Consider the following 72,089-nt stretch of genomic DNA (forward strand, 5'->3'; position numbering starts at 1 on the left):
AAGAATGGTGTGAAAAGGGAAAAACATCCAGTATGCGGCAGTCCTGTGGGCAAAAATGCTAGAGGTCAGAGGAGAATGGGCCGACTGATTCAAGCTGATAGAAGAGCAACATTGACTGAAATAACCACTCGTTACAACCGAGGTATGCAGCAAAGCATTTGTGAAGCCACAACACGCACAACCTTGAGTCGGATGGGCTACAACAGCAGAAGACCCCACCAGGTACCACTCATCTCCACTACAAATAGGAAAAAGAGGCTACAATTTGCACAAGCTCACCAAAATTGGACTGTTGAAGACTGGAAAAATGTTGCCTGGTCTGATGAGTCTCGATTTCTGTTGAGAAATTCAAATGGTAGAGTCCGAATTTGGCATAAACAGAATGAGAACATGTATCCATCCTCTGATGGCTACTTACAGCATATCCTGCTGTAGTGCATCATTACAAACATCTAGAAGCTTGGGAAGCAAAACAGACCTAAAAGGTTTTCTAAAGCAAAGTTAAGCCACCTGGGCTCAGGCTTTTACGCAGGGAGGTTGTCTTGACGGCAAGATTTAATTCATCCATAGTAAAAGGGTGCAAAAATGAAGTAACTTGATCAGAGCTCAGATGAGGTAAATGTATAATATCAAGCCCATTAGCTATTTTTCTAACTCAGTCATCCTTGTCCCTGGGCAACCATATGTCCCCGTAAATGATATAGTTGGTGGTAGCATCACGATTTAGTGAGTTCTATGTTTTGTGGACAACAGAAATTAAGATGCCGACTTGATAGAACGGAACATTTTTTTTAAGTTGAGAAAGCATAAATTTGGAGGCCGTATCCCCATGTGCGTAATAGCGTTACTGTGCAGATTGGAGATTCAGTGTGATGGTTTGTCTCTTCCTTTTTAGATAAGTGCGAAGAGCAATAAAAAGTCCTCATATTACAACCTTGTGAGTTTCTCAAATCAGACAGATACATAACAGGATTATTCCTCCAATTTTCCCAGGATATATTATACATGTTCCTTCTGGTTTTGGGAGATTCATAGGTTAATCTCCAAAAATAAGGGAGCATTGTCAGATAAGAGAAGGTTGCCTATATAAATCCGTTTACAAGAGGACAACACATATGGTGGGACAAAAGTGTAATCAAGGCATTGGTACGACTTATGGGCTGCAGAGTAGAATGTGTAAAGTCCTCCAGCTATCTATGAGGTCTTAACACTCCGCAGTGCCAGATGGGAATGAGAAGATGGACCTGTAGAAGTAACCAGAGCTAGATTCAGGTCGCCTCCTAGAATTGAGATACCTTCTGCAACATTACAAAACCATTCTAGGGTTTTGGAAAGCCACATCTGCTAAGAAGCATATGCATTCTCAAAAATATGGAGTACCTATTGATCACTTTATAAAAACATATCTCCCTTCTTTGTCTAATGTGTGGAATGCACCTCTAACTGCGATACACAAGTGTGCCTTTTAATGTACTGTTGGTTGCTGAACCAGGTGTGACACTATGGAACTATTGGTTAAAAACTGAGTGGGTTAGGTAAGGGACATGTCCCGTTCGAAAAGGTGTTTCCTGCAACATTGTCACATTTACAATTTTTTCTTCCTAAGTAAATGGCAAACCTGACTGTTGAGGGTGCATTCAACCCCAGACATTAAAGAAGCAAATCGTAGCCATGAGGTAACACATAGGCAAAGTTGAACACAGCGCAGTGTATGCAATACAGGGTGGATTTGATTTAAATCAAAATGATTTAAATCACTAGTCAGTAAGGCTTGATTTAAATCATAGTTTTCTACATAAAGACTAATTCTTGCTGGTATAACTTATAATATGCAAGTAGATGAAGATTTAAACAACTTTTCATATTAGAAAATGTGAAAATAAATGTAACACTGCGCGCTACCAATGAGTGAATAAGATATATTAAAATGACCAGCCGACAAACTGAAAAACCATCTACCACTCAAGCATACAATGCCGCAAAAAACACTATATGTTCTGCAGCGGTCCTCCTCTCGTATTCTCTATGTAGAGTAAGAGAAGTGGATCCAAGGGGAGGGAATGGCCAGCATGGGCTAGTAAGTATGTTGTCATTATTTATAGTGCATGCTGTGCCTAACTCCCTCCTCCCTATAGTAATTGTTACTAATCAAAACCAAATAGATACTATGTTGCCAAAGGGCCTCAACTCTGAAATTGAACTATTTGGTTTTGATTAGTAACAATTACTATAGGGAGGAGGGAGTTAGGCACAGCATGCACTATAAATAACGACAACATACGTAGTGGGTGTAACGTTCCCTGATGAAGAGTACCGCCCGTACTCGAAACACGTTGGAAGTTTGACTCCCACTACAACCCGTAACTCACTAGCGGTGACGTCACTGGCTCAGACGTGAGCAGAAACCTACAGGTAACGGGAATACTCTGCCACCGGCCGGGGCGAGCTTCCCAATACTTATAATATTCTAATACTTACTAGCCCATGCTGGCCATTCCCTCCCCTTGGATCCACTTCTCTTACTCTTCATAGAGAATACGAGAGGAGGACCGCTACAAACACACATGCGTTAAGGTAAGACCTATACGCATATAGTGTTTTTTGCGGCATTGTATGCTTGAGGGGTAGATGGTTTTTAAGTTTGTCGGCTGGTCATTTTAATATATCATTCACTCATTGGTAGCGCGCAGTGTTACATTTATTTTCACATATTTGTTATTCGTACAGCTTGTCTGCACAATATCCTCTATAGCAGGTACGGGACTGCTATAAACACCGCTGCGATCTCATATATATGGTGAAGCGCCAGTTGATTATATATCAACTTTTCATATTAGGTTGATTCTGCATTCATAGGTTTGTAGAAGTTAGGATTAAGGTATTTTTCTCAACTCTGTTCATGTTATAACATTTTTGCTGTGAAGAAGAGGCATGAGATCTCTGCTGAGTCAAAAGTAAACCAAGCATCTGTGATAATATCTTGTAGGCAGAGAAACTGCCCAATAATCTTACAAAAACCTCTGGAAGAGCATGACATTGTGAATGGATTAATGGAATATATTTACCAAAAAAATTACACATATAGAAACATAGAATGTGTCGGCAGATAAGAACCATTCGGCCCATCTAGTCTGCCCAATATACTGAGTACTATGGATAGCCCCTGGCCCTATCTTATATGAAGGATGGCCTTATGCCTATCCCATGCATGCTTAAAGGGCTTCTGTCACCCCATTAAACCGTTTTTTTCTTTACTAATAATCCCTACACCGCGATCTCAGCATACATAAGCTAATTAATGATTTTCGTTCAGTAGAATTTGCTAAAAATCGATTTTTATAATATGTAAATTACCTTGCTACCAGCAAGTAGGGCGGCTACTTGCTGGTAGCAGCCGCATCCTCCGATCGTAATGACGCCCCCTCCGCTTGTTGATTGACAGGGCCAGCGGACGGGATCTTTCTCTGCTGGCCCTGCCTGTTTTCATTCAATATCTGGCGCCTGCGCCGCACCTATCTTCAATCTGCGCCTGCGCAGATTGAAGATAGGTGCAGGCGCCAGATATTGAATGAAAACAGGCAGGGCCAGCAGAGAAAGATCCCGTCCGCTGGCCCTGTCAATCAACAAGCGGAGGGGGCGTCATTACGATCGGAGGATGCGGCTGCTACCAGCAAGCAAATTGCACCCTAATAAATCATCCCTTTAGCATCCACTGGTAGTCTCCTCGGTGTCAGCTTGTCATGTTTCATCTTCTGAAAGTTGGATGGCATCAAAGGAATACTGACTAGATCCCGCACGGCATCCAAATCTGGAATATCTTTATTTCCAGTGTATCATACACCATCTGCAAGTCCGCCAAAGGTTTCAGAGCTCTCCATTTCTGAAGTGTCAGTGGGGGGAGAGGTTCCGATATAGAGATATACAGGCACCCGCAAAAGTAAAGGACAGATCAGCACTTAAAGTTTTAAGGATTTGTTTTCCTTAGTCTCAAAGTTAACCATGCAGCATTTCACATCAATCGAGAGGTTCCTTCTGGGAGGAAGGCATAAGGCTCTATGTGCCCAGTCATCTGAAGTGTCGGGGCCCCAATAACAAGAGAAAGGGCGGGGGGGGGGGGGGGGGAGTCATTAGAGTCACTGCAGGGATAGTCTCCAGAAAGCTCTTGATGTGTATATTATTGTGGTGCCCATGCTATCCTAATCTTCAACTGTGCTATACAGCAAGTTTATACACTACTCACAAAAGTTAGGGATATTTGGCTTGTGGGTGAAGTTTCTGGTTGAACCTAAAATGCACTCTAACCTTTACACGGGGAAAACCACTACAGAAGGTGCAGAATTGCACAATCAACATGTTTTGCAAATTGGTAGCAAACTTTTTTTCTTTCTTCTCAATGGTGCCACAAAAGACATGGATAGCACACTAGTAAGAAAATCTGTGCAGAAACAAAAAGCACAATCCGCAACATGTGCTTATTGTAAATGTGCTTCAATCACAGCCACACTTGCGCTGGTGCTTGTGATATACATAATCTGGTTCTAGGGTAAACTAGTTTAGTCTCGTACTACAGCCAGCAGTGGTGAAGTGCTCCTAGAAAAGTTTCTCCCCTCACAATTTGTGAGCCGATATATGATCATTTAACAAACTTACTTATTGGGAGAGATTTATCAAGACTGGCATACCCATATGCCAGTCTTGATCTCTCTGTGCTGGCATTAAGAGATACTTCAGCTATAACTTACACCAGTCTCTGGCATAAATTATAGTAAATCCAGAGGGCCATGTGACACTCCGCCCCTTTCTCTCACCACTTCTGAAAAATGGCCAGAAGCCCATGTCAAATTATGGTACAAAAAAAAAAAAAAAGTCACATTATGCCACAAGAGGAAATCAATTTCTGATGGCTATTAACTGATTTAGCAGACTGAGATCCACCAAGTCCCAATGGCAGTCACATTATCTTAATATGCATTTAAAAAATAAAAAATAAAACATTTTTAGGAATGTCTGATAAACAAAGTTACTCATATCTGGAAACACTTGTATATTCAGTAATGGATGAGTATCAGTCTAATGTATGTACTTAGAGCGTCAGCGTTGTTTCTCTAGCAGAGCATATGCAGACTACAGATTTCCATTATCCTAAAAATGCTTTCAACTGTCTCCCAAAAAAAATAACATTATACTATGATGAAGGCCTTCACACTTGGCAGAAAAATCTGCAAAACAAACAAATCCATTATCCTATGGGGTTTGAAGTGTCAATCCCTGCCCTGTGTTCTGCTGTGGAACACTACTGTGAGGCAGAATGTCTCAATAGGGAGAGGGAATGTAATCCACATCAAAATTCTGAGAATCTGCATCCTAATGAGCAAACAAACATCTGCACCCGGATATTTTCTGGAGGGTTTTCCCAAAACATGTGACGAGCCACCAACTACAAAGTGTCCTGCCTGTCCTACTCTCCAGCAGCACTGCACTGAGATTACACTACAGAGGATCTGGAAGAGAGGACAGCAGCACAGAAAGGATGGGGCAGTGGGATTTGAGTGTCCATCTTGTAAGTGTACAACTGGTGAATGTACCAACTTCTATTGTTCCCAACTGCCACTATCAGATAAACATGTCTTTCAAGTTGAGGCAAATTACTAGTGTCTGAAACTGGACAATTCCTTTTAGATCTTAGTATAATCTGCATTTACCCTCTTCGAATTAAATATTTTTTTTCTAGTAAACGTCTTGTCTTACCTTTCTCCCCTCCCACTAACAGGAGGCTAATAGATAAAGAACCATTTGAATAATATTCCAACCGCTGTAATTACTGCAAATCTTTCAAATACTTTGGTAAATCCCATGGTCCTAGAATTAAACATCCATCATTAAATGGATGACAGCACTCAGGATTGACAGGGGTCCCACAACCAGCAATGTGACATTAGTGCATAGCTGGTAAATGCTAATGGAATGTAACCTTTACACTGGCAGAGCCTCCCACATTGGCTCATTTGTTAACATTTACTAAGCAACCAAAGAGGAGGCTTCCTGCTGCTGTTATGGCACAAACCAAAGATGGAGGTTAGACAAGAATCTAAAAAGTTGCTTCAAGTGATCAAAATCTTTTTGCAGAGCTGAATGTCCCTCATAATACAGGAAGATCAAGGTTTAATACAAATCCCAATTACAGATTCCATTGTCTTAATCCAAGCCCATAAAATATATATTTAAGATTAAAGGGTAATGAAAAACTTTGAGATATCAAAGCAATAGAAGTGCGGCTCATCAGCTCTCCTTAAGCATCCATAGAAGGTACATGGGATTAAAGGGGTATTCCAGATTGGTGGGAGGTCCTACAGTTGGGACCCCATTGATTACAAGGACGGGGCCCTGTACCCTGTTGAGCCCCCCCCCCCCCCCCCCCTGAAATGGATTGAGTGGCTCGCTGGAAATGCGCACCTCCGCTCTGTTCATTTCTATGGGAGTGTCAGAGATAGCCGAACGCTGTAGTGTGGCGCTCCCATAAAAAAAAAAGGATAGAGGGGGCGAGCTTCTCTGACCATTTCAGGGGGATCTTGTTCTCACAATTGGTGGGGGTCCCAGCAGTAGGACCTCAACTGATCTGATAGTTACTGCCATCCTGTGGATAGGGGATAACCAGAATACCCCTTTACTCCACACATTCAAAAAGCCAAGCAACGCTGATGAGTCAAAAAGGGCAGAAAGCTCTGAACTTCTACCCCCTTAATTTTTCTTCAAAAGTTTAGTTTCCCCTTTAACTTTTCTCTAGTCACCAAGTTAAGCTGTTGTCTTAAACGAGAAAAAAAATGAAAAAAACTAGACAGACTAAAATTTACCAGTTTCACTCAACTGAAACAAAATTTTATTTTGTCAATATGGGGCATTTGGACTGTGCTGAAGAGATCAAACAAGGTACACATGAGAACCCCACAATGTAGACTTAAACTAGCTGTGAGAAATTGGCTTTATTAAAAACATTATGTCCATTCATATAAATTGAATGACCAGAGACATGGTGTTTAAAAATCAAAATATATAACAAAAATACATTAAACACCACACAAGCAGAGGTTTGCATCTAAAAGCAAGCCTTCCCTGCTCTAACAACATTTACTAAAATGTATTTACCAAAAGGACTGAACAAATGTGGGAATGCCACTGGCCAAAATAAGGAATTATGCATTGCGATCCATGCGGACATCAATTTCTCTACCATTGATTTTTATTCCATTCATCAGTCTGCATGACTTCTCTGCAGTTTCTGGGGAGTCGTATCTTACAGTTCCACAGCCTTTAGATTTACCGTTCTCCATTTTTATCTCTGCAAACATAACCCGACCTACAGGAAACAGTTTAGAATTATAAAATTAAAAAAATATATATACATTTTAGGCAAAAATCCTTGCACTACTTACAGTAAAGCAAGTCTTAAAAACAAAAACTTACCACACTGACTGAACTTCTCCTTCAGCTTTTGCCAAGTTAAGTCAAATGGAAGCTAAAGTGGAGAAATAGAAAAAAGTTAGAACCTGAGCATAACCCATATTTAATAATTTTTTTTAACAAACCGCTGGCAACTCCTCACATTTCTAACGAATATCTGACATCCTTTGTTTCCCCGCTCTCTTAAGCCACCGCCCAGTGGAGTGGAGCCAAACCCTCCAAATCCCCGTTCCATGTCCATGGGTCTATCTAGGCCACCTCCAATACGATCAAAACTGGAGCTCATTCTGTCCATGCCAAGCCCCATGCTCATGCTATTCACAGCATTCATTCCGGAACCTAAAAAAAGCAAAATTGTTACTTAAACTGTACAGTTTTATTTTTAATCAATATACATTTGTAATACGCTTCTCATTCAATTACAGTTATGATATATTTTACTAGTTAGTGTCCATTTTCAGCAACTTTTACTTTAAAGGGCAGGCTTGTGTCCAAGGTCCAAGGGCACTGACCAGATTCCATGCAGCTAGCTCAGGGTAGGTTCATATCTGCGGCACTTATCTGGTACTCTGTCCCAGCAGAGGACTAATGGAGTTACCGTATCTTAGGGTACCATATCCAGTGACTATGGGATCCGACAGTGTGCAGTGGTGTCCAGCTATGTCAGATAAGGTAGCTCCAAGTAGTCTGTTCCTCTGCAAGGACAGACTACCAGAGTTAGATGCCTAAGATGGGAAACTACCCTTAGTACAATTTGTGGTCATGTGCCTGCTGGTGAAATTTGACTAGTCAACAACTCAATGGAGGGCAGTACATGGCCCGATACCCAGAATCTATTCATCAGTGACCAATTTATTAAGAAACAATTCTGGATAGATTCAGTGGAAGTTAATGGAAGAAAGCCCGTGAAAGGGGAAAAGAAAAGCCAACTTACTCATGCCGGATCCTAGAGGACCGAGTGAGGAAGAGCCCATCCCACCAAAGCCTCCAACCATGGCACTACCTATTGAGAAAAGCACAATGTAAAATTACCAATAAAGCAGGATGAAATAGAAGGATGTACATACAAGACTAGAAAGGCTAGGACACTATGTAGTTAACCCCTTAAAGGGGTTGCCAAGGTTCAGAGCTGAACCCAGACATGCCCCCACCACCCCTTTCTTACATGAAATGCTCCGATGCTCATTTCAGAGGGGCAGAAGGGGATATGTCCAGGTTCAGCTCTGAACTTGGACAACCCCTTTAAGGATGAAGTGATTTTCCGTTTTATGCCTGACTTGAACACGTTGATCTCTTTTCCATAGATTGCAATGAACTACCATTGCGGCCTATGAGACATTCAGGATGTTCCTATGGTACCTGCCCAAGACAGTGCTCCATAGGAACTATTGCTGAGGTAGCCTTGAATCGTTCAGAGGGACCAAGGCTACCACATGGAGCAAACCGTACACCTTATTGTCACGCAAGAGCTGTTCAAGCCCTGGAAACATAATACTTCTGGGGAAATCTGTCTCAGATGCCATGGTCACAATTGACCATGGCAATAGTAGGGTAAGAGGTTTGCAAACCGCGATGTCGCCGATTCCGTTTCACAAAGGAGATGCCCGGCTGCTATAGTGCCTGCTCTGATCCACAGCAGTCACCATCTTAAAATGGCAGACATCTGCCATACATGTACGGCAGTTGTCCTAAAGGGGTTAAAAGGAGAAGAACTGTCAACATTTGTAAATTACGTTCAGGTTTGCCAAGGTCAGTGACTAAAGTGCCACAGCCAGGAGGCCAACCATGCTAGATAGTCAGACTAGTATTTTCCTAAAGATCGCCATCGTCCACAGAATTATTTTCCTCTTTTAAAAATAAATTCTTTGGTAGATGCAAGCAAGAGATTTACTGGGTTAAAAAAAAAAATTGAGACTACAGATGGAAAATCGAGGTAGTCACTTTTCCGTTATGGTGCACCATTTATGACTGAATAGCAAATACTACAAGAGGGTGGACATGGATTTTTCCACTCATCAACTTACTCATTCCTCCAAATGAATCTCCAAAGCCACGGCTTAAGCCAATTTCGCTTCGACTGAATTCTCTGTCCATGCTGCTTCCCATACCTCCTCTGTACATGTCTAAATTGAAACAATGTGCTTTACATAAAGCTGTTTGTGCATACATCCAAGTAGCCATCTTCATATTTGGGCTCCTTACCTCCCATGCCACTTGCCATGCCTGCCATGCTGTTTGACATGCTTCCACTCATGCCAGATCCTAAACTGCCCCTGAAGTCATCAACACCACCCATTCCTATATAAAAACAATGTAAGGTAATGTAAAGTTCACCTACTACAATACTGTTCAGTGACTAAAATATTAACGCATACACATTTCAAGACCATCACCATAACAGTCATACTTCATTTTTGCAATTTATCGTATTTATCTTAGTGCTTCAAAAAGTTAAAAAAAAATCAGCAGGGAAAAATGAATATTCAGCTTTTACCACAGAGAACAATGCCCTAAACTTGTAATGATTTGGAGGAAAGGGGTCATGGCAGTGGATCTCCCCAGTGAGTTTTAAAAGGGTTGTCTATTTTCTCAATGGCAATGCCAGTCTGCAGCCCTATGCAATTCTTCAAAGGATGTTGCTATCACCGACTTGCTTGTGTTTTCATGTTTCTTCCTGGTCTTGGCAGCATCATCCCCCATCTATTTCACATGAACAGGAGGCATCATCAAATCTCTTGCACTGGAGAATACACATCCGATGATGCACCTACTCCTACACACATGGATGCAGTCAGGACCAGGAAGAAACATGAAAACGTAGAAGCAAGCCAGTGGACATGACTTCACCAGAAGCAAAAACAGTTTTACAGATGGGGTCATGTGACTGCACCACAATCTTAAGACCAAAGGGAGCACAGGTAAAAAAATAAATAAAAATTAGGAGAATCAGGACTGATTTGAGGAAAATAAATGAAAACCCCTTTAACATGTTTGAAATATGTAGAGCTCAGCTTGACTAAAAGGCGAGTTTTCAGCTTTTGTTGGGAGTTTATTAAAATTACATAATTTAGAACTTAAAATGTTCAAACCCTTTCACCGACAGACATATGCAATATACCCAAACCTACATACTTGTCATGACTAGAGTTTAAGGACTTGAGAGCTTAGATTGGTATCACATCCCTGAATCTTAAAAGTTTTTTTTTTTTACAGATTACCTATCCTCTGGATAGGTCATCAGTATCGGATCAGTGGGGGTCCAACACCTGGGACACCCATCAATCAGCTGTTTGAGAAAGTAGTGGTGCTCTTGTGAGTACCGTTGCCTTCTCGAAGTATACCAAGCACAGCACCATACATTGCATAGCGTCTGTGCTTGGAATTGAAGCTCAGCCCCATTTACTTGAATGGGGCTGAGCTGCTCCTAGATGTTAAACATGATCTGGTCACTCAGCCTAGGAAAAGCGAAGAGAAGGCCGCTGCCTTCGCAAACAGCTGATTGGTGGGGGTCCAGAGGATAGGTCATCGGGGAGGGGGGGGGGGGGGAACACACCTAGGTAAACCTAACTTTCAAATGCCCATTAACAGTGATCTCATCCACTGTAAAGCCTTTATTGACCCCTAAAGGGTTGATAAGATGTTTGCACATCTAATAAAGCCTTGCATTATACATTTGGACAGTCTTCAAGCCCTTTCACAGCGTTATGTTGTGACTAGAGTTGTTGCGATACCAAATTTTTGATTCGGTTTCGATACCATGAAAAAGTATTGCGATACTCGATACCCTTCGATACCACGCGAAAAAAATAAACAAAAAAAGCCACGTGCATTCCTCATTTTTAAAAATGGCGAATCGCGCAGTTTTTATTTTATTTTTTCTGTTCCGGCATTCACCACCTAGATTTTTTTTTTATATTTTAATAGTTTGTACTTTTCTGACGTGGCGATGTAATATGTTTATTTATATATTTTATATGTGAAATTGGGAAAAGGGGGGTGATTTATACTTCATATTTTAGTGTTTGTTTTTTTTTCACTTTTTATTTAATAACTATTTCCCCCCTTAGGGGCTAGAACCTGGGATCTTTCATCCCTTTTCCTATTCACCCTGATAGATCTCTATCAGGGTGAATAGGACTCCACACTGTCCCTGCTGCTCTGTGCTTTGTGCACACAGCATCAGGGATGTTACCATGGCAACCAGGGCTTCTGTAGCGTCCTGGCTGCCATGGTAACCGATCGGAGCCCCAGGCTTACACAGCTGGGGCTCCGATCAGAAGCTGCCACTGCACCACCAATGAGGGGGAGTGGAGAGGTCCCCGTGGCCACTGCCACCAATGATTTTAATACTGGAGGGTTGAGAGGGGCCGGCGCACTGTGCCACCAATGATTTTAATGGGATGGGGGGATTGAGGGGGGGGGGCACACTGCACCACCAATGATTTTACCCCTTTATACAGGAGGCGGGTACTAGCAGATCAGCGGCAGTTAACTGCCGCTGATCGCAGCTCCCTGTCAGGGGCAGGGTGCCGGCAATGCGATTCTGCTGCCGGCACCCGCCTCCTGTATGTGTTAAAGACTGACTACTGTATATGAGTCCAGACTTTCACTATTAGGCCACACAGAGCGGCGCCCAGCGATGTCTCAGCACTCACCATTTAGTCCTGGGCGCCGCTCCGTTCGCCCGCAGTGCCCCATTACTGTCTCCTCTCCTGCTCCACATGCTGCTGATTACTATCGGAGCGATGGGAGGAGACATCAGCTTCACTAGTGGGCGTTCCTTCTCCCTGGCTGTAGCGCTGTCCAATCGCAGCGCAGGGAAAAGGAACGCCCACTAGTGAAGCTGATGTCTCCTCCCATCGCTCCGATAGTAATCCTATCATTGGTGGCGCACTGCGCCCGCCCCTCCTCCGCCCCTCTCTTCTCATTGCCGCCCCTCCTCCACCCCCTCTCTTCTCATTGCCGCCCCTCCTCCGCCCCTCTCTTCTCATTGCCGCCCCTCCTCCGCCCCTCTCTTCTCATTGCCGCCCCTCCTCCGCCCCTCTCTTCTCATTGGTGGCAGCGGCAGCAGCACAGGGGGAGGGAGGACAGCTTCCTTCTCCCCGTGCTGCTGAGAGAGAACATGAGCGCGCCGATAGCAGCGCGCTCATGTTCAGAGATACTAGACTGCGCAGAAGCGCAGCCCAGTATCGAAAAAACGGAAATCCCGGTATCGTATCGATACCGGGACAAAAGTATCGATTGGGTATCGAAATTTCGATACCCGCAACAACCCTAGTTGTGACCTTGTACTAAAAATCAAATATTCATACCCAAGAAGAATGGAGGCTGTAATCACTACCAAAAGTGCTTCAACCAAGTACTAAGTAAAGGGTCTGAATATTTAAGGCAAAGATTACTTTCATTTTGCACTCATTATGGGGGATTGAGTGTAGAATGGAGAAACAGATTTTTATTTTCGAACAAGGCTGCTACATAAAATGCTAAGAAACAATAGGATCTGAACACTTTCCAAATGCACTGCTCCTATGGAGAGCATTAGTAAACTTCATAACTTAAATGTTCTCTGGCATCTGGATACGGAGATTTTTGGTCTCCGTTTTCAGATTTACAGCCATTAAAGGGGTTGTCTCGCTTCAGTAAGTGGCATTTATTATGGAGACAGTTAATACAAGGCACTTACTGTACTGTTATTATCCATATTGCTTCCTTTGCTGTCTGGATTAATTTTACCAGCACATTATACACTGCTTGTTTCCATGGTTACGACCACCCTGCAATCCATCAGTGGTGGTCGTGCTTGCACACTATAGAAAAAAAAAAAACACTAGCTTATGTGTACTCCTACAATCCTGACCAGCAGAGGGGCCGGGGCTTTTTCCTAGTGTGCAAGCACAACCACCACTGATGGATTGCAGGGTGGTCATAACCATGGAAACAAGCAGTGTATAATATGATGGAAAAGTGAATCCAGGCAGCAAAGGAAGCAATATGGACAATCACAATACATTAGTAAGTGCCTTGTATTAACTTTCGCTACATGATAAATGCCAGTTGCTAAAATGAGACAACCCCTTTAAGCGATATTAATCTCATCCTGAAACTTTAATTCTATCAAGCATGTGCGTATCAGGCTCTGTGACCGAGTGACACAAACCATGCTTTTTTTTCTTTAACAAAAACTTTACATTTTGATACTATATTGGTCAAAGGCAGTCATGAATGTAATCTGCTTTGTGCCCCTCTTACAATAATTTTAAGTGATCTCTTCGGAAAATATACGGGTTGGAAAACTGGAGGATATTTATTCTTATTCTATAATTTAAGTTCATTAGTTGGGTTAAGTGTGAAAATTGTCCAGGCACCAAAAGTGAAGCGTATTACATTATGACAGAGGTGCACAAACTTTTCTGGGCTGAGGGTCACCTTTTCATACTGGAGCTGCAATAAAACTAAGTGTATTACCATCTGACATCTATGGCTTATCAGAACATGTTCCACTGCCAGCACTCCAGAGAGTAGGAACCCGTACATGCATGTGGGCCCTCTAATGGAGAGAGAAGCATGCATGGATGGCCACCACCAACTCAAACCCATTTCTAGAGCACAAAACAGGGGTCAGGAACCCCCTTTTGCCTGATGACACAGGGGTCTAGATGGTTAGGGGCCTCACAGAATGGCATTATAAGACATAGGTTGTGCAACTCTGCGTTATAATAAACTGCAATAAAAATAAAAAAATAAAAGCATAGACTACATACCTGCCATTCGGCTTACTCCACTAAATCCTGACATGTTACTCATTCCATCCATGCCACCAAATCCACTAGCTGCTGGAAGTAGGGAGAGAGAAAAAAAACAAAAACTTAAATATATATTTTGTTTGAAAACGATAAATAATTATAAGTACCCAGCTGTTAACTCACCTCCCATTCTACTCATGCCACCAAAGCCTGGCCCGTCCATACCTAAAAAGGAAACCCAAAATTTATATTTTTTTAACTCATTTGTACAAATCTTAAGCAAGGTTCACATGTGTGACAGAGGTTGTGTTGTTGCCTTCTTCGGAGATTTCTGCACTGGCATTTTGACCAGCAGAATAACTGCTGACCAACCACTAAGGTCCACCAGATGCCAGATCCAAAGGTTTAGTTTGGCAAATTATACCGCAGTTGAGAACCTGGCTTTAAGCATATTTAAGGTGAACAGTACTTGCCTGATGGACCCATGCTGCCCATTCCTCCACCCATTCCGATCTGTGTTGCACTAATTGGCTGCCCACCAGGCCCAAGTCCCATACCTATACCTCCTAGACCACCTAGAAGGGGAAAAAATAAAATAGTCAAGAATGTTAACAATAGGGAAGGTTGGGTTCACGGGTTTTTAGTGGTGTTTCTGCACTTTTAGAGATGCTTCTTGCACCTGCAGTTTCTCGCGTTCCTTGCTGAAAAAAGGCCACTTGCAGTTTTATGGGAAATATGAACTGCAGGATGCAAGCAATTTATTTTCTACTGCAAGTTTCTTTTTTGGGTCCTTGGCTTTAATAAGTTTTGAAAAATTCCACTTACGAGGTAGCTGAGGTGCCTTTTCTATGGCATGGAAGTCATCTGGAGGAAGAGATTTATCATCCTAAGAATAAAAATAAAAATTTGAACATAACAGACTAGATTTTAAAGCAGAAAAATCTTAAGTTAGAGACATACGTACCATTTTTACATGCATAGGCCGGTCAAACAAAAACTGTCCATTGAACATAGCTGTGAGAAACCAGTTAAGGAACAGCTACACTGCAGTTATTTGTGGTTCATTAGTCCAGTTACAATACACATTCAGGAGCTTCATATAACAGGCAACATATACTTACCCCGCTAATCAGCTTTCCCTAGGCCAGTGACATGTTAGTCACTTGGCCTAGGCGCAGCTCAGCCCCATAGAAGTGAATAAGGCTGAGCTGCAATACCAAGTACAGCTGCTCTACAATGTACAGCTGTGCTCGATGAGCTGCAAGAAGGCTGGGGTGCTTAAGCCCCGCTGTTCCGCACATAAAAGTATCTGGCAAAACATGCTTTTATTAGGAATTGAAAAATAATGCACCTATGGCATCCATTGATAGTCTTGACTCCCTCTTACTACATCCACTACAGTCAGACCAGTCTTGCTATTGTGCAGGTAAGCCAAGAACTGTGCACTAGAAGCAGCTTCTCACCCAAACTGGAAACTGTAAAAGAAATATAGGAAATAGCTCACCCACTCGCATCCACTATGAGGTGCTCTAGTCTAAAAGTGAAACACCCTTCACGGCTGAAAATACATAGAATATTGGAAGACTGGCACTCTCAACACATGGAGTCATAAGGTGGCAGATCACAAAATTTATTATAGGTACATAAAAAGTTAAAATTAATAAAATATGCAATTCAATACACTATTAGTAAATAAACACACTCTGGTATCAGTAGTAACAAATGAATCAAGGTGATAAGTTCATTTTGTCAATGCTACAAATCCATAAAAAGTTGGCAATAAAAAAAAAGAAGAAAGAGCCTCCCTTTTTGTTCCTGATAAAAAAGATCCAATATTGAAATATTTCAGTTATATTAAACTCTAGGTATGATATTCCTTTTCAAGCAGGCTATATATTTTAGCAGTTCAGAATATGTCTGATAAAGCCCACTCTATAGGTATACTTCGGTGGTAATCAGTCCCTTCGGTGTCTCAAGATATATATAGTGCCAGCCCACTATACGGGCATGTCTCTGTAATAGTCCGGCACTCTCAGACAATGTACCGATGACAACCCACTGTGTGGGCTTACCTTCTCCTTTCTGTCGGACAGTCGTCCAAGTGTTCTAGGAGCTGCTGGAGGCCGGCGTGTCGGCTGTTCCTTGGTCAGCGTTCCACGTGGAGTCAGAGACAAAATCGTCGCTCCGGAAGTGACGTAGCGGCACTCGAGGTTTTGTTCTTTAGTATTTTCTTCGGCCAGTTGTATAAGGCATAAGCTCCGTTCCGTCCGATCAGGGATACAGTGCACTGTTATCCCGCAGAGTATAAGGAAAATCTTCTTATAGCTGGGTCATGTATAGATCTTTATCCAGATCACTAGAAACCAAACGCGTTTCGAGGACACCTCTCCTCTTCAGTGGTAATGACCCTACTCCATATTAGATTGGTTTTTATACTCCTGGTTGGAGATTCCAAAAGTCAGACATGGAGTATTTATCAACATCATTTTTTCTTTTTTTCTTTTTTTAGATGCATTGGATATCATTTTTTCTTTTTTCATATATATCCTCACCATTTTTTCCCATCCAGTATTTCATAAATTACATTATTTTTCAATTTCTCTACTTGCGTTTTTGTTGCGTTTTTAGTGCGTTTTTGTTTGGCACATGCGTTTTTTTGGGAAAAGCTGTAGAACTTCTCAGGGTATAAAGTCCTTCAAGGATTTTGTTGCAGCAACTTTACTTAAGCTTTTATGATGATTTTTATCAACCATTTTTGTAGATCATGTTTCAATTATATCTAATTAATTCATTTGGCATCTTTCATCATATGTTATATACTAATCAACATCATAAATACATATGATTAAAAAATTAAAAAATTATTATAAAATGCGAACTGCATAATAACAATTCCCATTAAATGTGACATCCTATTCGGATTGTTCAGGATATAATGGATGTTATCAAAATATTCATCCAATATCAACAGAATATAGGGGTTGAGTCGATTTTATACTTTAAGGTTGTGGCAATAGTTCTTTTTGGGATTGTAGATCATTTTCTAGGTATACAATATTATGTAGGGAGAAGGGTACACATGTTTGTCTCCGACAAATGTGTACCCTTCTCCCTACATAATATTGTATACCTAGAAAATGATCTACAATCCCAAAAAGAACTATTGCCACAACCTTAAAGTATAAAATCGACTCAACCCCTATATTCTGTTGATATTGGATGAATATTTTGATAACATCCATTATATCCTGAACAATCCGAATAGGATGTCACATTTAATGGGAATTGTTATTATGCAGTTCGCATTTTATAATAATTTTTTAATTTTTTAATCATATGTATTTATGATGTTGATTAGTATATAACATATGATGAAAGATGCCAAATGAATTAATTAGATATAATTGAAACATGATCTACAAAAATGGTTGATAAAAATCATCATAAAAGCTTAAGTAAAGTTGCTGCAACAAAATCCTTGAAGGACTTTATACCCTGAGAAGTTCTACAGCTTTTCCCAAAAAAACGCATGTGCCAAACAAAAACGCACTAAAAACGCAACAAAAACGCAAGTAGAGAAATTGAAAAATAATGTAATTTATGAAATACTGGATGGGAAAAAATGGTGAGGATATATATGAAAAAAGAAAAAATGATATCCAATGCATCTAAAAAAAGAAAAAAAGAAAAAATGATGTTGATAAATACTCCATGTCTGACTTTTGGAATCTCCAACCAGGAGTATAAAAACCAATCTAATATGGAGTAGGGTCATTACCACTGAAGAGGAGAGGTGTCCTCGAAACGCGTTTGGTTTCTAGTGATCTGGATAAAGATCTATACATGACCCAGCTATAAGAAGATTTTCCTTATACTCTGCGGGATAACAGTGCACTGTATCCCTGATCGGACGGAACGGAGCTTATGCCTTATACAACTGGCCGAAGAAAATACTAAAGAACAAAACCTCGAGTGCCGCTACGTCACTTCCGGAGCGACGATTTTGTCTCTGACTCCACGTGGAACGCTGACCAAGGAACAGCCGACACGCCGGCCTCCAGCAGCTCCTAGAACACTTGGACGACTGTCCGACAGAAAGGAGAAGGTAAGCCCACACAGTGGGTTGTCATCGGTACATTGTCTGAGAGTGCCGGACTATTACAGAGACATGCCCGTATAGTGGGCTGGCACTATATATATCTTGAGACACCGAAGGGACTGATTACCACCGAAGTATACCTATAGAGTGGGCTTTATCAGACATATTCTGAACTGCTAAAATATATAGCCTGCTTGAAAAGGAATATCATACCTAGAGTTTAATATAACTGAAATATTTCAATATTGGATCTTTTTTATCAGGAACAAAAAGGGAGGCTCTTTCTTCTTTTTTTTTATTGCCAACTTTTTATGGATTTGTAGCATTGACAAAATGAACTTATCACCTTGATTCATTTGTTACTACTGATACCAGAGTGTGTTTATTTACTAATAGTGTATTGAATTGCATATTTTATTAATTTTAACTTTTTATGTACCTATAATAAATTTTGTGATCTGCAACCTTATGACTCCATGTGTTGAGAGTGCCAGTCTTCCAATATTCTATGGAAACTGTAAAACATTAGGATGCCCTAAGAAAGTAACTAACAGAACACCAGGGGACACCATAACAAGTGCGTAATATTAATAGATAGATGTTTTTTTTTTATACAAAAAAAAACACCTTGTATGATATTACTGTAAAATATTTAGTAGTGCGTCGCCCTAAATAAATAGGATCTTTCACAGGCCCTGACCAGGGATCAGAGAAGTGCGCTTCAGATGCTACATCCGAAAGTCTACTCGCTAAAAACTTCCCTGAGAAACACTGCCATCTCCTCCGTGTACCGATGGTATGGATTAGCATACTGCGCTTGAAAAGAGAATGGGGGGCGTGGAGTGTGTCGGGAAAAAAAATAAAATAAGCAGTATCACATCTCAATATGCCCTACACTGCCCAGTACTTCTATTGTAATGAAAGATCCTCTTTTATAGATGTTTGGAATATAAATGACACTAAAATATTTCAAATAAGGCTAATCCCTCTAAAATATTCTAATACTAGGAGATGAGGGAATAGACTTCGGATGCTTCATCCAAAGTCGATTCGCATAAAACTTTATATATTAAAGAATCAGATATATATAGGCTCCGATGAGGCGAAGTTATTGCTCCGCAAAGTCTCGCGAGACTTCATAATTTATACTGTAAAAACCATTTTCCGAACTTGGGTTCGGTTCCACGGTACCACTCAGCAAATGGTTTTTTACAGTACAAATAAATTTTTGAAGTTATGCAAAGTCTCGCAAAACTTCGCAATAACTTCGGCTTATCTGAGCCAATACATTACAATACTGTACAGAGCTCCTGCTCCGTACAGTAGTAGAACTAAGTTTTATGCAAATAGACCGGATGTTTCATCTGAAGTCGATTTGCTAATCCCTAAATACTACTCACAAAAGAAAACACTTTACATCACAACAGTCTACCTAAGATTGAAATAACATTAAACAAAGGATACAGATTGCTTGCACCGCTTCTATCGATTGTTCAAAGGTAACTGTCCCCATTCCTCTGCTTTTGCCATCTTTGTCCTCCTTTATATCTGTCCTCTTGACATTTCCAGCAATGCTGAATACTTCCTTCAGTTTCTTCCAACCAACTTTAAAATCAAGCTATAAAAAAAAAAAAAATTGTAAGGCTTGTTTAAATACTTTTGAACGAGCAGAGTTACTGGACAGCCTTATTTCGGCAAAAAATGTTTTTCGGTTACAGAAGCTCACGTGAAGTCACTGAGGCCTTTATATAAAGAAATGTACATCTAGACATTCAGATGTAACATCTTAAATCAGCCCTTCAGTATGCTTCAGTGCAAGAAGTGTGAACATGAGCAAATGACGTACATTAAAGGCAACAGGAAAGAATGCAACTATATAAAAAGGAGTATGGAAAAAAAAATGCAGAGGCTATGCTTTATTTCCTAATACAACCCTATTCTAAATATAAAGAAAAGCGGCCATGTAACATACGTTCGCAACAAAAACGGTTGTTCCAAGTCTTCCTGCTCTTAATGCGCTGATTAGGTCAGGCGGGATGTTAGGATTGTTAACAATTGAAGGAGGGAGGTTCATTATACCAGGACCCATTTCTGCATTATGACCCCCAGGAAATGGGCCTCCACCACGCTGCAGAACTCTGCGTGCATGCTCTCCATCTGGATCCTGCAAACAGAAAGGTAGAAATTCTTTACATGTTTAGGCACAGATAATATCAGAAGTTTCTTCTTTATAATGGAAAAAACAAAACTTACCTTTCTAGGTGGTGTACAACCTTTCTAAAGATTTAAAAGGGGTTGTCTCACTTTAAATGTCATTTATCATGTACAGGAAGTTATTACAAGCCACTTACTAATGTATGGTGATTGTCCATATTGCCTCCTTTGCTGACTGGATTCATTTTTCCATCACATACACTGCTTGTTTCCATAATTATAGACAACCATCAATGGTCGTGCTTGCATCCTATAGTAAAAAGTGGTGGCCTCTGTTGGCCAGAACTGTGGGAGCGTGCATAGGCTGCCACTTTTCCCTATAATAAGCAAGCACGACCACCGCTGCTGGATTGTAGGGTGGTCTGTAAACCATGGAAATGTATAATGTGATGGAAAAATGAATCCAAACAGCAAAGGAAGCAATATGGACAATCACAATACATTAGGAAGTGCCTTGTAATAACTTTCTCTACATGATAAATGCCATTTGCTGAAGTGACACAACCGCTTTAAGTTCTATTAACTAATAAACTGTAAGTTCAGTGGTGCACAAACACATAATACATGAAGTACAGTCCCCAAGGACCAATACCTCAGTGTGCGTAAAATATATATATGGCAGTGCAATGTACGGCAGCCACTAATATTGATAACCTATTCTGATAAGTGCATGTTGAAATCCCAGCACCCAGGTTCAGCTGTTTGAAGAGGAGGCGGCTGTGAGCGCTACTTCCTGTTCAAGAAAGGAGCAAGTACTTGTAATTACATGTCAACGCTGAGACTTACAAGATGGCTCGTAGTGTCATCATCTTGAAGAGGAAGCAGTGCTAGTACCAGCACCACCTTTCCAAACAGCTACACCTGGGTTGTACATCCACCAGATATTGATAACCTATCCTTAGGATAGGTTATGGATATTACTGGCTGCACAACCCCCTAAGTGAAGGGGTTGAAGCTGCAATATCCTGCACCAATTAGGCTCAAGGAGCAGGTCAGAGGAAACGCCAAGTCTCAGGCAAACATCCATCTGATAAAGATGACCTATCTTAGGCCTATTGCATACGACCGTATGGCCTTTTCAGTGTTTTGCGGTCCGTTTTTCACGGATCCGGTGTGTTTCCGTTTCTGTTCTTCCATATGGCATATACAGTATACAGTAATTACATAGATAAAATTGGGCGGGCATAAAATTTTCAATAGATGGTTCAGCAAAAATGGAACGGAAAACATACGAATGCATTTCCGTATGTTTTTTTTTTTTTTGCTGACCCATTGACTTCAATGGAGCCACGGAACGTGATTTGCGGGCAATAGGACATGTTCTGTTAGAACGGAAAAACGGAAACGGAATGCATACGGAGTACATTCCATTTTTTTTTTGCGGAACTATTGAAATGAATGGTTCCGTATATACGGAACGCAAAAAACGGGCAGTAAACGGGGGGAAAAAACGGCCGTGTGCAGGGGGCCTTAAGGAGAGACAGGCAATATGTGTACTGAAAATCAGTCAGTATTCTGGCTCAGGATCCTGATGACATACCATCAGTATTGTCAGCATTGCTTCAGGATTTACATGCATATTTCTTTCCTTCATCATTTATGCACTGCACAGACTAATGCGAGTATTTGGAAACCAATCCGCAAAAAACACATTGCGGACTTAAAAAACTGATGCATTCACTGCAGCGGATTCCAGGAACATAAAACTGACTATATACGCACTGCAATTACACTCGTCTGAAAACGGCCAATGTATTCACATGAATGAAACTGGAAAACAGGTCCTTACTGCTTTGATGTTAAGGGGTCTTCCATTTAAATCATGTTTATTCATCACATCAATAGCCTTCGTTACAAATTCCATATCTTTAAACTCCACCACACTGCAAGAGAATCAGATGTTATAGATATATAAAGCACACAATACACACACTAAATACACAAACGATTCGCACAAAGTAAAATTAATGCTTACCCACAACCCTAAATCCAAAACGTCACAAGAAAGAAAGAAAATAAAAAAATAAAAAAGACATAATTAGTATGTCAGCAGTACATTCATGGCAGAGTCAAAACAAGAACAGATTTCACTACAGATTTGCTGCACATTCGGGGTATAAAAATTACTACTTAAAATGGGTAATCAACTGTAGCAATCAAATTCCATATTAGAAAAAGTACAACTTTTAGCATTAATAAGTGTACAAATTTTTTTTAGAAGTTCTAAAAATTTAAAATGATCCTGGGATCCAGATTAAGTCTCCTAAACCATACCCAATGACTCGCTTGTCTCATCCGGAAAATGGAGGCCTGAACCAGGGTATTCAATTTCAATTTAAGAGTCTAGCTCAATGACTCGAAACGTTTACAGCACCGACAGTTGCGCAGCCCCGCAAGCCACAACAGGCATTTCAAAAAATATATGCTAGACACATTCAGTACAATCCCAGTAACTGTCAGAGGTGCCAGTGAATTTTAGAAAAGAACCAGTATACAGAACCTTACATACGTCTGCATTGAGCTTTTAGCAGCAAACAAGAATTGTTCAAGAAAATGCTTGGATACAATGGAAATGCAACCTCATGTAAAATGGATGGAGAGTAGCAGGCTGAGAGCCTTGGGACATACTGCAATACAGTATAGGAAAATGAAACTTACTTTCCAAATAAAAACTTGTACAGTGAAAACTGATGAGGGACTTTACACCTCAAACAGCTTGTTGCCCACGGCACTTACCCTTGATTTTCCTTCAGCATCCTTAAAGAGCTCCACGTATGTAACCTCACCAACTACATAAGACATACAAAGGGAAAATACCAAGAAACAAAGCATTTAACACCAGTAACTTTCTTTACTGTGCCCTGTGCACAGCTCTACAGAACAATCACCTATTATTCACCAACACTCAGACACAGAACCAACATACCAATGGCTATTGTCATTTAGCTACTTGTCAGGATTGAAGAGCAATACAATCTACCGGACCCTACACCGCATTACTGGATGTAGGGTTATTTGGTGTGATATAGTTGGTGAACAAATTCAGATGTGAATAGTCCCTAAGCAACTGGTTAGGGTAAATGTTATAGCATTCAGTTTTTTCATCCAACTCACAACAACTGTTTTAAGGTGACTTTCTACCTGAATGTCTTCAATGGTAAAGATTGTCTTAAGATCCAAATTAACAAAATCAATGTGTTTCACAGCAAGCTACAAGCAAAGGAATACAGTGAATAAAACCAATCAAATAGTCATGTCACCTTACAACAGACACCAGCGACAATTACACATATTACAATGTTGAACACGCTGCCGTGACACCAAGGTTTACATTTTGGCTTTTAGCCATTTCCACTAGAAGTCTTGTACGGCAAATAAATCCCACCCAACCCAAATTTGGTAGTAATTAAGCCAATTTCACAACTGCAACAGGCACTAAACAAGAACTGCACAACGACAGTCTTTTGCATTAGAAACAATATCACCAGAATTGCCCCTTACAATGTGTCACTACATGACAAACAAGCAATCACTGCTTTTACGTTTATCAGAACATTTTGTTATTGGCCTGTTCCCTCACATTAATGGCCACCATTATGAAAGCCAATACTTAGCAGCTGGCATTGTGGTTATGGCATATAGAACAAGTACGTTACCTGGTTACCTGCTGAATCAAGACTTAGGGAACAGTTAAGAAAATGTATTCATGGCTAGCAATGCTCCTTCACTACAGTGCCAACGTTTACCTTTCTCCCTCATCAGGTCCTTGATGGCTTGCCACTTCATGTCATATGGGATGTTGCTGATGAACACCCTGTTCCGACTCTGACCCTTCTTGTCAGAGGCCGATTTCTCCTTTCCATATGGATGGAATCTGTTTGCCTTTCTGGTCCCCCCAGATTTCTCCTTTAGTGGCTTGTCGTCTTTAGTGGCGTCTTCGCTCTCCCTAGGTTAGGGGGAAACAAGCACATTAGGAATTAACAGTCTTATTATCGAAAGTCACCCTCAAAACAAAAATGTATTTCCATTCTGAAAATTAATCCTCAACCTGTCCTATCCATGTACTTGTGTCAGCTGTTCCTTAGTATTAGGGCTCATTCACATGACAGTATTCATGTGTCCACAAAATGCAGACTCATTTTAATGGAGCCGCACGTTGTGCTGTCCGCATCCGGACTTCTGTTCCTCTTTTTAACAGGCATTTATTAAACGGATGGTTTCTATAAAACGGACATTAAAAACGGCCTATTAGTCCACGAAAACAGCAAAAATAGGATATGTTTGGGCTTCCTAATTTATTTATTTAAGCCATATTCCCCGTCAGCTGTACAGCTAGATGCATTTCACTCAGAAGCAGGGGGAAGTCTCCCTTCTGCCAGCACTGTACTGCTGTGACCACCTTCCCCTTACTTCCAACTAGGTTTCCAGCTCCAGAGCTAACATTACAGATAGGCCTCATGCACACAACAGTTGTGTGTTTTGCGGTCCGGAAAACACAGATGTGTCCATGTGCAATTTGCGGAACGGCACGGACAGCCATTGATCTTACTGCCTATTCTGGTCTGCAAAATGGACAAGAATATAGGACAGGCTATTTTTTTTGTGGACCACGGAACGGAGCAACAGATGCGGACGGCACACGGAGTGCTGTCCGCATCTTTTGCGGCCCCATTGAAGTTAATAGGTCCGCATCCGAGCCACAAAAACTGCGGCTCGGATGCTGACCAAAACAGTTGTGTGCATGAGGCCATAAGGAGGGGGGGAAAAAAAAAATCATCACACTTACAGAAAGGCAGGAGGCTCCTGTGATGTTCAGAAGCAGTCTTAGGCCACCTGCACACAAGCGCAGATGAATGCACCTAAGATACTCACAAATTTCCATGCAGATTTATGCGGATTGCTACAAATCAGCAATTTCTAACAGCATTATTTGGTCTGGATTTGATTCCGTTTTGCCACAGATCTCACTCTTAGGCCACATGCACACAGCCGTTTTGGTACGTATCCGAGCCGTAGTTTTGGCAGCTCGGATGCGGACCCATTCACTTCAATGGGGCCGCAAAAGATGTGAACAGCACTCCGTGTGCTGTCCACATACGTTGCTCCGTAAAAAAAATATAATCTGTCCTATTCTTGTCTGCACTTTGTGGACAAGAATAGGCAGTTATATTAAAGGCTGCCCGTGCCGTTCCGCAAACCACACAACGGTCGTGTGCATGTAGCCTTAATTGGAAAAGGGTGAAATCTGCAGCTAAAACTACTAACATAATTGACAGGAAAAAAATAAATAAAATAACTTGTGTGATTGCTGGTACTATACTATGTTGTGTAGTTTTCCACACTGGAATTTGTGTGTATTCCGTGAGGTGTGCAGGTGGCCTCCTCAGGCTCTCAGCTAGCTAATACCCCCACTTCCTCTGCTGTCTTCCGAGTCCTTGTTACCAGAGGCCAAGACTTCACAGCTTCTTTCAGGTGGATGCAGGTAGATTTTTTTAAATGATTTAAAAGTTTGCTGGTTACACCATTCTCTTAAACGAAACTGACAGAACCACGACTAGCACCATCACTAGCCTGGGATTAGACAGTGCTCTGCTGGTACATCCTGTGGCAGCTTCATACCCACAGGACTTCAGCATGTCATGTGACCCTGTAACCGCTGCTACCGTTTTACATCTAGGACTATGTCGCAGTGTCCCAAGAGGTGGGACCCCCATAGCGCCTTAGGCTACTTTCACACTAGTGTTAAAGTTTTCCGGTATTGAGATCCGTCATAGGGGCTCAATACCTGAAAAAAAAAAAAACTGTTCAGTTTTGTCCCCATTCATTGTCAATGGGGATAAAACTGAACAGAACGGAATGCTCTAAAATGCTTTCTGTTCTATTTAGTTGCGTTACCAGACCGGAGAGCAAATTGCAACATGTTGTAATTTGCTTTCCGTCCTGGGAAGCGGAGCAAGACGGATCTGTCATGACCCACAATACAAGTCAATGGGGACGGATCCATTTAACTCTGACAATAGAAAAACCGATCCGTCCCCCATTGACTTTAAATGGAGTTCATGACGGATCCGTCTTGGCAATGTTAAAGATAATACAACTGGATCCGTTCATAACAGATGGTTGTATTATCAGTAACTGAAGCATTTTTTGCTGAACCCTGCCGGATCCAGTAAAAACAGTAGCCTTAGGGCTCTTTCACACCTGCGTTGTTGTCTTCCGGCATAGAGTTCCGTCGTCGGGGCTCTATGCCGGAAGAATCCTGATCAGTTTAATCCTAATGCATTCTGAATGGAGAGTAATCCGTTCAGGATGCATCAGGATGTCTTCAGTTCCGGAACGGAACGTTTTTTGGCCGGAGAAAATACCGCAGCATGCTGCGCTTTTTGCTCCGGTCAAAAATCCTGAACACTTGCCGCAAGGCCGGATCCGGAATTAATGCCCATTGAAAGGCATTAATCTGGATCCGGCCTTAAGCTAAACGTCGTTTCGGCGCATTACCGGATCCGACATTTAGCCTTTTCTGAATGGTTACCATGGCTGCAAGGACGCTAAAGTCCTGTTTGCCATGGTAAAGTGTAGTGGGGAGCAGCATACTTACCGTCCGTGCGGCTCCCGGGGCACTTCAGAGTGACGTCATCCATGCGCATGGGGCGCTCTGACATCATTCTGGAGCGCCCCGGGAGCCGCACGGACGGTAAGTATACTGCTCCCCCGCTCCCCACTACTACTATGGCAGCCAGGACTTTAATAGCGTCCTGGGTGCCATAGTAACACTGAACGCATTTTGAAGACGGATCAGTCGTCAAATGCTTTCAGTTCACTTGCGGTGTTACGGATCCGGCGGGCACTTCCGGCAAATGGAGTACACGACGGATCCGGACAACGCAAGTGTGAGAGAGGCCTTAGAAGCCAAACAATATTTTTCACTGAACCATTTCAGTCACCATCTTGAGCCTTTGTGACAGCACTGCCATAAAGTGAACTCCTGGGGCCCCTATCTGTATGCTGGGAACGGCTTTACAGGAAACAAACTGTGGCAAACACCAGTGTTACATCAATATACAAATGAGGACATTCAGGCGGCTCCACACCTGACCATGGGCTGTAATATTACACAGGTGTGGGGCTGTCTTTAGAAGAAAGCAGTTGGGGCGGTACCATATCTCCTCGTGGAGAGTTACAGGCCATAAATGCTCCTCTGGAATTCTGGGAAGAAAGGGATGCAAATGAGCTCTTAAGCTCCGCCTCTAATGCCACTAGCTATCCTATAAGTCAATGGTCGACCCTTTAAAGGGGTCAGAGGCAGGAAATGCCCCCCACCCCCCCAATTAGCCCAGGCCCCTCACACTGATTCTACTTACCTGCCTCCCCGCACCACTCCTGGTGTCCGTGCGCGGATGAAAACAGGGGGGAAAAGGTTCTACACCCAATGTCAGGCGGTGACGTAGATGAGCACCCCTAGCATCGCAGTTGACTCTAAGGAGGCTCGTCCCATTCACCGTCTGCCATTGACTGTTCCCACCCGACACTGGATGTTTCCATCCGCACACAGGGAGAAGCCGTGGCGGCAGTGTGGCGACCAGGAGCGGCGCAGGGAGCCAGGTAAGTAAAATCAGTGTGAGGTGAACACACTGCGCATTATTGCACATTTCCAGGCTCAGATAACCCCCTTTCTATAGGCCTTGAGACATGACTAGGATATTGAATAAGCCAGCACCCCATCTGCAGACAGCTGTTTCGGGGTGATTGTCCCTCATCAGTGCAGAGAGTACTAGCTTAAACATCTGAGACAATGGGGGAATATTACTAGGGTATGCCCCCAAGGTGGCTGGAGGACTCGGTCCGGTCACCCATAGAAGTGAATGACCGGCCACTGCTGCCATTCACTTCTATGGGCCGACAAATAGCCGAACCAGGGCTTGGTTATTTTCAGTGGTCCCATAGAAAATGAATGGAGGGCGGCTGCGCGTGTTTAGTGCGCCCTCCAACACTTGCGGGGCTCCGCTCTGGATACAGGTGCTGGTCCCGGCCAATGGGGGCATAACCTAGCGAGATAAAACAACCCCTTTGAGTGAGAGGTAAGGAAGGGGGTACTATATCTACGTATGGAGAGAATCGGGAAGAAAGCAGGCATCTTTTCTAGTCCTGGTCCGTATCCGCTGACTGAGCCCCACAGGCAGACATCTCATCCCTGACGTAAAATGGCTGCTCGCATTACACAATAGCCGGCATCCACCGAGGATCACTGCCCTCCACCACTACCGGATATCATGTCGGCCATGGCTGCAGGCAGGCTCCGGAGCCGCACACAAAGGGAGGGCTCTTCCCGCCACAGTACAGGCAGAGGACCACACACGAGGCACCGAGCTTACACGGGGAGGCATGCTTGAGCGGCTAAGCTGCTGTGCCGTCGCTGACTATAAAAATGGCGCCCGAGCCGTGGCCAACGCTTCACGGAGCCGGGCCTGAGGTAAAAGGTGGGCAACCACCGGCTACAAGACGTCGGGGCGGCCCAACACGCGCGCCTCGGTCGTCTAAGACACAGCCAGGGCGCCGCTCATCCACCCCTCCCCCTCCAGAGGCGGCCATTTCCTACACATATGTCTGCACCTACTTCTTCACCCCGTTGGAAGTGCTCTCCTCCGCCATGCTCGCGTCACACTGGTCGTCGCACAGGCTGTTGTTGTCGCTGCCGTTGTTCAGAGCGTCCTGGGAGTCGTGCTGGTCGAGTTCCGCCATTTTCACTAACGCAGGCCTTCCTCACAGTGCGACCGACGGCAAAGAAAGATTCAAAAGGCCGCAACGCCTCTTCTTCACCAAGTGCGCAGCCAATGCGAGTTCTCGCGAGAAGACACGCCACGCCTACGTTAGGTGCCTCTCACGCAACTTTATTGTCCACGTTCGACGCGTACACTGCTAGAACAATAGAGGCGAAATGGGGTTGCCAGCCTTTGTTGTCATGGTGGAGCTGAGCTTCCTCAAGGCCTCCACCATTTACACCTCACACAGCTTGCTGCTGTGAGAAGAATGGAGACGGGAAATGTGTAAAAGCAGAAATTCACACACTTTTCCTCACAATGAATAACATGATAGCGGTGTGCACCAAGGTTTTAACCCCTTAAAGGGGTTCTGCAGTTTGTTTAAAGGGTTTCTGTCACCCCACAAAACTCATTATTATTTTTTTGGATAACTATATTCCTCATAGCGCGATATAGGAGAATATAATAGTCTTACTTACTTTCATGCGGCCGATTCTTTATAAAACTAAGTTTTATAATATGTAAATGAGGGCTCTACCAGCAAGTAGGGCGTCTACTTGCTGGTAGCCGCAGCAGAAAACCGCCCCCTCGCCGTGTTGATTGACAGGGCCAGCCGTGATCTCCTCCTCCGGCCGGCCCTGTCAGTATTTCAAAAATCGCGCGCCTCTGGTCATTCGGCGCAGGCGCTCTGAGATGAGGAGGCTCGTCTCCTCAGCACTCCCTCAGTGCGCCTGCGCCGATGATGTCTTCTCTTTCGGTGATGTCATCGGCGCAGGCGCACTGAGGGAGTGCTGAGGAGACGAGCCTCCTCAACTCAGAGCGCCTGCGCCGAATGACCAGAGGCGCGCGATTTTTGAATTACTTTCAGGGCCGGCCGGAGGAGGAGATCACGGCTGGCCCTGTCAATCAACACGGCGAGGGGGCGGTTTTCTGCTGCGGCTACCAGCAAGTAGACGCCCTACTTGCTGGTAGAGCCCTCATTTACATATTATAAAACTTAGTTTTATAAAGAATCGGCCGCATGAAAGTAAGTAAGACTATTATATTCTCCTATATCGCGCTATGAGGAATCTAACTATCCAAAAAAAAAAAAAAGAGTTTTGTGGGGTGACAGAAACCCTTTAAACGGATAATCTATCCTCTGGATAGATCATCAGCATCTGACCGGCGGGGGTCCGACACCCAGGACCCCTGCCGATCAGCTGTTTGAGAAGGCAGTATCGCCGCAGCCTTCTCGCTGTTTACCGCTGGTCCAGTGATACTAGTGGGCTAAGCTCCATTTAAGTGAACAGAGCTTAGCCCCGCCCACACTAGTTGATACTAGTCGTGACGTCACTGGGCCTGCGGTAAACAGTGAGAAGGCCGCGGCCTTAAACAGCTGATCGGCGGTAGTCCCGGGTGTCGGACCCCCGCCAATCAGATGCTGATAAGTTTAAATAAACTGCAGAACCCCTTTAAAGGGAACCTGTCACCTAGAAAATGCATATTAAACCGCCAGCAGTACCTTATTGCAGCCTATAGCATGATTCTAAAAGTCTCTGTGTCTTTTCTGTGCAATGCGGCAAAAGTGAAAAAAAAATTACTTTCTCGCTCGTATGATTGGGGGACAAAGGACCGTGGGTATAGCTGCTTGCTGCCACTAGGAGGCGACACTAGGCTAAAAAGTGTTAGCTCCTCCTCTGCCGGCTATACCGCCTCCAGCCTGGAGAGAGCATATCAGTTTTTAGCTTAGTGTCATAGGAGGCAGACCTCCCTGCTAGGGCGGCTTCCTTTTGTTATTTTTTTTTTTTTTGTTTTATCTTTCCCTTTTAGGTAGGGGAAACAGAGGCGCCTAGCCCCTCTGTCTACCCCGGGAGCTAGACCGGTGTTGGATACCCTCACCGCCCAACCTCCTCAAGAAGCAAAAGTGGACAAGGGCAGCCCGGCTCCCCTGCTTCCTGCCAGCCAAATGGTCACCCCCCCCCCCCCCCCGTTCCAGTCTCCTGCCACTTCAGGTGCCAGCTGCTGAAGAGGTGACCCTGCTGGTAGTCGGAGGAGGGGTGAAGAGAAGAGGATAAAGATGGGGTGAGTAGTCGGGATAAGGTGAGTATTCCCCCCCCCCCCCTCGGCCACCTTGTGTGTCTAAGGGGACTTTTAACATGGTCATGTTATAGGTTCAAGTCCCCAGAGAGATTGCGCTCTTTATTTCTGGGATAGGGACACTGGGCACATCGGTCATATTACCTCCAGCCGGTTACCTGGGTATTTTAGTCCCGGCTTTCCTTTGGGCTTCCTGTTTTTTCGGTCTCCGGACCGCGATTATTTATTCCCGGCCCACGGGGTGGGCTCCCGCGGCCAGCATACACAAGCGGGCACCTCTGCGCTCCGCTTCGGATCGCTCCATTCTCCGGCTGACCTGAAGTAACTCCCAGTCGGCCGTGCGCCGCAAATTTAAGCTCCGGCTTCTCGGAAGGGTAGGCCGCATTCGGTACCCCCCACTGTGATGCAACGGGGCGGGGCTAAGTTTCCCGCCGCAGCTCGGTGGATTCAGAGGACCACGGCCACACCAGTGGACTCAGACTTCAGCAGGCAGCACGCGTCTTCAGGGACCACAGGGCCTGGGTCCCCTGCATACTGGTAGAACGGTTCCTTCCCCCTCCAGCCTTGAGTACATCAGTGGGCAGCCATGTCTGAACTTACTGGTGACCCCCGCGTTTCAACAGCCGCTACTTATTATGCATGTATATATCACCAATAGAGGATGACTCACAAAGAATGTGAGTACACGTGCTGAGCCTGCACGTATGGTGTGACACCAAAAAAGAGAACAGGGCTAGCACAAATAATGATGAATGTAAACTTTATTATAGTCTCAACACGAGACAAAATGTATTAAAATACACATAAAAACACAACAATACAATGGTAAGTGGGGAGCGCTCAGAATAATGGTACACCACTGGATAACAGAACGTATCAAGGCTAGAGGAATGATATAAATATCCTAAAATGTATACGTATGGCACAAAGCCAAATATCAAATATATAAAACTAGCCGAGGCTACCAGAACTAGATCAGGGTAAGGTACAATACATGCCAAAATATAAAGTGCATAGTGCAGAAAATGACAAAGTGCATAAGTATATCACATTGAAATAGCCATTAGAGAGCCATAAGGTAAATTCCTGAGTGGTGAACCAACAGAGCCCCAACGCACGTTTCGCGTAAGCTTCTTCAGAAGAAGAAGCTTACGCGAAACGTGCGTTGGGGCTCTGTTGGTTCACCACTCAGGTATTTACCTTATGGCTCTCTAATGGCTATTTCAATGTGATATACTTATGCACTGTCATTTTCTGCACTATGCACTTTATATTTTGGCATGTATTGTACCTTACCCTGATCTAGTTCTGGTAGCCTCGGCTAGTTTTATATATTTGATATTTGGCTTTGTGCCATACGTATACATTTTAGGATATTTATATCATTCCTCTAGCCTTGATACGTTCTGTTATCCAGTGGTGTACCATTATTCTGAGCGCTCCCCACTTACCATTGTATTGTTGTGTTTTTATGTGTATTTTAATACATTTTGTCTTGTGTTGAGACTATAATAAAGTTTACATTCATCATTATTTGAGCTAGCCCTGTTCTCTTTTTTGGTGTCACATTATTATGCATGTGTGAAATGCAAAATTAAGTTTCCTCGCGGCCAGCCGGACTCTGTCTGCTCCGCATGCTGTGAGCCCATGCAGGTTCTGCACCCCCAGCCCACACAGCCGCATGCCCGCCCTGACCAGGTGGAACCGGACTGGGCTTGTGCCTTATCTCGGGCAGTGGAGGACCTCTCTAACATATCCCAATCCACCCTTACTCTCATGGGTCGATTGGTTGATAAATCTCCACCTGTGCAGTCAGCGCCATCCTCTGGAGAGCGCCTTAGGGGCAGACCTTCGCACAAGCGGCTCAGAGCAGGACGTCATTCCTCCTCTGATGCTTTAGCATCTCCTCCCCCCCATGGGTCACGCTCGGACACATCCTCCCTCCCAGGGGAAGTTCTGTCAGATGGGGAAATTGGTGTCTCTGACTCGGATATGGATCCGAGACAATCTTCCAAGGTTGCTTCCATGGTGGACAGCTTAGTTTCTGCTGTCCGTGACACCTTCCAGGTGCAGAACGACTCCCCCTCCATGAGTCACCAGGGGGTGTCTTTTCTCCGAGCCAGGCAAACTCCTAATTCTTCCCCTTACATGACGACTTTTTGGTAGTCATTGCCAAGGCGTGGGACCATCCAGATTGTCGCTTTAATGCGCCAAAGTGACTTGATCTGCTGTATCGCTTTCCGGCGGACTGGGTGACTAAGTGGTCCTCCCCTCCCAAGGTGGACCTTCCGGGTAGCACGCCTCGTCAAAAACACCACCATTCCGGTAGACGATGGCTCAGCCCTGCGGGACCCACTGGATCGCCGCATGGAGTCTTGGGCGAAGTCCATTTTTGCGGCAAGTGGCTCAGCGCTTCGGCCCATTTTCGCCTCCGCTTGGGTGGGCACTCCGGTTAAACCAGGACTTGGCAGCGGATATTTTGCTCACTGAACTCCAGTCCTTGGCTCTGCAAATTTCACAGGCGGGGAAGTACCTCTGTGAGGCATCCTTGGATGCGGGTGCACTTGTTGCCCGCTCATCGGCTCTTGCGGTAACCTTAAGGTTTGGGCAGCAGACTATTCGTCAAAGCATTCCCTTACCAGCCTTCCGTTTGCCGACTCTCGTTTGTTCGGGACCCAGCTTGATCAAATCATCTCCGAGGCTACGGGCGGTAAAAGTACACACCTCCCGCAAGGAAAGTCCAGGCGCATGTTTCACACTAAGCAGACCAGGTCCAGTCCTTTCGTCGCTTCTCCGGCACGCGTCCGGCAGCAACAGCAGCCCCTTCCAGATCCTTTATGCAGGACCAGCGGAGGAAGCCATTCTTCAGACCTCAACCAGCCTGGCGCCCAAAGGCACAGCCTGCCCGTCCCACGTCCGGCAAGCAGTCCTCCGCATGAAGATGCAGGTGGGGGGTCGCCTACTCCTTTTTCAGGAAGTGTGGCGGGCCCACATCTCAGATGTGTGGGCATTCGAAATCGTAACCTCGGGTTACAAGATCGAGTTTGCGTACCCTCCTCCGCAATGTTTCTTTCCCTCCCAACCACCCAGGGATCCAGATCGAGCTGTTGCTTTTTTCCAGGCAATTCAATCTCTCCTTGCATGGGGGGGTTGATATCCCCGGTCCCTCAACCAGAGCAATTCTCAGGGTTTTATTCAAATCTGTTTGTCGTCCCCAAGAAAGAAGGATCAGTTCGCCCGGTTCTGGACCTCAAGTTGTTGAACCGGTTCCTCCGGGTTCAGCACTTCAGAATGGAATTCCTTCGCTCCATGATTGCTTCACTGGATCGAGGCGAATTTCTCTCGTCCATAAACATTCAGGACGCGTACTTACACGTCCCCATTGCCCGGGTGCATCAGCATTTTCCGCATCACTATCAGTCGCCCTTCGTCGACCTTCCCTTTGGCTTGGCGACGGCACCGCGAATTCTTTACAAAAATTCTCGCTCCTCTCCTGGCACTTCTTTGTACCAGGGGCATCCACCTGATTCCCTATCTGAACGATATTCTGGTCAAAGCGACGACCTTCGGTCAGAACGAGGACAGCCTGCGTATCACTTTGGATATTCTGGCACGGTTCGGGTGGTTGGTGAATTTCCTGAAGTCTTCTCTGCGTCCTACCAGACGGATCACTTTTCTAGGCATGATCCTCGATACGTCCGAGGCGTTGGTGCGCCTCCCTCTGGACAAGCGGCTGGCTCTTCGTCGGTCAATCCGCCTTCTCCTCCGGTGCAAGTACCCTTCAATTCGGTTTTGCATGAAGGTATTGGATACATTGGGTGCAATGGTCGCTTCTTTCGAGGCGGTTCCGTTTGCACAATTTCACACTCGTTCACGTCAACGGACAATCTTGTCGTTGTGGGAGAAGTCACCGGATTCCCTGGACCGTCAGATCGTCCTGCCCCTAAAGGTGCGTTCCGAACTCAGGTGGTGGCTTTCGGCACCAACGTTGGAGTTGGGGGAAATCCTTTCTCCGGATCTCATGGACGGTCATCACCACCGACGCCAGTCTCCAAGGTTTGGGCGGAGTCTTCCTTCCCTGGACGGTGTATTGTCTCAGTCGGAGTCCAAACTGCCCATCAACATACTGGAACTGCGGGCCATTCACCTGTCTCTTCTACATTGGGCCCCTCTCCTAAAGGACCGGCCGATACGGGTGCAGTCAGACAACGCCACGACAGTGGCTTATTTCAACCATCAACGAGGAACCCGCAGTCAGGCAGTTATGACAGAGTCAGCCAAGATCCTATGGTGGGCGGAGACCCATGTACAAGCTCTTTTGGCGGTCTACATTCGGGAGTGGAGAACTGGATGGCGGATTTCCTCAGTCGGACTATGGTGGACGCGGGGAGTGGTCATCCGGAGGTGTTCGGGGAGAAGTAACTGCGGTGGTGACTAGGAGCGGCACGGGGAGCTTGGTAAGTAGAGTCATTGTGAGGGGCCCGGTATATGGGGGGGGGCATTTTATAGTCTTGGATAGATTTTAATTTGTTTCGCCTCTTATAAGGCTAGGTTTACATCACATGATGGCTACATTCAGCATATGTGCCAGTGTGTACACCAAATACAGCGATAGGCTCCTGTTGACCCGACATATGCCAAAACAGTGTTATTTTGGCATTCATGCTATATACCAGCAAATGTTTTTGTTTTGCTGTGTTGCAATTGATATCCCGCGAAAGAAATATACACCTCACAGTGTGGGGAACATTTTGTACATCGTCTTAAAGAGGTTATGCCATGATTAATATAAAAATAATGAAAACCAGCATCATATAGTGCATGGCAATTTCTAACAAACCAGCCCTGTACATCACATGTATCCAAAGATTTTACACTTGCAGCTCAAGGGACATGTTCTTTCTGCTGCAGCTCACTCCATATCACAGCTCATGGGACATGTCCTTTCTGTTGCAGCTCTTTCTCTGTAACTGTCACAGCTTCTAACTGTAAATATGATTTTGTGGCAGTTGAACGATTGAACTGAGCATGTGCGGCCCGCTCAGCCAGGTGGACAGAGAACTAAGGAAAAGAACCAACAGCAGGTGGTGCTATACAAATAGATTTTATTGAATAACTCAGAGGCTATACTAAAAAATTTTATTACCTGCAATTACAAAAGTGCAGATCCAGATGCTGTATGTTTGTGGGACAACTCTTTTAATCTCTGCCCTGCTGGAGTTTATTATTATTAAGAAGTATAAATTATAATAAGAGAGCTTTATAATAAGGGAGCCTTCAGAAAGGTTATGATAAATGAGGGCTGATGTATTCCTTCAACATGGCAAGGTGTGCAACAAAGGGTCAGACTGACCCACCAGAGTACCTGAAGATCCTCCAGTGACCCCAAGCTCAGATGCCATAATGGGCCCCAAGGATCCAGGAGAAAAGAAATTGGCTGCCTTTGGAGCCAATCACTTTCCACTAGGGTCTATTGATTTGATTGAAAATCCCCCAAAAATGTCCCCTTGTGAGCCCCAAGGAATCCCAGTCCAACACTGCACCCTGCCACCCCCCATCACTTCAAGGAGGTTTGCTAGCGTGGCCACTGCTGGTGCAGAATCATTTCTGATTGTTGATCTTAGCTTGTGTGTTGTAGGTTCACATCAGCCCATTCCATGTATACAGTGATGGTCAGTTAGCAGTGTTCGCCAACGAACACATGCGGGCTGCCATCTTGACTCACCCTTCCGGCGATGCATAGGTAAGCCCTTACCTGTGTCTGTGGCGGGAGCCAGTCTGAAATCAAATGCGGTCACCGGGAGCAGGCAGTTCCGAGAACAACCGCATTTGATTTCCGACCGTCACAGGCAAGGGCTTACATGTGCATCGCTGGACGGGTGAGTCAAGATGGCAGCCCACATGTGTTCGTTGGCGAACACTGCGAACTGACCATCACTGGTCATATATAATATGGAGTCTTGGGTCCGGAAGCTAAAGAACTCTCAGGTGCAGCTGCAAGCAATTTCCCATGAAGACTAGGATGCCTCCTTGCTGGCTTCCACTATTGCAATCCAACCCATTCACCACAACGCTAATTCATTGGATTGGCGTGTTAGTTCATGTGTAAATCAAAGTGAAGCCTCTAGAAAAACAGCATGGCACCCCCTAGGAAAATGTCAATAGATGAAACACTGCACGCGTCACAATGTTAGTACTCAACATCGATGACATCACAAAGGGCCCCGGCTTCATGCATTGGTCAGGTGTGCAACCAAGCACATCAGCAGGTGAGGATGCATTTGTGGGTGTGTATGTCAGCTGAGGGTGTGTCCATAGGTGAAAAGTCTAAACAGGTGCTTTTTTTTTTACTGGGGTGGCCCTGTAGATGAGAGGGCACTATTGCTTCAAGGGGGAGCTAGAGCAGCCGCTACTGGTGGGGAACCATTCCTGTTGCTTGGTCCCTGTGTTGCAGGCTCAAATCAGTTTAGTGCCTCCCTCCAATCATGCATGGAGACTAGGGGGTCTCCTTTCAGATTTTTGGTGTTGTAACCCAACCCATACACCACAGTGTTAATTTACTGGATTGAGATTTCTGTCCAGTGCAACTCAAAGTGTTAACGTTTAGAAAATTAGTATTGCATCCCACATGAAAATAAATGAAAAATATTACAGTTTCCCAGGGGGCTTTGCACTTTGGATTGCTGTATTGAGACTCTTAAATGAGGCTCTGCTGTGTTTTTTTTTTGTAGCTGGGCTCCCCAAGGTCAGTTATTGTTTTGTTTGAGTAGTCTCCAAGACATTGCTCCAGGTTAGCCAGAATCCTACTCCACACTGATCAGGGGCAACACCCCGAAACAGCTGTTTGTGGATAGATAACTAGCTTAGGTTTTCCCTTGTCACATCCATAAGGCTTGTAATAGAGCTGGATCTTGACATAAGTGCCACTTAATATGGTGCATATGGTGATCTCTGTAACCCCTTTGCTTGGTTTTCCTTCCCTGGAGGGATACAGTGGGATGCGAAAGTTTGGGCAACCTTGTTAATCGTCATGATTTTCCTGTATAAATCGTTGGTTGTTACGATAAAAAATGTCAGTTTAATATATCATATAGGAGACACCCACAGTGATATTTGAGAAGTGAAATAAAGTTTATTGGATTTACAGAAAGTGTGCTATAATTGTTTAAACAAAATTAGACAGGTGCATAAATTTGGGCACCACAAAAAAGAAATGAAATCAATATTTAGTATATCCTCCTTTTGCAGAAATGACAGCCTCTAAACGCTTCCTGTAGGTTCCAATGAGAGTCTGGATTCTGGTTGAAGGTATTTTGGACCATTCCTCTTTACAAAACATCTTTAGTTCTTTCAGGTTTGATGGCTTCCGAGCATGGACAGCTCTCTTTAACACCACAGATTTCCCATTATATTCAGGTCTGGGGACTGAGATGGCCATTCCAGAACATTGTACTTGTTCCTCTGCATAAATGCCTTAGTGGATTTTGAGCAGTGTTTAGGGTCGTTGTCTTGTTGAAAGATCCAGCCCCGGCGCAGCTTCAGCTTTGTCACTGATTCCTGGACATTGGTCTCCAGAATCTGCTGATACTGAGTGGAATCCATGCGTCCCTCAATTTGACAAGATTCCCAGTCCCTGCACTGGCCACACAGCCCCACAGCATGATGGAACCACCACCATATTTTACTGTAGGTAGCAGGTGTTTTTCTTGGAATGCTGTGTTCTTTTTCCTCCATGCATAACGCCCCTTTGTTATGGCCAAATAACTCAATTTTAGTCTCATCAGTCCACAGCACCTTATTCCAAAATGAAGCTGGCTTGTCCAAATGTGCTTTAGCCCACCTCAAGCGGCACTTTTTGTGCTGTGGGCGGAGAAAAGGCTTCCACTGCATCCCTCTCACATACAGCATCTCCTTGTGTAAAGTGAGCCGAATGGTTGAACGATGCACAGTGACTCCATCTGCAGCAAGATGATGTTGTAGGTCTTTGGTGCTGGTCTGTGGGTTGACTCTGACTGTTCTCACCATTCGTCACTTCTGTCTATCCGAGATTTTTCTTGGTCTGCCACTTCGAGCCTTAACTTGAACTGAGCCTGTGGTCTTCCATTTCCTCAATATGTTCCTAACTGTGGAAACAGACAGCTGAAATCTCTGAGACAGCTTTCTGTATCCTTCCCCTAAACTATGATGGTGAACAATCTTTGTCTTCAGGTCATTTGAGAGTTGTTTTGAGACCCCCATGTTGCTACTCTTCAGAGAAAATTAAAAGAGGAGGGAAACTTACAATTGACCCCCTTAAATACTCTTTCTCATAATTGGATTCACCTGTGTATGTAGGTCAGGGGTCACTGAGCTTACCAAGCCAATTTGAGTTCCAATAATTAGTTCTAAAGGTTTTGGAATCAATAAAATGACAACAGTGCCCAAATTTATGCACCTGCCTAATTTTGTTTAAACAATTATAGCACACTTTCTGTAAATCCAATAAACTTCATTTCACTTCTCAAATATCACTGTGTGTGTCTCCTATATGATATATTTAACTGACATTTTTTATCGTAACAACCAACGATTTATACAGGAAAATCATGACGATTAACAAGGTTGCCCAAACTTTCGCATCCCACTGTATCTAACATTCACTATGTTGAAGACCCATAACTGGGGCTCCATGGTTATTTTGCATATCACTGTTTCTTAAAAGTAGGCAAGCATGGGTTCCATGAAGCGCAGAACTAGCAATCAATCTTCCTGGCTGGTGAATTACGGTATGTCTTGTCTGTAAAGTTCTTTGCAGCGTGTAAGTATTTCTTTCTCATTGTCTCTGCATAACCGCAATGAAATCTGAATTATTTGCTGTGTCGGGCGATGCGTACTACTATCTTACTTGAAAAAGTAGGATTTAAAACTATATTGACTTCACATTTACCATGGCAAATGTATGTTCTAGCCGAGTTCATTCTGTTTTCTGCTCAAACAACTAGGTTGAACTTTGCGATATTTCTCTGTTCAATCCTCCAGTTACAAATTGACATTGTTCTCTCAGGAAACAAGTTCTAGGGAGAAAAATTTTATTGGCAAATCAATAATGAATTAGTTCCTCCGCGTGAGCCTTTTTCTGCAAGAAGCCCTTGAGCTGAATTAATTTCTTACCAGCTCAACGTATGGAGATGAAAAAGGAATCTGCACAATGTACATATTGAAGCAAAACTAATTTGGATTTTGCTGAGAGATGTCTGTTGTTCCGGCTTACGTTCCATTGTTAGAAAGGAAACACGGTGCATGACAAATAGTTTTCAATTATAAGAATCATCGCCTAGAAATGAGATTCATTCTTATTATACTGTAAAGGCGGCACAATATGAACGCTTACTAATGTAGAAAATTAAGGAAAATCCCATTAAGTTCTGAATACGCGGCACGCGCTTTACAGGTAATGTTTGCAACTGAGCACAAATCATGGGAATGTGGCAGGAAAAAGTACACCGTTTCTGTAAACCACCCCAAGGGTTATTGGGTTTGTGTGATGGTAAAAGGACAGGAATGTGTGAAGCACAGCGTACAATGGCGTTTGTCTGCCGCTCTGTACGCGGGGGATGTTGTGGAAACAGCGGGGTAAAGGTAGAGGTGTGGGCGGCATTTGTAAATGGATTATCATGGTAATAAGATCACAAAGTGTAGGTTTTTGGGGAACCTAAGGCCTCCAGCTATTGCATTTACACCAGTTCCTGTCTGACCTCAATGTGTGACAATCTCAGAGTGATGTAAATGATCATCTCCTTTCCCGTCTCAGAAACATACTCAATGGTGCAAATGATTAGCCCACCCTGTATTTCCACTTACCCCTCCATTTTACTGTAAAGGGTGGTTTTTTTCTCTATGTTTTATGAGAACCTATGACGCTTGGAGGCACCATGTAGCGAAACACATCGGTATTACAGACGCCAGACTCTTTCTATCATATGTCTGCTATACCATCTAGGTAAACAGCAGCCTGAATTTCGATGACATCACCTGTCCCATTCTGCTGTCATATCTTTCTCACTTATAAACTTTAGATAACAGATTTCTGGCGCACTCCCTTTCTGCCGCACTGCAGACAAATATACTGCCATACACCTTAGGCTACATACAGTGCCGGACTGGGGTTTCTTGGGCCCACCAGAGAAAATTATTCTTGGGACCCAACTCCCATATCATCAATAAAGTCTAATAGGTTTTGATTCAAAGAAATAGACCCTAGTAGCAAGTGATTAGCTGCAAGGGTTTTATCTTCTCCTGGACGTTTGGGGCCTACTACGCTATGAGAGCCTGGGCCAATCGGAGGACCCTCTGGTACTCTGGTGGGCTTCATGCACATGTTGTGTATTACGGGTAGATTTTCTGCATGGATTTTCCTGCAGCAAATCTGCAGTACAAGGCCACCTGCACACGGCGCAGAATACGCCCGCTTTTTCAGTGCAGATTCCCATGCGGAAAAACAGCAGCGTAGTACAATACCACACAAATCTGGTGTACACGTTGTGTGATATTTTCTGGGCAGAAATTGACCGGCAATGCAGATTTCCAGCACAGAAATGATGTGTAACCACGCGTATCGTGTGCAGGTGGCCTAATACAGTATCGGCTAGAAAGATGAGATTTTCTAAATTTACATGGTGTACACGGCGCAGAAAGTTTCCGCGGGGAAATTGCCCTGTGGTGAATTCTGAAATGTACAGCATATCAATTGTTTGTGTGGACTTTAAGTGCAGATTTCCCCCTTTGCAATGCACAGGCTGAGATCTGGGGCAAAACCACGTCAAGATCTGCAACAAAATCCGCAAGTAGCACAGCCTGAATTTAGTGCGGAAGCACAGGGAAAACCGCACGAAAATCTGCATCAATTACTCTGCTGTGTGCCTGTCAGCAATCATCCTGCTATGTCTGTTTGGTTCAGATTGTCTTGCCTCAAGTTCTCCCTCAGTTAAGATGGTGGATTGTGTCTCAGCTGGGTGCCATCTTACTTCCTGCTTTACATTTAAACCTCTCAAGCCTGTTACTAATTGCTTGAGTATTGTGTTTAGCTTCTGCTCAGTCCTCTTACTTGGAACTAGCTTTCTGGTTTGTTCCTCCTCCTTGCGGGTTTACCCTGCTACTCTGTGACATCCTGCTACCTCCTGTTGCCGACCTGGATTGCTTGACTACGTTGCTCTGCCATCGGCCCTGACCCATTGCTCATCTGACCTCGGCTCTACTGCATCCTTCGGTCCTGCACCGTTGCTACTGGTAACGGCTCCGCCTGTCTGGCTCTTCTGCAGCGTACTCAAGTTGTGTGTAATAGAGTTTCTGGGTGTAGTAGTGCAATGACACTAACCTGAGACGGCTGACTCTCTGCATAGGCAGGTGATGGTAGAAAATGTTCGTGACACCAATGCCAATTAAACGGTGGCACGCCATTTGCTGATAGCAGGAATAAATGAGGAACCACGTGATGTTAAAACAGAACTCCAACTTTAGTAGTTTTCATAGAGAGCAGTTCCTTTGCATACAGTTGATTTTTCAATACGGTCGATGCAGGCAATACAGATTGAGCAAGGTGACTACAGAGTGTTAAACACACAGGACTTGCAGTACAGGAGCTTGCACTCTATCTCTGACTGATCCTGGAACATAGCAAATCTTCTCCAAGGCCCAATACCTTAACTCTGGCGTATATCCTTGGTTTTAGCTTTATAAAGTACCTCCTCTGTTATCTTGAGTACCTCTTGCTTTCTTGAGTTTTTGCCTCTGTCTCTCTCCCTCTTTCCTCAGACTCTAGAAGCTTCTGAACGGTGGTCTTCCTGCTTCTGCATATGTATATATTCAGGAGGGGAACCTTCTACTTGGATTCGGAACCCGGTTACAGGGACTGTAATACCCTCTCCTGGTCCGCAGGCTTCAGGCCTGGACTTGTCTCTGACATAGTCTAAGCTCCAGCTTCAGACTGCAGGCTGCAGCTTTAGACAGACACTTAGACTAGACTCCCTCTCACTTCCTTGACTGGGCCTTATATAAACTAGGGCTCTCTAGCTCCCTCTAGTGACTAGAAGCTGGAATGACACCCCTAGCAGGCCTGTACATGCAAGTATAATAGTAACAGGGAAATACATAACATTACATTACATGACAATTTATAAAGAGGACATATACCAACTTCCCCATAAATAAGGGGGGACGACAGCACACCAAGTGACACTTTTGTAGTGACGGGCATTACAGTCCCCGTACACTACACTTCTGCATCCTTCGGTCCTGCACCATTGCTACCGGTAACGGCTCCGCCTGCTTGGCTCTGCTTCATCCTTCAGTCCTGCAACCTCCTATTCAAGACTCCGGTGCTTCCTGTGTACAGGCCTTGTCCCTGCCATTGGATTCCAGCAGTATTTCACTAGTATCGTGACAGTGCCTATACTTTAACCCCTTAGTGACCACCCATACGTGTTTTTACGGCGGTCACTAAGGGGCCTTAGGCTGGGCCGCCGCGTTTTTACAGCGGCCCAGTCTAAGCGCTGCACGGCTTCCCCGTGCAGCGCGGACACGGCTCTCACATGAGAGCCGGGGCCCTGCTCTAACAGCCCGGACCGGCAGGAGTGCCAATCCGGGCTGTTTAACCCTTTACATGCCTGGCGCAATGGCGCCTGCTGCATGTAAAGTGGTGACAGAGGGAGCGGACTCCCTCTGTCTCCCATCAGCACCCCGAAAATGCGATCGCGGGGTGCTGATGTGTTGGGAAGCTTACCTTGCTTCCGATCAGGGCCCCGAGCCTGTCTTCAGTTATCTCCAGCAGGCTGTGCCTCTTTGGCGCAGCCTGCTGGTCAATGTTTGAATAGCATTGCTATTAAAATGCAATGCATTATAGAGATAATGCATTACATTTTAAAAGCAATCAAAATAGTAGTAAAAAAAATCTACATTTATTAAATTTAAAAAATTCCATAAAATAAAAAATAAAAAATTTTCCATTGAAAATACGTTTTTCAATGAAAAAAATTGCAAAAAAAAAAATATCCCCCATATGTTTGGTATTGCCGTGTCCGTAATGACCGGGACTACATAAATATTACATAAATTATCCCTTATGGTGAACGCCGTAAAAAAAAGAAAAAAAAAAAAAAGAATTTCAAATTTATAATGTAAAAACGCAGTGGCAGTATTGCTATTTTTCCCCATCTCCCTCCCAGAAAGAGTTAATAAAAGTTATGTGTACCCCAAAATGGCGCCATTAAAAACTACAACTTGTCCCGTAAAAAACAAGCACTCATAAAGCTATATAGACGAAAAAATTAAAAAGTTATAGCTCTTGGAACGAGACCATGAAAAAAGGAAGAAAAACGCTTGGTCATAAAGGCCGAAACAGGCTTAGTCACTAAGGGGTTAAAGCTAGCTTCAATGAGTTTCGTCAATTGCCATTGGTGTCCGGTATATGTTGAATCCAGCCCTTAAGGTTATTTTACGTTTTTCTGCACCTATACTCCACATTCACTCAGCGCAAAAAAAATGCCTGATCCTTCATTACTCCAACATCTTCCATCAAGGGAGAATGAGGACAGCTCCATACACATTAGATAGTTGTCTGGTCCCATCCAAAGTAGCTTACATCTAATGTGCATGGGCCCCTTTATGTATAATAATCAGCATGGACAGCACCACAGCCCTGGTACACTTCCCACTGAGAATCACATCCCCTTGACAGTACATGGCCTAATTTGCTACCAATATTTCGGGAATGGGAGGAGTTGGCTGGGAAAAACACAAAGAGTAGGAACCTGTGAAGTGGTGACAACATGCAGGTAATATCTACCTCATTTTATACAAGCAACCTTGTGCCATTTACCTATACATAAACAGTTAATGTTCTCTCCCCCGATGGAGTTGCCCATATGGGGTGTCTGGTAAGCCGAATTTATTAATATAAATATTCCAATATTATTTAGCTACTGGAATTAGAGAATGGTCTGGTTCATTTATGTCTCTATAGTATGTGAAGTCTGTGGGTGGAGCTCTCCTTGGCTGGATGCCTCGGGTGGGGAGCATCTCCGTTTCCTGGGAGATTGCTTCCTCCCCCTGACAACAGCTGACGGCGGCAATCCCCGTGACCTCCATTTTTTTTTTTTTTTATTATTGGCTGCTGCGCGACACATGCGAGGGCACGGCGCATGCACTGTCGGAGCAGGGACGCGCCGGGATTTGGCACCTGCATTCTCTATGTAAAACGCAGGACCTCACAGGAATGCTGCACACGTAACGTAAGTGTATGAATTTGTGATTTGTATATATGAGAATACTGTCCATTTCATAAGATACTGTATGTAATATGGATATAGGCTGCCAGAGAAGGCTGCTGCTAATGTGAAAGCCCTTGCAATCTCAGCAATAATTTGTAGGTCTCTTTTGCAAGCTCCTTTTTATATGTCCCTATTATAGCCCCCATTGTTGGATTGGCCAGAAATAAAGGGGTCCTATATGGCTAGTTTAAAGAGGTTCTCCAGGATTGGAAAAAGGAACACCTTTCACCTCTTTCTCTTAAAAGGGTTGTCTGGGTTCAGAGCTGAACCTGGACATACCCATATTTTCACTCAGGCAGCACCCCTGATGTTAACAACGGAGCATCTCATGCTCCGATGCGCTCCCTTGCCCTGCGCTAAATCGTGCAGGGCAAGGGCTCTTTTGTTTACAATAACACACTTCCGGGCGGCCCCATGGAGAGCGATTTTGCGCAGGGCAAAGGAGAGCATCGGAGCATGAACTGCTCCGATGCTCAAGTCAGGGTGAAAATGGAGGTATGTCCGGCTTCAGCTCTGAACCCGGACAACTCCTTTAAGCAGAGATAATCTACAATACTAGACACAGCCTAGACAATGGCCCACATTAACAAATGTCAGTGCACCTCAACGTTGTCGTAAACTGCACCAAAATTTGGTGCATTTTTTTAAGTAATTTGGCACATCTAGTAATAGGGTAATTTCAGATAAGCGTGTCCAGTGCAGAAAACATGCTCCGTATGGGAGGATAACTTCCCATTATGGACACTGCTCGTTTCACAGGATCGCATGGGATTATACTGATTTATAATGCTGTGTGTCTCTGCCTAACCTTGCATCTACTGATTTGTACTGACAGCATTGTGTCAATACAATTCAGTAGACGCAAGGTCCGGCAGAGACACACAGCATTATAAATCATTACCACTTTTATAATCCAGCCTGAACCCCTGTGATAGATCTGGTGCAGGTCTAGACAGCCTGTCTAAGTTTACTTTATCTATAAGATTAGTAAATCTGGGCCCTAGTGCTGCTTCTGGAAAAGAAAGTCCAGATCCTGATTCTAATTTTGGACAACGACTGTAGCAGATGGCGATAGCAAATTTGTGTACACTTCCAGTCACTAAAAATAAGTTTTATATTGTAAGCAGATTTGTTAATTAGAGGAACTTAGTCTTAACACCTTAAGGACCCAGGACGAGAATGCTCGTCCTAAATGGCCGTTACTTTGCACCCCAGGACAAGCATTCTCGTCCTGTGGTACTTCTGTTTCCTCATATGCGGTGCCGTGATCAGCGGCAGGAATCCAGCTGTTACATCCGGATCCCTGCTGCATCCACCAGCATCGGTGATAACACCGATGCCGGTGGATTAACCTCTCATATGCCGCGGTCAGCACTGACTGCGGCATATGGGAGGTTTGCGCTCCCTCTCCTTAGCCATCGGGTCCCCGCACTGTGGTGGCAGAGACCCGATGGTTGCCATGGCAGCCCCAAGCCATTCTAAGGCCTTGGGGCCCGGCACGTACAGAGGCCTATGAGGCCCAGTCCCCAGGCTGGGTCTCATAAGCAAACTATCAGTGTATTACACTGTGTAATACACTGATAGTCAATGCAGTACAATACAGATGTATTGTGCTGCATTGAAACAGGGATCAGACGCTGTAATGTTGAAGTCCCATAGTAGGACAAAAATTAAAAATAATCAAAGTGAAAAAATGTGTTTTTAACAATAAAAAAATTAAAGTTTCAATTAAAAAAAAGCCCCTTTCCCATAAAAAGAGACATAAAATAGTAAAAAATTGAAAATAAAATAAAAAAACATACATATTAGGTATCACCGCATGCGTAACAACCTGCTCTATAAAAATAGCACACGATCCACCGTCTGGTCAACACCGTAAAAATACATTTACAAAAACTGTGCTGAAAAAAGCTATTTTTTGTCACCTTACATTATAAAAAGTGTAATACCAAGCAATCAAAATGTCATACGCACACCAAAATTATACCAATCAAACAGTCATTTAACCCTGCAAAAAATGAGACCCTAACTAAGACAATCAACAAAAAACTAAAAAAAACTATGGCTCTCAGAATATGGAGACATTAGTGTCTCCATATTCTGAGAGCCATAGTTATTTTTTGTTTAAAACTTAAAGGGCTTCTGTCACCCCACTAAAGTCATTTTTTTTTTTGGCTGCTTATAATCCCTATACTGCGATATATCAATACATAATGTTATTAATCATTTTGGTTCAGTAGTTAATTAAAAAAACAGACTTTTATCATATGCAAATTACCTGTCTACCAGCAAGTAGGGCGGCTACTTGCTGGTAGCAGCCGCATCCTCCTTTCATAATGACGCCCCCTCCTCATGTTGATTGACAGGGCCAGCGAACGTGCTCGTTCTCTGGCTGGCCCTGTCTGCATTCAAAATCTGGCGCCTGCGCCGTACCTGTCTTCAGTCGGCGCAGGCGCACTGAGGGGAGGACGCTCGCTCGGCCGCTCCATCCTCAATGCGCCTGCGCCGATGACGTCACATCTACACCCGGCGCAGGCGCATTAAGAATGGAGCGGCCGAGTGAGCGTCCTCCCCTCAGTGTGCCTGCGCCGACTGAAGACAGGTACGGCGCAGGCGCAAGATTTTGAATGCAGACAGGGCCAGCCAGAGAACGAGCGCGTTCGCTGGCCCTGTCAATCAACATGAGGAGGGGGCGTCATTATGAAAGGAGGATGCGGCTGCTACCAGCAGCGGACTTTTATCATATGCAAATTACCTGTCTACCAGCAAGTAGGGCTACTTGCTAGTAGACAGGTAATTTGCATATGATAAAGGTCCGTTTTTTTTAATTAACTACTGAACCAAAATTATTAATAACATTATGTATTGATATATCGCAGTATAGGGATTATAAGTAGCCAAAAAATAAAAATAAAGACTTTAGTGGGGTGACAGAAGCCCTTTAAATAAGCAAGAAAAGTAGACATATTAGGTATCGCCGCATCCGTAACTACCTGCTCTATAAAAATACCACATGACCTAACCCCTCAGGTGAACGCCGTAAAAAAAAACAAAAAAAAAAACGGTGTCAAAAAAGCCATTTTTGGTCACCTTACATCACAAAAAGTGTAATAGCAAGCGGTCAAAAAGTTATATGCACCCTAAAATAATGACAATCAAACCGTTATCTCATACCGAAAAAAAATGAGCCCCTACATAAGACAGTCGCCCAAAAAATAAAAAAATAAACTTTTTCAGAATATGGAGACACAAAAAAAAAAAAAATTTCACAAATGCTTTATTATGTAAAACTGAAACAAACAACCCAAAAAATGTCATATTTGGTATTGTCGCGTCCGTCACCACCTGCTATATAAAAATACCACATGGTCTAACCTGTGAGATGAACACTGTAAATAAGCAAAAATAAAAACAGTGCCAAAACGTGTAATATAGACTTAGAGCAACCAAAAATCATATGTACCCTAAAATAGTACCAACAAAACTGCCACCTTATCCCGTAGTTTCGAAAATGGGGTAATTTTTTTGAGTTTCTACTCTAGGGGAGCATCAGGGGGTAACTGGAAAAAATGGATTAAAATGGAAATCTGCCAAAAAAGTGAAATTCTGAAATGTCATCTCGATTTTCCTTTAATTCTTGTGGAACACCTAAAGGGTTAACAAAGTTTGTAAAATCAGTTCTGAATACCTTGAGGAGTGTAGTTTCTAAAATGGGGCCATTTATGGGTGGTTTCTATTATGTAAGCCTCACAAAGTGACTTCAGACCTGAACTGGTCCTTAAAAATTGGGTTTTGGAAAATTTCAAGATTTTCTTCTAAACTTCTTAGGCTACTTTCACACTAGCGTTCGGAGCGGGTCCGTCTGATGTTTCATCAGACGGATCTGCTCCTATAATGCAGACGTTTGCATCCGTTCAGAACGGATCCGTCTGCATTATAACTTAGAAAAATTTCTAAGTGTGAAAGTAGCCTGAGCGGATCTGTTCAGACTTTACATTGAAAGTCAATGGGGGACGGATCCGCTTGAAGATTGAGCCATATGGTGTCATCTTCAAGCGGATCCGTCCCCATTGACTTCTATTATAAGTCTGGACGGATCCGCTCGCCTCCGCACGGCCAGGCGGGCACCCGAACGCTGCAAGCAGTGTTCAGGTGTCCGCTCACTGAGGCTGAACGCTGGCAGACTGATGCATTCTCAGTGGATACGCCTCCACTGAGAATGCATCAGGGCTGCACGGCTGCGTTCGGTGCCGCTTGTGAGCCCCTTCAAACGGAGCTCACGAGCGGACACCTGAACGCAGGTGTGAAAGTAGCCTAAGCCTTCTAATGTCACAAAAAAAGAAAATATCATTTACAAAATAATTCAAACATGAAGTAGACATATGGGAAATGTAATGTAATAACTATTTTAGGAGGTATAACTATCTGTTTTAAAAGCAGAGAAATTACAATTTTGAAAATTGCTAATTTTTCAAAATTTTTGGTAAATTTTGTATTTTTTTATAAATAAAAATGAAATATTTTGACTCAAATTTACCACTGCCATTAAGTACAATATGTGATGAGAAAACAATGTCAGAATGGCTTGGATAAGTAAAAGCATTTTAAAGTTATCACCACATAAAGTGACAAATGTCAGATTAGAAAAAAATGGCCTGGTCCTCAAGGTGAAAAATGGCAAGGTCCTTAAGGGGTTAAAGGGGTTGTCCTGACATTTATATTGATGACTATTGTCAGGATTAGGGATGAGCGAATTTCATGTTTTGAAGTTCGTGTTATGGTATTTACTGAATTGTGTTATGGATTCCGTTACCACGGACCATAACGCAATTCTATGATGGAATGCGTAACGGAATGCCTTTAGAGGCATTCCGTTATTCATTCCATCATAATAGAAGTCCATGGGCTGCATAACTGATCCGTCTGGTTTACATTATGCTGGAGTCCTCTCCTAGACAAAGTTATTGCTCTTAAAAACCATGACAGAAAATTCCATGTTAGAAAATCCAGATGCCGCTCCTTCCCTTCAGAGCCCTGGCATATCCCCAAATAACAGTTTACTACCACAATTGGGGTATTACTGTATTCAGGAGAAAGTGGGTAGCAAATTGGGGGAGATATTCTCCAGTTATCTTTTGTGAAAAAGAAAGTTTGGGCCTAAAGCAACATTTTCTGGTAAAAGATTTTTTAATTTTTTTTCCTTTTCACACCCAAGTATTAAAAAGTCTATGAAACAGCTGTTGAGTGAAGTGCTCGCTACACCCCTTTAAATTTCCTTGGGTGGTGTAGTTTACAAAATGTGGTCACTTTTTGGGGGGTTTCACTGTGGGATTACCTCAGGGCCTCTTCAAATGCAACATGGTGCCCAAAGACCATTCCAGCAAAATCTGCCCTCCAAAAACCATATGGCGCTCCTTGCCTTCTGTGCCCTGTTGTGTGCCCAAACAGCGGTATACGACTACATATGGGGTGTTTCTGCAAACTGCAGAATCAAGTTAATAAATATTGAGGTTTGTTTTGTTAATCCTTGATGGAAAATCTGCAAAAAAAAGTGACATTTTTAAATTTCACCTCTATTTTGCTATAATTCCTGTGGAATACCTAAAGCGTTAACAACTTTTCTAAAACCAGTTTTGAATAGTTTGAGGGGTGTAATTTCTAAAATGGGGTCATTTATGGGTTAGTTCTATTATGTAAGCCCCACAAAGTGACTTCAGAACTGAACTGGTCCTTAATAAAGTTGACTTTGGAAATTTTCAAAAATTGCTTCTAAAATTCTAAACCTTCTAGCGTCCTAAAAAAAATAAAATTACATTACTAAAATGATGCCAACATAAAACATATTAGACATATGGGGAATGTTAATTAATAAATATCTTATGAGGCATCACTATCTGTCCTAAAAGCAGAGAGAATCAAATTTAGAAAACAGTGAATTTTTTTTACTTTTTGGATTTTTTTTATAAATAAAGGTAAAACATTTTGACTCAAATTTACCATTAACATGAAGTACAATGTGTCACGAGAAAACAGTCTTTGAATGGCTTGAATAAGTAAAAGCGTTCCAAAGTTATTACCACATAAAGTGATTTTATAAATTAGGGTACTTTCACACTTGCGGCAGAGTGATCCGGCAAGAAGTTCCGTCGACGGAACTGCCTGCCGGTTCAGGCAATCTGCATGCAAACGGACAGCATTTGTAGACTGATCAGGATGCGGATCCGTCTCACAAATGCATTGCAAGAACGGATCCGTCTGTCTGTTTGTCATACGGACAAACTGATCCATTTCTATTTTTTTTTCTTCACATTTTTAAAGGTCTGCGCATGCGCAGACCGGAAGGACGGATCCGGCATCGCTGTATTTTTAATGCTGGATCTGGCACTAATACATTTCAATGTAAATTAATGCCAGTTCCGGCATTCCGGCAAGTGTTTTTGGGCTGGAGAGAAAACTGCAGCATGCTGCGGTATTTTCTCCGTCCTAAAACGTCAAAAAGACTCAACTGAAGACATCCTGATGCATCCTGAACGGATTACTCTCCATCCAGAATGCATGGGGATAAAACGGATCAGTTGTTTTCCGGTATAGAGCCCCTAGGACGGAACTCAGTGCCGGAAAAGAAAAACGCTAGTGTGAAAGTAGCCTTAGGCCTGGTCAGAAAGGGGGTAAATGGCCCGGATGTGAAGTGGTTAAATACTGTTTAAAAAAAAAAGGAAACGTTTAATAGGTTGATATTAGTACTGACCAAATCCTTGTCAGGTTCAATGCAATTTAAAGTCAACCCAAGCTAAACTGTTTTATGGCGAATCCACCCCTGGATTCAGTTCTTAATGGAGGAACCGATCAGGTAGTAAAATTGCGTCGTATGCTGCCTACTATGGTAAAGGGTACTACTACTAGAAATGCGTATAGGACTTCTGGTTGTTTATATGGGAGGAAAATCTTCTCTGCAGTACCAGAAGTGACTAAAAGATGGCACTGTAGAGTTACGCTTCTACCACATCATAGAACAAGAGTTGACAGAAACAGGGAACAATGCTACATGCTAATAGGCTTTTTATCTTCTTTTTGACTTTACAGATTCTATATTATATGGCCTTTATATGTTATGTAATCCTGCAGTGCAACAATATGGGATAAAAATTAACAACATTATACTTGGATTTTATGCCTGGTGTAAAACTAGATTTCAGAGAGCTTTTAGGGACCAAGTCTTGGCAGTAGAAAGAGCACTTCATGTGCTTCATATTCTTTCTAAAGAAAGTGGAGAAGTAATGGATTCAGTGTGTTTCACTGAAATTCTAGGAGTTGTATTTCTCTCCTCTTATATCTCCTCCCTGTAATGTCCTCTGATATAAAAAAAATATATTGGGCTGGACATGCTGGGAGTTGTAGTCCTCTTCTCCTATACCCCATCCCTCTAATGTCCTCTGATATTACATAATAAAATCCTGAACATGCTTGGAGTTGTAGTCCTCTCCTCTGATCCCTATAATGTCCGATGACACTGGTATATACTGTAGATTACGGTTTATCGTCACCCACTGTCACAGGTATGGTGTCCTCCTTTTGGGGGTTATGAAAGTGGTCATCCTGTATACCAAAAACAGCCACACTTTACAGAAGGAAATATACATTATAATATAACTACTATGCATAACAGGCCAGATATGGATATCCTTTTGGAATACATTTGACAATTGTCTAAGCGCAGCTCAGGATATATTTTGAGATTTTCTCAGTGTATATGTCAGCAGTTCACCTCATGGGTAATATCTGTCCCCCCATCCAGACCAGACATTCTTGATGGGGGAGAGATCTGGTGATGGAGCTGGCCAGGGGAGCTGCTGAATACCCTGAAGAGCATGTTTTGTAATGTGGGCAGTGTGTGGGTGGGCATTATCTTCTTGGCACACCCCGCCTCCTAACTGATGGTGGGTTTACACAGATTATTGGGAACAAACGTCCTTTGAGTGCTTGTTCCCAAAAATCTGCCAGTCTAAAGGTTCCACTGATCACAATGAACGAGCCAAATGCTTGTTCATCGGGTAAAGCAGCCTTTCATGCAGACAAGTAAATTGTCTAAACAGCAGTCAGCTTCCCAAAAAGAATGCAGCTATAAGAGGACGAGCGATCGCAATAGCAATTGCTCGTTGTTATACTGTGGAGGTGATCACCGATAATCGGCTGCTCCTTGGGCCATGTAAACCTGCCATAAGGCAAAAAAAAAAAGCTTTAATACTGGTTCCACAACCTCCTGAACATGCTGAAGGGTGGCCTATGTTCCCTCCACAAATACCGGTGAGGAACGGCCATAGTAGCTAATGCGCACCACACTAGAACATCTGATGTTGGTCCTGTCTGTCTCCACACTATGTATGATGGCAGTAGGCGCCTTCCATCAGTGATGAATGCAGGAGGGCTGGAGAACACCTACTGCCATTATGCCTAGAGTGGAGAAAGAGCTTGGCATGGCATACTAAAGGAGGATATCCAGCCATTATCATGCCAGCGTGGCAGCCTGTATCAAAACAATGGGGGATGCCACCTAATATTAATGAGACCCTGCCTCAACACATATACCCTGCTGCAGAACCCAAAATAAAGGGGACACCACCTTGGTTGTGTGATCATTTACCAAGCACTACTGGCAGTTTATACTTTTTCAATCTCAGCTAAATCGCAGATTTTTTTCTTTTTTCCTTTTTTCCTTTTCTGGGACTGTCCAGTGACTGCCATTCCAAAACTGGAACTTTTATGTGTCCATGCATAAGCTTTTTCATATAAACAGTCAGTTTTTTGTCTTTAAAAGACCCTTCAAGTAGTCTTAATTTCAGTATTAATTGTTTTATGTCTAATTCAGGCTTCTCATATCCTACTGTGCTAATTATAAAAAAAAAAAAAAAAAACATTTCAGCCATTAGATAAAATGTTAATTGTCTTTTTTTTTGCCTATATGTAATTTTCATTTTTAGAAACATCAAGGGTTTATTTAAGGTGTAATTACACCCCATGCAAGTGCTTTTCTATGAACTGAATATAAAATGGACCATAGCTGACTCTGGAGCCCTGATTTAATGGATGATGTGCCACATACGGTGAAATACTTTTAGGTCTTAACAAGCTGTACTTACACTCAGTAGGGCATGGTGTTTAAGCTGTGAACACATCATGAATTCCAAGTTGCTTTGCAAAGCTCTCATTTAATTAGTGATTGTTAAGGCTGCAATAACATGTATTTACACTTGAGGATGAAAAGACCCGATCTGGTATAAGAATGAAGCTCTAATGTGAATAATGCTCTAACTTCACACTGTAACAAGCCTATATCTGTCTAAATGGTCCAGGGCCAAAACTTTAGGAATGACCATGCAAATGAGAAGTACAGCTGGGTCAAGGCTGGTTTCATGTGGACATAATAGAGCCGTATAAGAGTTTTCTTGTGACATGTGACATTCTTGTCTCTGTATTGTTGGCTTGGGAAACTGGCTTAAGGCACAATGAGAGTAACCAACACAAGAGACGAAAATAGAAGTGGAAATGATAGCTCTAAGGTATGTTCTCGTGGGACAGTGAAGTTTCAGATTTGCCACTGCGGAATTGTGGTCAGACATTTCACAGTGTAGACTGGAAATTGACCTGCAGGATGAATTTTAAATCCAAATGTCAATTCATGTTGCAGATTTCCACAGCTGATTTCTCTCTTTGCAATGTACAAGGTGAAACCTGCAGCTGTGCAAGGTGGAACTATGTGGGTTTTGCTGCAAATTCCTCATCCTCTTTACCTTAGACTAATTTCACACAGGACGCATTTCCAGGATCAAACACAGCTTAGTTGCACCAAACTTACTGCATCATGGTGATCTATGACGCCATGAGTTGCAACCTGACCGTAGGTCTACTGTCCCGTTCTCAATGATGCTGTGAGTACAGGACAGTAGACCTGCAGTCGAGTTCAAACTCACAGAATCATAGATCAGTAAAATGCTGTGAGTTCAAGTCATCTGCTCTGTACCATAGTTGGTCTAGTTCTGGAAATGTGGCCGCAACATGGACAGTTTTTCCTGGACCACTCTTACGTGCATGAAATTAGCCTTAGCCAAGCTGGATTTTTTTGGAACTGTTACACATAGGAAAGAAACCTCCCAGTGATGGTCAGGATACAGGGTGGGGTGGGGCCACGGGTCTCATCAGACTCATCTCCCTCGCAGCGTGCTGAGGTTTAGTCTGTCAATACTATAAAAGTACCGAATGCTAGCCCAGAAGCTACAGCCCTATGAATTCAGTATGTCTGTCATTGTACTCAGCGAGGTCAGCATATTAGAGGTGACAGGTTCCTTTTAAAGTAAGAAAATGCCACATTCCAATAAAATCTATAAAACAGTGTTTTCATGAGATACATTAATGTCATATACATTGTGAACATGTAGGCAATTTCTTCGCCGAACAAAACAATTCTCTCTCTTGATAGGTAGATCTGTCTCCAGAAGAAGGACTTACTTTTCCGTATTACCCCCAGAAAGACTCATTTGTTGCGTGCAGAATATTGGTTATGACATTTTAAGTTGCTCATGAAGAATGAAGCCAAGGTGAGGAAGAAATTACATTTCAATGTACTATAACCTCTGACCGGCCAGATAAATCATGGAACTTGAAAACCTGACAGACGAGGCTGAAAGACCTCCAACTATTCCTAAGTAAAATTTGTATTTCTACAGCGTTGAGGAGAAATGTCACTTTTGCATAGATAGTGGTAGTTTTGCCTTTACTAGTCATTCTTGTAGTGATGGTTTTCAAAGAATGCCATGTGATTAAAATCCTATATTTAAAAAAATGGAGGGAAAAATCCTGCAAGAGTGTAAAATAGCCATAAATCCTGCATTGTAAAAATCTATATTTCATATTACCACTAGTGTTATTGATTAAAATGACTCTTTGCTGTGATACATTATGTACATTGTTAACGTTTGTCCCATGCTTTAATATATAGTAAATCACATGGTAAGATATAGATCACATCAGATATATGTAGAAATATTTCCAAATATAGAAACATAGAATGTGTCGGCAGATAAGAACCATTTGGCCCATCTAGTCTGCTCAATATACTGAATACTATGAATAGCCCCTGGCCCTATCTTATATGAAGGATGGCCTTATACCTATCCCATGCATGCTTAAACTCCTTCACTGTATGTATTTGCAGCTACCACTTCTGCAGGAAGGCTATTCCATGCATCCACTACTCTCTCAGCAAAGTAATACTTCCTGAAATTACTTTTAAACCTTTGCCCCTCTAATTTAACCTTCTAGTTTTTATAACATGTTATAGATTTTCTCAGCAAAAATTAATTCTGCCTAATAATATTTTTCCCACTTGGTGGCCCAATCTCAAAGTGAAGGCTTGGAAGTTAACCCTTTCTCTCTGACAGTAAATTAACATTGGCGGCCGGGCATATAAAAATGGCCCCCCTGGCGTGTGCAGCGGGCACCATGGCCGCCAGGGGTCTGCTGTTTTAAAAAGCAGACACTTTGCTCTAATGTCTGCAACTGATGGTAATGCCAGTCGCTGACTTTTAACACTTCAGGTCATCAGGCGGGGATCGGGGAAGCCGGAGTGAGTATGCAGCAGTCCCTGTCCTCCTGTGTGATGGTACCAGAAATGGTACACAGCATTTAGGCAGGAAAACCTTCCTCAAAGCAATAAAGAGGATTCACAACAGAGATAACCATAATCCCATGTGTGTTGGGGGAAGGGGCAGATGTTGGGGGAAAAGATGGCTAGAAGGTTGGAGGAGTGTTCAAACTAGGGACTGGGGGAGGGTAATTATGTTATAGGATAGGAAGATCGAGTGCAGATAGAGACCGGGGGCGAGGTAATGGGACTGGGGGAGGAATGGAAGGAGGGACTAGAACAGTTCAGAAGGAAAGGTGTAGATTAAAAAATTTACATAAACCTCTTAATTGTATGTATACTAATGCCAGAAGCCTGACTAATAAAACTGGTGAACTGGAATGAGTGATGTGTGAGGAGAACTATGACATAGTGGGAATAACTGAGACATGGCTGGATGATAGCTATGACTGGGCAGTTAATGTACAAGGTTACAGTCTGTTTAGAAAGGATCGTCAAAACCGGAGAGGGGGAGGGGTCTGCCTTTATGTAAAGTCCTGTCTAAAGCCCACAGTCCAAGAAGATATAAGTGAGGGACATGAACATGTGGAGTCACTCTGGGTAGAAATACATGGAGGCAAAAACAATAATAAAATACTAATAGGAGTTTATTATAAACCACCTAATATACCAGAGTCCACAGAAAATCTACTAAACGAGATAGACGAGGCGGCAATCATTGTTGCGCAATATAATTAGGTCATTATTATAGGAGACTTCAACTACCCAGATATAGACTGGGAAACTGAAACCTGTATATCTCATAAAGGAAACAGCTTCTTGGCAATAACCAAAGACAATTACCTTTCTCAACTGGTTCAGAACCCAACTAGAGGGACAGCCATACTGGATTTAGTATTAACCAATAGACCTGACAGAACAACAGACGTGCAGGTCGGGGGACACCTGGGAAATAGTGACCATAAAGTAATAACCTTCCAATTGTCATTCAAAAGAGTGTTTCTTCAAGGAGGAACAAAAATACCAAACTTCAAAAATGCTAAATATAGCCAACTAAGAGAGGCCATAGGCCTAACTAACTGGGACAAAGTCCTTCAAAAAAAAAAATATATATATACTGCCACAGAATGGGATATTTTAAAAAGCATCCTAAAATCTAATTGTGAGAGATACATACCTTATGGGAATAAAAGGTTAAGGAACAAGAAAAAACTAACATGGATAAATAGAACTGTATAGAAAGCAATAAATGACAAAAAGAAAGTATTTAAATCACTAAAACAGGAGGGGCGCGAGGAAGCACTGAAAAACTATAAGGGAAAAAATAGAATACGTAAAAAGCAAATAAAAGCAGCCAAACTAGATACCGAGAGATTAATTGCCAAAGAGAGCAAAACTAACCCTAAAATGTTCTTCAATTATATAAATGGTAAAAAGTATAAATCTGAAGGTGTCGGCCCTTTACAGAGTAATGAGGGGGGAGTTGCAGAGAGCGATGAGGAGAAAGCAAAGATATAAAATATTTTTTTCTCCACTGTATTCACTGAGGGGAAAAAAACTGTCAGATGAAATGCAGAATGTAAAAATAAATTCCCCATTAAAAATGCCTGTCTGACCCAGGAAGAAGTACAGCGGCATCTTAGAAAGATGGCATACACCCCCGTATCCTAAGAGAATTAAGTAATGTCATAGTCAGATCCTTATTTCTGATATTTAAGGACTCTATGAAGACAGGGAGTGTTCCACAGGATTGGCGCATAGCAAATGTGGTGCCAATATTCAAAAAGGGTCCAAAAACAGAGCCCGGAAACTATAGGCCGGTAAGTTCTTGTGGGTAAACTGTTTGAAGGTTTTCTAAGAGATGCTATCTTGGAGTACCTCAATGAAAATAAGCAAATAACGCCATATCAGCATGGCTTCATGAGGGATCGGTCATGTCAAACTAATTTAATCAGTTTCTATGAGGAGGTAAGTTCTAGACTTCACAGCAGCGAATTAATGGATGTCTTATATCTGAACTTCTCCAAAGCATTTGACATTGTACCGCATAAAAGGTTAGTATATAAAATTAGGATGCTCGGACTGGGAGAAAATGTCTGTATGTGGGTAAGTAACTGGCTCAATGATAGAAAACAGAGGGTGGTTATTAACGGTACACACTCAGATTGGGTCACTGTCACTAGTGGGGTACAACAGGGGTCGGTATTGGGCTCTATTCTCTTCAATATATTTATTAATGATCCTGTAGAAGGCTTGCACAGTAAAATATCATTTTTTGCAGATGCCACTAAACTGTGTAAAGTAATTAACATGGAAGAGGACAGTACACGGCTTCAGATGGATCTGGATAGATTGGAGGATTGGGCAGAGAAGTGGCAGATGAGGTTTAACACTGACAAATGTAAGGTTATGCACATGGGAAGGAATATTGCAAGTCACCAGTACATACTAAATGGTAAAACACTGGGTAACACTGACATGATAAAGGACCTAGGAATTTTAGTGAACAGCAAACTAAGCTGTTGAAAAAACAGAGATCCAGCACCAGTGTAGATCTTTTCGGTCCGGTCTTTATTTCACCAAAGTAACAGGAACACGTCCAGTGGCATCTTCTCCCACTCCCACACCATTTACGCGCTTCGAACACTACTGTTCTTAATCATAATCAAATGTGTCTTCCTCGCCATAGACTTAAATAGGTTCCACCCTTCTCTGACCCGAAGGAAGGAAGAGGGCGGACCCAATCGTTGGAGTGACAAACACCTATTCAGACACGTATACACACACATCCATGGCTAAAATCGGATCCTGATACTCATGCAGCCACATATGCAGGCCAACCACATATCATCCAAAATCGCAAGGTATGAACAAGGTCGGTATCACTGAGTAATTATCCTACTTAAAACTTAACTTTTAGTAATTATTAGTTAAAAATAAGTCCCACAAACAATAATAATATGTGTCTTTTGGATAGCTGCATAGGTCAGATGATATGGACTTAGGTACAATGAGACACAAAGCAAAATACACAATCTCTTATGCTCGAATTTGGACCAGAGAGTCCCACTCACGGTTTGATGATTATTTTCTATATGGAGATGAACCACAACAGAAGAGGTGTAGTAGGAGGGTCCACAAGCATCTTAGTAGAGAGGAGTTGAAATAAGACAATTTTTCTATTTGCAGGATAAGAAAAAAGACAGGAACTAGGGAGATATATGTCCCTACCAGACTATTAAGATTCTGCCTAAAAGCGGAGAAATCTCCCGCCTAGATGCGGGAGAATCACCTCCAAGGAAGCGACCCCACTTATCGGTGGCTTTCCCTGTTGTCCTGTCCCTATAAAAAGTTGCTCCCAGTGTCTGTACAGCCAAAAAAATGAAGAAATAATGAATTTCCCAACGCGTTTCCTCCAATACAAATGTGACCGGATTCATCAGGGGAAAAAAGAAGAAGATGTTATTTTATATATATGTGGCACAATAGCCCTCAGCACAATGGCTCTCTAGTGATAAATCCAACTGAATAATGCAGTCCAGAGATCTCTCTGTAACTGCACCTCTATATATATGCTAAAATGAATTAACTTGACAAACATTAAATAAGTTAAATACCAAATGGTGTGAGTGAAGAGCGGCGTGCGTTCCACCGTCGGCCAGGTAAAACCGGAAGTATGTAATATCACGTGCGCCGACTACTACTATTGGCCGGCGGTGGAACGCAGGCCGAGGATGAACCGCATGAAAACCGGAATTATGTAATGTACACCGGAAATGACGTATACGGAACGTTGAAGCGCATAGAAATATGCGTTCCAGGATGGATAACAGAAAATATATAAAAAAGCAGATAAAGATGAATGAGAGACTATTTTATATATAAAGATATATAGTAAATGAAGATTTTAAATAGAATATTATCAAGTGGAGCATATATAGATTAGTTATGAAGGGGGTTGGATTGTTTAGGTGTGGGAGTACTAAATGGAAACAGGGAAGAACATTGAATTGTCAATCGACTAATAAAGTCCTAACAACTGATAAAGGTTCCATTAGAATGTAGATATTGCAAAGTAGACCTATTGCGGTCTGATGCCTTCATTTGTATAGTCCGAAGAATGATGAACAATAATTTTGATCAATGCAATGAGGTATATCAAGTTATCGAGAAAAATATGTATATATATATTATCTTATATTTAGTATCAATTAGACCATGACAGTAAGAAAATTTTGATGAATGCATGGCAGAATTAGTGATATATAAGACTAGATATTAAAAAGCAACACCATTCAAAAATACTCAGATGAAGCAACTAAATGACAGAATTTCATTGAGTCCGGAGGGGCTCACAGTTTTTAAACGGTAAGTCCATTCAGACTCTTTTTGTAGAATTCTCTTGTCGAGGTCACCTCCTCTCGGAGATGGACGAATGACCTCAACAACGCAGAACTTCAGACATTTTGGGTTTCCATCATGGAGATCATGCACGTGTCTAGAGATAGGGGTGTCCCTTTTGTGCCTTATGTCCCCAAGGTGGTCTCCAATTCGTCGTCTGAGTTCACGTTTTGTCTTACCGACATACTGAAGTTTACATGCACAGATACAAAGATAGACTACCCCAGTTGTTTTGCAATTTGCAAAGTCCCGGATGTTATAGGTTTTGTTAGTGGTGTAGCTCGTAAAATTTTTGGTTTGATAAATGTATGGGCAAGCTATACATGATCCACAACGGAACATACCCAGGGGTTTTCTATCTAGCCAAGTGCCTGTTTGTTTAGGCGCTGTGTAATGACTATGAACAAAACGGTCACCTAAAGATCTACCTCTCCTATATGTTATGGCTGGTTTTAATGGAAGTATATCCTGGATATCTGGGTCCAACAGGAGCATATCCCAATATTTTTGGAGGATATTTCTAACTTCTCTACTACAGGTGTCATATGTCCCAATGATGCGGAAAATGGGATCCATATCTGTTTTTTTAGGATTAGGTGACAAAAGTTCCATTCTGTCTTTACTCAAGGCAGACCTGAAAGCCCTTTTTAAGGGGTAATCAGGGTACCCTCTTTGATTAAACCTGGTTTTAAGGTCCTTAGCTTGGCTGAAGAAATCACTCTGGGTAGTGCAATTTCTGCGGACTCGCAAATATTGCCCCTTTGGGATACCACACTTGAGATTTTGGGGGTGATAGCTTTCCCACCTAAGCAAACTATTCGTTGCTGTAGGTTTTCTGTGAGTCCTTGTGGTGATAGTTCCATTCTGTAAAGTGATGAATAAATCAAGAAAAGCCAGGCCTTGGTCATACATCTCACACGTGAAGTGCATACCTATATCGTTCTTATTCAGATCGGCCAGAAAGTCTAAGAACAGTCGTCTGGGACCGCTCCAAAATATCAGTATATCGTCGATATAGCGGCCCCAGAAGACTATTCTCGACGTCCAAGGACATTCATCCGCAAAGACTACAGTATCCTCCCACCAGCCCAGGAACAGATTGGCGTAAGTGGGGGCACAGGCGCTCCCCATTGCCGTGCCCCTGAGCTGGTGGAAGAAACGGGCATCAAAAAGAAAATAATTATGTCTGAGGATAAAATCCATTAGTTTCAAAACAAAATTACTGTGCGCATGATATTGTGTACCACGGCTTCTGAGAAAGTGATTTATAGCACACAATCCCTTGTCATGTGGGATATTACTATATAAGGCCTCTACGTCTATAGAGGCTATAAGAATATCATCTTCAAGATGTATACCGTCTATCTTACTCAATAGATCGGACGTATCCCTAATATAAGAGGGAAGGGCTGTGACATAATTTCTCAAGATCTTGTCAATATAGATACCCGCATTTTGTGTAAGGGAATTAATACCTGCAACGATGGGGCGTCCCTTTAATGGGCTTAGTCCTTTGTGGATTTTCGGAATAGTGTAAAAGGTGGCAGTTTGAGGGTATGGTGCAAGCATGAATTTTACCTCATCATTGGATATTACTTTATTCTCTAGGGCTTCTATTAAAATGGTTTCAAGGTCCCTAGTAAAGTCATCCGTGGGATCAGCCCCAAGGATCTGATAGTAGTTTTTATCATTTAGAATGGTATTACACATTCGTTTATATTCTTGGTGGTTCATAGCCACCAAGTTGCCACCTTTATCAGATGGTTTCAAAATAATATCATGGTTAGATTGAATTTGTATCATGGCCTCTATTTCCTTTTTATCCAGATTTGAACCATATTTGTGCTGTTTATTGTCCAATTTTTCAAGTTCTTTAGTTACTATTGTCAAAAATAGATCAATAGAGCTACTATCTGTTGGGGGAGGGAATTTAGTACTTTTTGGTTTAAGGTTAGTAAAGGGACCTTCGCCTATTTTTCTTTCCCCCTCTGACAAAAGGTCGGCCAGGTTTCTAACCAGAGGAAGTTCATTCAATGGAATCCCTAATTTTACACTCTCCTCCAAATCACTATGTCTGAAAAATTTCTGCCACTTAAGTTTCCGACAGAACAAATTTAAGTCCTTCACCCAAGAAAAAGAATTGTATCTGGTAGTTGGTACAAAGGAAGTACCCCTAGTGAGTATGTTCATTTCGGTGTCTGTAAAGATATAGTCGGTAAGATTAATAATTTGTCCTCTCTGGGATGTATCTATTTGGCTGATCGGGGTCGGTCCCTGAGATCGTACGGGATCCCCCCTGTTCCTAAAAAATTGGAAGGCAAGCCAGAACCAGATGAACATGATGCTTCTGAGTATGTAGTATGTGGGTCGTTTCTGGTATTGGTTCCCCATTTTTGATACTTTCCCCTGCGACCTCTGGGTCCCTTTGATCCTCTGTATCTGGGCTTACCTCGGGAGCTATAATCAGCAGATCTATCTGTGTCCGAGGTATCTAATTCTGAAGAAGAGATTTCCTTTGTTACTGATTTGGACTTCTCACCTAAATTATTATATGCCCGTTTCTCTTTAAATTCAAGGAGATCTTTTTTATATTGGTTATGTTTCCTCTCTTTGATAGAGGTATGATATCTCTCAACGGAGATCTGTAGGTTGTTCTCTCTTCTAGAGAAATCAGGATCTTCCTTGAATTTAAGAGACTGCTCAATGGCGGTGTTTAGTCTGGCAGAGGTTCTTTCCAAGGTGCCTCGTTCCTCTGTCAGTAATAAACGCATGAGGTTGAGGGAACTTTCTGTCAGAGTTTTTTCCCACTTTAATAATAGCTCTGGTGTTTGGGATCTAATAGCAGGGGAAATAAAAATACGTAATCCTTTGGGGACAATTTCAGATTTGATATAATTTTCTAGAGACTGAGTCTCCCACCAGGACTTGATATTGTCCCTGTAACACACGTATAGTTCTTTGAACACGGATTTTAGGTTACCTGGTGTATCTAAACAGTCAATATTTTGATCTGAAAAAACTTGAGTAGCCTCAGCCAGCCATTGGTCAGTGTTAATCGGACCAGACAAGAAACTAGCCATTCTAAACAAAGAATTCACAGTAGAAAAATATGTATACAATGTAGGAATCTAAACTAGGTATCACTGAGTAATTATCCTACTTAAAACTTAACTTTTAGTAATTATTAGTTAAAAATAAGTCCCACAAACAATAATAATATGTGTCTTTTGGATAGCTGCATAGGTCAGATGATATGGACTTAGGTACAATGAGACACAAAGCAAAATACACAATCTCTTATGCTCGAATTTGGACCAGAGAGTCCCACTCACGGTTTGATGATTATTTTCTATATGGAGATGAACCACAACAGAAGAGGTGTAGTAGGAGGGTCCACAAGCATCTTAGTAGAGAGGAGTTGAAATAAGACAATTTTTCTATTTGCAGGATAAGAAAAAAGACAGGAACTAGGGAGATATATGTCCCTACCAGACTATTAAGATTCTGCCTAAAAGCGGAGAAATCTCCCGCCTAGATGCGGGAGAATCACCTCCAAGGAAGCGACCCCACTTATCGGTGGCTTTCCCTGTTGTCCTGTCCCTATAAAAAGTTGCTCCCAGTGTCTGTACAGCCAAAAAAATGAAGAAATAATGAATTTCCCAACGCGTTTCCTCCAATACAAATGTGACCGGATTCATCAGGGGAAAAAAGAAGAAGATGTTATTTTATATATATGTGGCACAATAGCCCTCAGCACAATGGCTCTCTAGTGATAAATCCAACTGAATAATGCAGTCCAGAGATCTCTCTGTAACTGCACCTCTATATATATGCTAAAATGAATTAACTTGACAAACATTAAATAAGTTAAATACCAAATGGTGTGAGTGAAGAGCGGCGTGCGTTCCACCGTCGGCCAGGTAAAACCGGAAGTATGTAATATCACGTGCGCCGACTACTACTATTGGCCGGCGGTGGAACGCAGGCCGAGGATGAACCGCATGAAAACCGGAATTATGTAATGTACACCGGAAATGACGTATACGGAACGTTGAAGCGCATAGAAATATGCGTTCCAGGATGGATAACAGAAAATATATAAAAAAGCAGATAAAGATGAATGAGAGACTATTTTATATATAAAGATATATAGTAAATGAAGATTTTAAATAGAATATTATCAAGTGGAGCATATATAGATTAGTTATGAAGGGGGTTGGATTGTTTAGGTGTGGGAGTACTAAATGGAAACAGGGAAGAACATTGAATTGTCAATCGACTAATAAAGTCCTAACAACTGATAAAGGTTCCATTAGAATGTAGATATTGCAAAGTAGACCTATTGCGGTCTGATGCCTTCATTTGTATAGTCCGAAGAATGATGAACAATAATTTTGATCAATGCAATGAGGTATATCAAGTTATCGAGAAAAATATGTATATATATATTATCTTATATTTAGTATCAATTAGACCATGACAGTAAGAAAACTTCAGTATGTCGGTAAGACAAAACGTGAACTCAGACGACGAATTGGAGACCACCTTGGGGACATAAGGCACAAAAGGGACACCCCTATCTCTAGACACGTGCATGATCTCCATGATGGAAACCCAAAATGTCTGAAGTTCTGCGTTGTTGAGGTCATTCGTCCATCTCCGAGAGGAGGTGACCTCGACAAGAGAATTCTACAAAAAGAGTCTGAATGGACTTACCGTTTAAAAACTGTGAGCCCCTCCGGACTCAATGAAATTCTGTCATTTAGTTGCTTCATCTGAGTATTTTTGAATGGTGTTGCTTTTTAATATCTAGTCTTATATATCACTAATTCTGCCATGCATTCATCAAAATTTTCTTACTGTCATGGTCTAATTGATACTAAATATAAGATAATATATATATACATATTTTTCTCGATAACTTGATATACCTCATTGCATTGATCAAAATTATTGTTCATCATTCTTCGGACTATACAAATGAAGGCATCAGACCGCAATAGGTCTACTTTGCAATATCTACATTCTAATGGAACCTTTATCAGTTGTTAGGACTTTATTAGTCGATTGACAATTCAATGTTCTTCCCTGTTTCCATTTAGTACTCCCACACCTAAACAATCCAACCCCCTTCATAACTAATCTATATATGCTCCACTTGATAATATTCTATTTAAAATCTTCATTTACTATATATCTTTATATATAAAATAGTCTCTCATTCATCTTTATCTGCTTTTTTATATATTTTCTGTTATCCATCCTGGAACGCATATTTCTATGCGCTTCAACGTTCCGTATACGTCATTTCCGGTGTACATTACATAATTCCGGTTTTCATGCGGTTCATCCTCGGCCTGCGTTCCACCGCCGGCCAATAGTAGTAGTCGGCGCACGTGATATTACATACTTCCGGTTTTACCTGGCCGACGGTGGAACGCACGCCGCTCTTCACTCACACCATTTGGTATTTAACTTATTTAATGTTTGTCAAGTTAATTCATTTTAGCATATATATAGAGGTGCAGTTACAGAGAGATCTCTGGACTGCATTATTCAGTTGGATTTATCACTAGAGAGCCATTGTGCTGAGGGCTATTGTGCCACATATATATAAAATAACATCTTCTTCTTTTTTCCCCTGATGAATCCGGTCACATTTGTATTGGAGGAAACGCGTTGGGAAATTCATTATTTCTTCATTTTTTTGGCTGTACAGACACTGGGAGCAACTTTTTATAGGGACAGGACAACAGGGAAAGCCACCGATAAGTGGGGTCGCTTCCTTGGAGGTGATTCTCCCGCATCTAGGCGGGAGATTTCTCCGCTTTTAGGCAGAATCTTAATAGTCTGGTAGGGACATATATCTCCCTAGTTCCTGTCTTTTTTCTTATCCTGCAAATAGAAAAATTGTCTTATTTCAACTCCTCTCTACTAAGATGCTTGTGGACCCTCCTACTACACCTCTTCTGTTGTGGTTCATCTCCATATAGAAAATAATCATCAAACCGTGAGTGGGACTCTCTGGTCCAAATTCGAGCATAAGAGATTGTGTATTTTGCTTTGTGTCTCATTGTACCTAAGTCCATATCATCTGACCTATGCAGCTATCCAAAAGACACATATTATTATTGTTTGTGGGACTTATTTTTAACTAATAATTACTAAAAGTTAAGTTTTAAGTAGGATAATTACTCAGTGATACCTAGTTTAGATTCCTACATTGTATACATATTTTTCTACTGTGAATTCTCTGTATGAACAAGGTCCAAGAAATATATATAAAATCAGAGCCCAAGTTCATTCCATAGACAAAAAGGATCTCTAGTGCATAAAAATAACCCAAATATACATAATAATAGAAATAGTTGTAAAAACAATTATGAAAACAAATTGCTTCACCATTATCTAATATGTGAACTCAATGTAGGTACATTAGTTCCTTTTTCATGTTCGGACCGTGTGGGTGTCCAGTGTTCCATCTAAAGATCCAAAAGGCTTCACGCAGAAGGATCGCTTTTTTTAATATCACCTCCTCTGAACCCGTTGAGGATGCGATTATGTACATTGATGAAATGATTGGCTGCATTTGATACTCCAGTGTCTGTTGGGTTAGAAATATAATTCATGTGTTCTCATAATCTGAAAAATGTAAAAGTGAGGCGGCTCTCTATTGACAAGAGGATGGAGTATGGTGCTCAATCCGAACAGAGCGTACCCAACGCTTGTGGTGAGGGAATATAAATAAAAGTAGAGGGATGGCACTCAAAACAATTGGGATGTATGGAAAAGTAATACTATTTAATATAGAATAGCTGATAGTAAAAATATAAAACACATGTAATTGATAATCAATATAAAAAGTACATAGTAGTAATATCGATAAAAAGATAAAAATATGAAGATGGTTGAGTGATCTATAATAAATAGATAATAGATATCAATTCAATACAATCCTGCTGGGAAGAAAGAGGGGAAAAAAAGCAGTCTTATAGGCCTGTTGGAAAAGAATCTGGTCATATATAGTATTGAAATGACCAATATAGTCCTGGTATCATGTAATGTCAATTTATGGAAAATCCTGCTGGAAAAGAGTACTCCTGGTATGGGAGGAGAAAGGGCAGTCTTGTGAACCTGTTAGGATGAAGGAAGGTCCAGTATCATGGCATATATTCCAGTAGGGGGATGGGGTATCCTGATGTTAGTTGAAAGGTGGATACCTTTCTATAAGGGTTTAGTTAGAGATCCCAAGATTATGGGGAGGAAGCAAAACGGGTCCGATTTTGTTTCAAGTTGTTATTCACAGATCCGGTATCGGCAAGCTGTGGAATAAAGACTGCTTTGTAAGCAGGTACATTACCCTCCTTGCGGCTGTTGATGAGCTGGTCAGCGGTTCCTGTCTGGGCGGCGGTGTCCACGTGTGCCGTTCCCGCTCGCTGTCTGCTCAGGCCGTTGGTTGCTGCTGGGTGTTGTCACTTCCGGTGACGTCACCTGCGTTCATAGGATCTCCCGCTCAGTGCTGTTTGCAGCTTGCCACGTGGAGGCAAATGGCGGGAAATAGAAAAACGCTGCAGCTTCTTTAGGGGGGAAGCAGATAGATAGCTCCGGAGCTGATCTATAGTTGTAGGATCCTTCTGTTTGTTGCTAGCTAGATGGGATAGGCTTACTCAGTGACCCATACGCATTTCAGAGCGTACTGCTCCTTCATCAGTGGGAATGAGTAGCCTATTTCTTTTTGGGAATATATATGCATCTAATTGGGTCCAATTAGTGGATCTGGGAGTGGTTAAAGTTTTTTTTCCAAAATGTGGGAGTGACCAAAGTTTTTTTAAATCCAAATGTGGGAGTGGTCAAAGTTTTTTTACTTTTCTTTACTTTTTCTTCTTCTTTTCTTCTTTTCTTTGGATAAATTGTGTAATGGATCTTCAGGAGGAACCGTGCAATAGATACTTCAATGTAATGGAGAAATAGTTTATCAGATACATAATATATAAAATGAGAGTATAAAATGGAGGGTTCTAAAGTAAAGGAATAAAAATATATAAATAAACAAGGTATATATGTATGCAACAGTATGTGGAAATACATAGATAAATGATATGAGGATAAATCCCATGGATGGGTGTATACCTGGTCATAGGGCAAATAAAGTGGTGTGGCAGCAGTAGTAGTCTGAAGTATACAATCTAGGAATTGTGTTAGGCTGTTGTTCTTTCTTATAGTCTTCAGAAGAGGATATTGTTTTCGAGATAGGTAGTTGATAGTGTATATGGGGAGGGGCCCACCCCAGGAGGAGGGGTCGGAGTGCTGGTAAACAGCCGGACTACGACTCCAAATCCCAAGGGGGGGCACCCCGCCAGATGGAGGTCTCCGCTCATTTATAGAAAACCAAAGATCTCCATCTCTGCATTGAGGCCTTTCGGGATCGGTGTATTGAATTCAAATATTTTTCTAGATTCGGACCTAGACATGGCGGCTATGTGGTTACCGCCTCTCCATTGGCGTGTGATTTTTTCTATGGCTACATAGACAAGTGATGATGGATCGCAGTTGTGGTGTTCCTTATAGTGTCTGGAAACAGAATGCAACTCGTAGCCCTTTTTAATATTTGAGATGTGTTCAGATATTCTCGTTTTGAGTAATCTCTTTGTGCGTCCTACGTATTGTTTGAGACAGGGGCATTGTAGAACATAGATGACGCTATTGGAGTGGCAGGAGAGATGTTCTCGAATCTCATGTTTATATGTGTTAGTAGTTGAATGGATTGTTGTTGTTTTTTTAGGAAAGTTTGTAATTTTGCAGTTGTTGCATTTCCCGCACCTAAAGAAACCCTGTAGTGATAGCCAACTTTGATTTGGTTTAGTCATATTTCTTCTGATTGTTGGTGCTAGACGTAGGCCTAAATTGGGGGCTCTGGTGTATGTAATCTGTGGTTTATCTGGTAGTAATTGGCCTATAATTTTATCGCTTAGGATGTGGTGCCAGTGTTTATGAATACTTGTCTCTAGTTTTTTGTAGTGGGCATTGTATGGTAGAATTAATCGGGGGGCTTCTTCTTTTTTGGTTGTAGTTGAAGTGGTTTCATTACTGGTGTCAAAAAATTTTGTTCTGTCCATTAGTCTTACTTTGTCTAGGGATCTGTCTATTACTGTCATCGGGTAGTCTTTTGCTAGAAATTGTTTCTTTAGATTCTCCGCTTCTATTTCAAATTGGCTGTCCAGTGTACAATTTCTTTTCAAGCGTCTGAACTGGCTGGTCGGGATGTTTAGTAGCCAGCTGGGTAAATGACAACTCGAGTGTAGGATGAAATTGTTTTTCATCACTGGTTTCTGATATGTGCTGCATTGTAGTTTATTTTCAGTTGTTTTAATTAATAGGTCTAAAAATTCTACTTGTGTTTGGCTTATATTGGCTGTCAATGTTATATTTTTGTCGTTTGTGTTGATGTTCTCTAAAAATATGTCCAAACTATCCCTCGTGCCACTCCAAATAAAAAAGATGTCATCTATGTATCTCCGCCATAGTACCAGGCTCGTCCCCAGTAGTGGGGTGATAAAATCATGTTCCCACTGGGCCATAAAGATGTTGGCATAACTGGGGGCGAACCTGGTACCCATGGCGGTCCCTCGTTGCTGTAGATAAAATATTGAGTCAAATATAAAATAATTGTGGGTTAGAATAAAAGAAACTCCTTCAATTAAAAAGTCAATTTGGTCTTTGTGTAGGGTCTGGTAGTGGTTCAGTTGTTCTCTTAGAGCGGCAGTGCCGTGATTGTGATTGATAATGGTGTAGAGGGAGTTGACATCCATTGTGCAAAGTAGCCAATGATTTTCGTATTCTGTCTGTTCAATTGTCCTCACAATGTCTGTGGTATCTTTAACATATGATGGTATTAGTTTGACAGTTGGCTGTAATAGTCTGTCTATGTACTGGGAGAGATTGGAAGTGAGAGATCCGATTCCTGAGATGATTGGTCTGCCTGGTGGATGAGTTTGATGTTTGTGGATCTTTGGTAAACAATAGAATACCGGAATTCTATTATGGGGGCTTGTGATAAATGTGAATTCCTGTTCGTTAAGGATACCTTTTTCTTTGCCTGTGTCAAAATCACTAGTTCTCTATAAAAGTCTTCAGTGGGATCTTTTTTAAGGGTGGATCCAGAAGGATCCTACAACTATAGATCAGCTCCGGAGCTATCTATCTGCTTCCCCCCTAAAGAAGCTGCAGCGTTTTTCTATTTCCCGCCATTTGCCTCCACGTGGCAAGCTGCAAACAGCACTGAGCGGGAGATCCTATGAACGCAGGTGACGTCACCGGAAGTGACAACACCCAGCAGCAACCAACGGCCTGAGCAGACAGCGAGCGGGAACGGCACACGTGGACACCGCCGCCCAG

The 72,089-nt window shown here is 42.6% G+C and overlaps 1 protein-coding gene across 2 annotated transcripts; it reads right to left on the minus strand.

The window, feature by feature from the left end:
- Nucleotides 1-6,842: 6,842 nt before the first annotated feature.
- MYEF2 (myelin expression factor 2) lies at nt 6,843-29,373 on the minus strand. Of its 2 annotated transcripts, none has more exons than XM_040413995.1 (18): nt 29,129-29,371; nt 24,261-24,460; nt 23,251-23,303; nt 22,490-22,497; nt 22,304-22,397; nt 20,273-20,464; nt 19,765-19,918; nt 15,166-15,215; nt 15,027-15,087; nt 14,675-14,776; nt 14,385-14,426; nt 14,220-14,291; nt 9,661-9,756; nt 9,483-9,581; nt 8,393-8,461; nt 7,601-7,797; nt 7,462-7,513; nt 6,843-7,354 (listed from the first exon to the last, which is right to left on the minus strand). In XM_040413995.1, the coding sequence occupies exons 1-18, from the start codon at nt 29,251-29,253 to the stop codon at nt 7,191-7,193; spliced, it is 1,830 nt and encodes a 609-aa protein (XP_040269929.1). In that variant the 5' UTR covers nt 29,254-29,371; the 3' UTR covers nt 6,843-7,190. The 2 variants fall into 2 exon arrangements, with proteins under 2 accessions (XP_040269929.1, XP_040269930.1); XM_040413996.1 differs by having other exon boundaries at nt 7,191-7,354; nt 14,220-14,288; nt 29,129-29,373.
- Between the last annotated feature and the right edge of the window lie 42,716 nt (nt 29,374-72,089).

Source organism: Bufo bufo, chromosome 1 (assembly GCF_905171765.1).
Source record: "Bufo bufo chromosome 1, aBufBuf1.1, whole genome shotgun sequence".
NCBI classification, from domain to species: domain Eukaryota; kingdom Metazoa; phylum Chordata; class Amphibia; order Anura; family Bufonidae; genus Bufo; species Bufo bufo.

What these genes read in the sequence shown, in the direction of transcription:
- MYEF2 (XM_040413995.1), bottom strand. Translation starts at nt 29,253, where the DNA reads ATGGCGGAACTCGACCAGCACGACTCCCAGGACGCTCTGAACAACGGC. An exon ending in CAACCGTTTTTGTTGCGAAC is followed by an intron (nt 19,919 to 20,272) that starts GTATGTTACATG and finishes TTTTTTTTATAG; the next exon opens with CTTGATTTTAAAGTTGGTTG. An exon ending in GTCAGATATTCGTTAGAAAT is followed by an intron (nt 7,514 to 7,600) that starts GTGAGGAGTTGC and finishes TCTCCACTTTAG; the next exon opens with CTTCCATTTGACTTAACTTG.